The sequence below is a fragment of the Cherax quadricarinatus genome, chromosome 5, assembly GCF_038502225.1.
Source record: "Cherax quadricarinatus isolate ZL_2023a chromosome 5, ASM3850222v1, whole genome shotgun sequence".
Taxonomy (NCBI): domain Eukaryota; kingdom Metazoa; phylum Arthropoda; class Malacostraca; order Decapoda; family Parastacidae; genus Cherax; species Cherax quadricarinatus.
In genome coordinates this window covers 55848860-55901697 of record NC_091296.1, presented here as the reverse complement: position 1 = coordinate 55901697, position 52838 = coordinate 55848860, and the positions used below count along the sequence as shown (strand labels likewise).

The following is a 52838-nucleotide window of genomic DNA, read 5'->3' as shown; positions in this document are numbered from 1 at the left end:
CACTCTGTCTGACTTTTTTGGGTTATCCTGGGTTCTCTACACATATGCTGCTATGTATGATAATTCTATGTAACTGTATTTGTGTATACCTGAATAAACTTACTTACTTAAGGACTATACAGCCCTCCACTTCAGAAAACGTGCTGAAATATAAATGCGGATTTGTTACAAGAACGTCTCTGTTGTGTGACGAATGTTGACAGAGAATCCGGATATGTAAACAAGTCAGCATGATGAAAATGCAAGGGAAAGATTGTTCTGTAATTGTAACACAATTACCCAGGGATATAAGCAGACGGGAGGTACAAGACTTCTTCAGTGAAGTTGCTCCGGTTAGGAAGTGTCATCTTGTAAGAGATAAAAGTAAGTTTCTTCTGATAAGCTTTGGTAACGAAGATTATTTGTTCAGCAAGATGTGCTGCCTTGTAGTGATGTTACATTAAAGGAGGTCCATGTTGTTATGGGACTTTATCAGAGGAATTGGACCTCCCCATTCTATTGGTGCTGTATGGCTCCTAAGGGTTTAGTGCTCCCCATGAATATAAGAATAATAAGATTTTTTTTTAGATTTTGCCACCGAAGTGGCTAGTTTATTGTGCACCCCATATCCATCCTGTGGACGGTAGCGCAAGAGCATATGGATACACAAAAGGCCTAGGAACTAGGCCCCAAAGGGTTAACAGGAATACATGTGGATTTATATCTACATATCTATAGTTCACTTATCTGTTACAAGCAAATTTAGGAAATTTGCTTAGTATATCTGGTATCTTATTTTCATTAATAAGATATCTTGACATGTCACATAGGTTATTATACTGTCTGTCTCTGTATTCCTCAATAAGTGGACAATTAAGCACATAGTGTTCAAGAGAGTGACCATATGCCTGATCACATAATTTACATTTAGTTTGATCATCATCTGTGTGTCTCCCAAACTGCCAGAAGTACTTGTAACCAAGCCTAAGCCTGGCCACTACAACATCAGTCAGTCTGTTCACATTGCAAGTTGCTCCGTAAACATACTTATCTACGTTCATGTTATCATGTTTATGGAGCAACTTGCAATGTGAACAGACTGACTGATGTTGTAGTGGCCAGGCTTAGGCTTGGTTACAAGTACTTCTGGCAGTTTGGGAGACATAAGAATAATAAGAATGTCCTATGGTGTGACTTCCTTGGATCGAACCTGAATGCCTCTCATTCCCCTGGTTTTATAAGACCCTTATGGACTTTATGCTTCTTCGGATTAAAATATTAAGGTGTGAATTTAAACCTTCCTGTTATTGATAAAAATATTCATTAGCTTCTCACATATGTGCAGTTTACCAGTTAACAACCAATTTAGCATAGCAAAAATGCACTTAATAAGATTTTACATGCTGATGATATTTTTTTATGTTACAGTAACAGTATGTTTCGGTACTGTTATTGTCAAATGCTCATTTTAACACTAATGGTTCAGCTTCAGTGACCCATCTTGGCAGTTTGCTTCAGTCATCAGCAATCTTTCCCTGATTCGTTACCTTTCTCTCTGCTACATATATGAGCATGTCTTTGAGTTCTTAGTCACTTGCTAAAGCTCACAACATGTAAACAGAATATTGTGTACTGTAATAACTAGGGTTCTTCTATTTTATTGAGTCTTTTTATCACTGTAATCATAGCTGTAGTTTTTGTCTTACTACATAATAGTGACATTGTCTTGCTTTTTAGACCCACAGTTTTTGCATGTCAAACAACAGAAATGTAAATTCATTGTTGCAATAACTCCGCTGAAATCAGTCAAAAGATCAGGAAAATAATATACAGTATTTTATTGCCCTTATATACTAACTGAATTTCAGCTCACCTAATTTTAATTTCCTAAGATTAGATTACATAATATTATGTTAATTTTAGCATGGTAGGGGAGGTTACTGAGTTACTTTTTGTACAAAATTAAAATTTTATATGCTTTGCTAATCTGCAAAATACATCTTCCAAGGGATCTGGCAAAGTCATCAATCCTTCAAGTTGTCCAGGAGAAATATTTGGTAACTTGCTAAAATATATCCGAGTTATCCAGCAACATAACTTATTTGGATTAGTTGTTATTTAGTACAATAATGTGTTGGATTTAGTACTCTAACATTCACATATGCATTCCTGACTTTCACTGGAAGTAATAGTCATGCTACTTTATTTGTGCTAATTTTTCTGTACAATGTATAACATACAACTTTTATGTAGCTTTCATATGACATTAAATCCTCATATATGATTGTAGTTTCTTTTGTTTAAATAAATTAAAATTTACTCATAAATTAAATTTGCCTTGGCTAGCACATGGTAACATACTTTTACCAATTTCAGATGACACATTTAAAGGAATGGCATACATCGTTTATACTCTTGTGGAAGATGCCAGCCAGGCAGTTAAACAATATGATAATGCTTCATTTAAAGGAAAAATTCTTAAGGTAAAATTCTCTCATCAAAGACAAACAGAAGCAAATAAAACAGTTTTTGGTATAAAAGGTGATGTTAAGGAGGAGGATGCTGAAGAGAATGAAAAGGAAGATAAAGCAAGAGGACCAAGGAAGAAAATCAACAAAAGGGAACCAGGAAAACAAAGAAAAGGAAGAATTATTATTAGGAATTTATCTTTTAAGGCAAGTTTTTAAGTACATACATTGTTGAGTATTTTAGATTTTACCTGTGATGCATTACAAATATGTCAAAGAGCTGATTTTCAACTGTTGCATGTAAACTTGCCAGTCACTTTTTAAATAATTGTTTATATTATTTTTTTGTTGAATGCCAATAATAATTATCATTAGTAAATAAATTATTAGTAAATAAATCATAAAACAATTTGGTGAACTTATGATGTTCAAAGCTGGTGTTTTATGGCCAGATCTGAGTAGATTGACCATAGACTATTAACAGATGGTATTCTACAGATATTGCACTGGTAGGAGGGGGTATGTATGTATTGAGGACGTATCTTATAAGTATTGGTATGCTCTAATATTACTTGCATACCTCTTGATTAAAGTTTAATCAAGAGGGCAGTGCTAGTACTGTATATGCAATAATTAGCATACAATGCTTTAATTTTTTAGGATATTGTGATAAAGGGAAAATCTGCAGTTGTAATATACTGTGGTAGTAAAGGGGCACTTACAGTTTGCAGTATTTAGGTATTTGTGTAAAGATTACTTAAGTGATGGGCTTGACACTGTATGTGATGATCCTTTTTGTGGCATAATCTGTTTTGTAGGTTACATTGTGTTCTGGCACCTTGTGGGCATTGTTGGGGCTGACAGTTTTGGAAGTTACAATATGTTATAAAGTTTTTCTTCTTCTCTTTTTTAGTAAATGTATACAGGAGAAGGGGTTACTAGCCCATTGCTCCCGGCATTTTAGTCGCCTCATACGACACGCATGGCTTACGGAGGAAAGATTCTTTTCCACTTCCCCATGGACAATAGAAGAAATAAAAAAGAACAAGAGCTATTTAGAAAAAGGAGAAAAACCTAGATGTATGTATATATATATATGCATGTGCGTGTCTGTGAAGTGTGACCAAAGTGTAAGTAGGAGTAGCAAGATATCCCTGTTATCTTAGCGTGTTTATGAGACAGAAAAAGAAACCAGCAATCCTACCATCATGCAAAACAGTTACAGGTTTTTGTTTCACAGTCATCTGGCAGGACGGTAGTACTTCCCTGGGTGGTTGCTGTCTACCAACCAGGGTGTTAATGTTGCAGTTTAAAAACTGTAGTGTAAAGCACCCTTCTGGCAAAACAGTGATGGAGTGAATGATGGTGAAAGTTTTTCTTTTTCGGGCCACCCTGCCTTGGTGGGAATCGGCCAGTGTGATAATAAATAATAAATAAATATGTTAGTTAATGCAAAGAATTTTATTGTACATGACTCAAGAAATCGTAATGACACGATTGCAAACAAACCATACCCCCGGCCGGGATTGAACCCGCGGTCATAGAGTCTCAAAACTCCAGCCCGTCGCGTTAGCCACTAGACCAGCTAGCCACAATATTGTGGCTAGCTGGTATGGTTTATTGTACATGTATATATGATAAAATGTTACCATATATCTGTCATATCTGTTAATAGGTCTGAGGATCTCCAACCCCATGGCCTGGTCTTATGCTACAGATTTTACTTCTCTTTAGTTAGATATGATATTTTCAGTATAGTGCTTCATCAATGAAAAAAACTACAAATTAGTTAATGGCCCTGATACCAAATTTTACATTGTTCATAAAAACAAATTGTAAATAACGTTTATGAAGATAGTAAACCCCCTTCAAGTGTATCTCACCTACACTCAAGTGCAATATTCAAAATTTTCAATAAGATGTCACATGGTATTAAAATTTGCTTTAGTTTTGGACTTGGATGATTGAGCCTCATGCAGTTGGGAAGAAATCATTTTCAGAAAGAGCCTTTTCTTATGCAGCTCCTGGACTGTATAACAGGTTACCAGTGTTGTTAAACTCGGGAATCTGTTTATGCTTTCAGGTCTCAGCACACCTCTTTTCTAGAGCTTACAATCCTGATGATCATATTGTCACTCATGAGTAAAACTTTATAATTTTTTATTGTACTTGTTGTATTTATGGTTTGATGTGCGAGTGCTTGTGAACTTTTTGAAAGAACAGGTGCTTAAGAATTATAAAATCCCTAGTTATCATTATTATTAATTATTAAAGCAGTTTATCTTTTCAAATTTTCAGGCTGACGAGAAATTAGTTGAAGAGCATTTTTCAAAGTATGGAAAAATTAGAGAAGTGTCAATTCTACGCAAAAAAGATGGAAAGATGGTGGGATGTGCCTTTGTTCAGTTTAATGAAAAAGCAGAAGCACTGAAAGCTATTACAGAGTGCAATATGAAACCCTTGTTAGGTAAGTGGAGGATATTTTTGGTATTGCAGCATATCTTTTGCAGTATACATAGTTTAATTTGAAATAAGGTCTTCAAGAACTGTATGTAGGAGAAAATAGTGTAAGGAACAGGGAAATGCTAGGTACTATGTAGCTCAGTGATAGATCATTCAGCTCACAACTGAATGGACTTGAGTTCAATCCCATGGTAAATTTCCTAACACCTTCTGTAAAAGGACCCCAATGGAAATAAGTCACTCTGACTTTTTTGGGTTATCCTAGGTTCTCTACACATATGCTGCTATGTATGATAATCTATGTAACTGTATTTGTGTATACCTGAATAAACTTACTTACTGTTTGCCTAACAATAGAGGTACTTCTGAGTTAGTTGGCTGTTGTGGGTTGCATCTAAAGAACCCCATCAATAAACACTGATTAAAGTCTTATTCTTCCAAGTAAAAAGTGATTATACTATACAGCTGGTTGACTTCACTAAGTACTGTCTTTTAATGATGTGTCATTTGTTTTCACTTAAGCATTTTCCTTTCAATATATTTTGTTTTCCTTTCTAAAAGCATATTGCATTCACTTATCTCATAGATAACTAGCTTTAAAAATAAGATTTTTTTTTAATACACCTGCTGACTCCCACTGAGGTGGTGGGATTGACCCACAAAAGAGGAAACACAGTCACTGTTATTCACTCAGTTGTTGTCTTGCCGGAAGTGTGTTCACATCACAGTTCATATGATCTTCCGAACTGCATCCTCCTCACCCCTCCATTAGAGTTTAGGCATTGTATTCAATATTAATTATTTTCCTCTTTCACTTTTACAATACTACTTACAATATTATGGTTTGTTCATGTAATGACTTTCACTCTGCTACACTGCTTCCACTGTTCTTTATTTTCTGAACAATTCAAGATTAATTCCAGGTCTTCTGCTCAGCACTTTGCTGTCTAAATAATTTTACATTCTTCTTCTTTCATTTCATGTGATACTTTATATTATCCTAATATACAGTGGTACCTCGGGATACGAAAACAGATTAATCTAATTTACATTATTCCTTATGGGAACAAATTTGTTCAGTATTGGCACTCAAACAGCCTTCTGGAATTAAATAAATTCGTATCCCGAGGTACCACTGTATATTGACGTTACCAGGATATTCTTCAAATACTGTGCCTTTACAATAAAATGTTATATTACAGTACAACAGAAATGCCTTCTAATAGAATTCTCCTTACTGTTTTGCTTATTTTTTATTTTTACTTTCAGGAAGGCTAATTGCTGTGGATTTAGCTGTAGAAAAAGAAAAATTTATGCCATATAAAACTAGTACTGAAATTTCCATGGATGTAGATAAAGTTAAAGAAATAAAGGTCAAGGAAGAGGTATTAAGTTATGATGAAAAAGAAGATAGTGATGAGGAAGATGATGATATAAAGACAGAGATAAAAGAGGAAAAAGAAAGTAGCAATGAACTTAGTGACAGTGAATTAGATGATGGTGATGAATCATACAGTAGTAAGAGTGAGGATGATGATGATGATGAGGAAGAACCTATGCCAGTTAAGGCAAAATTTCCTGCTGCACAAGGCCCAAGTAAGGATATCACAGAAGAGAGGACATTATTCTTGAAAAATCTCCCATTCGCTGCCACTGACGAAGATATTGCAGAAGTCTTGCGAAAATTTGGAGAGTTGAAGTATGTACTCCTTTGTATAGACCAACTCACTGAACATCCACGTGGAACAGCATTTGCTCAATTCAAGGTAAGGTATCTTTCAGTGATTATACAGTATTTTTATTTAGTACAGTGGGCACTCAGTCATTTGGGTGGCATAAATACTGTACTGTATATGGAACAGAGCCTTATCTATGTACAGGTTCATCCAGTTAGAGAAGTCAAGAATTCATGAGACTAGATTTTTATAATTTTTTTAACTGGTCCAAGGCCAGGTTCTGGGAGTAGATAAACTCTCAAAACTCATCAAAGATATATCAGCAAAACATGTCACTTTAAATATTTTCATACTATATATCAGTGTATCTCAGCCAAAAATTAATTTGTCCATCAGTTTAAAAAAAATGTGACTTTGGCTGTAACCATGTTCGACTCGCTTTCTGTTTCTGGCATTGTTGATGTTGGAGCACTTGATCACATGGGTGACATAACTAATGATGCAAACATGACACACCAAGATATTAAGGGTTCCTTACCAATGTGATCCCTTAGATACTGTTCCTACTTGTGAAAGTAACCTTAGCAACGTAGAGACTTAGTTCACTGTTTTTCAGAATGCTGGTGGAGGTCAAACTTCAGAAACCAATTTCATTAGATTAGCAAAGAATAGTCTTTCTTGATCTGCCTCACCTGGTGTTGCTAAGGTTCTCATTAATTTTTGTGCTTGCTACAACTACAGTGGAACCTCGGCACTCGAACTTAATTGGTTCCAGAAGGCTGTTCGAATGCAGATTTGTTTGAGTACCGAATTAATTTTTCCCAAACAATTTTCTTTTTGGTTGTCTGTTATCTTAGGCCCCATGGTGACTTATTTATACAAATAATATAAAAAAACACCAAAAAATGTGAAGAAACATGAAATAGTTTACAGCGAAGTTCTGGCAGGTTGTGTTTGTTGGTCGAGTCCCGAGCAAATGGTCGACTACCAAGCGATTTGTTTACCAAACTAAGCATTCGAACACTGAATTGTTCGAGTACGGAGCTGTTTGAGTACCGAGGTTCCGCGTATCTTATCACTCCTCAAGATGGGAATAACATTCCTTCCTGTCCCTCTTCCAGGGCTAGTGCAGCAAGTAACCGTTCAGCGCTAATAGCACATAGAGTAATAATAGTGGTAAAACATGCTACAATTGTGGCAAAAAGGGACATATTGCCTCCAGTTGTTGGAGTGTTCTGAACAAAAAAATGTCATAGCCAAGACAATTATTTGTATTCTCTCGTGATTGCCACGGTTGCGGAGGTCATATGCTAGCATCTACTTAGTTTTGAAAGACTTGTGAGCTTTCTCTCTCTCTCTTTCTCTCTTATAGCACTAGACTTACTTGTGCTGCTTCTAGACATGTTTTTAGTATAGATACATAAATTTGAGCCAAGCCATAAAATATTCACTTGGAAGCACACACAAAACCATAATAAACTGGCTGGAACAGAGATGATGGGGATGATTAGCCAGCTTTATTTTAGACGGTGAGCTGTTTATTTGCTAGCTTGCAGATGTGTCTGTCTATTTATCTGGCTGCTATTACAGTGGTGTCCAGTCATGACTTCTGGTTAATAGCTGCACTATTGATAGATCATTTACTTTATTTTTAAAATATAGAATTATAGTTTAATTTCTAGTAGGACTATTACTATAGTCACAGCCATTTTTTTGTTGTTGGTGTTTTGCAAGTGGGGAATTTGTATAAGTGAAGTTGAGAGTACTGTGCAGTATATTTGTATTGTAGAATAATGTTGGAAATAAAGTGGTTACATAAAGGTGTCATTACCCAACTCAGATAAATGGTTGTGAAACTAGTGTGACTGAGTGTGAGGGTGATAACTTTTTTATTTTTGAGGGGATTCAGAGGGAAACCAGTTAGCTGAACTTGAGTCTGGAGGTGGGAAGGCTAGTACCTGCACTCTGAAGGAGGGAAAGGAATGTTGTAGTTGGAGGGTAGTCTGAATTATGTTGTCAAAATACCTCTGGCAAGACAGTGATTGAGTTAATGATAGTGAATGTGTTTTATTGTTTGGGGTCACTCTGCCTTGGCAGTAGACAACAGTTAAGTTAAAAAATATACCATACATGAAAACACATTTACTATCATTCATTCACACACTGTTTTTCCAGAAGTGTGCTGATATCACATTCAGATTGTCATCTGATTTCAACATCCTCACCCCTTCCTTCCCACCTCCAGGATTCAAGTTCAGTTAATCAGATTCCCTGCAAATAGCATGTCCATTAAAAACCCATCTCTATTCACTCCTATCTAACATGCTCACACAAGCCTGTTGTATGCTCAAACCCCTTAAATTCAAAGCCTATTTTACCCCCTTCTCTTCAACCATTCCTGGGGTGATCCCAATTCTCCTACATTCTATCTCAAATATATATACACCCTCCTTGTCAATATATACCTCTCTATTCTCTTTATATGGCCAAACCACCTTAATAACCTCCTCCTTAGCCCTCTGAATTATATCTTTGGTGACCCCATATTGCCTATTAGTTTCTCTCCAAATTCTCTGCATAATATTCACATCTCACAATTTTCTTAAACATGACATCTCTGCTACCTCCAGCCCCCTCCTCGCTGCAGTGTTCAAAACCCATGCCTCACTCCATGTAAAAGTGTTGGTACAACTATACTCTGGTACATTCGCTTTTTTTTTTTTTTTTGCCTCCATAGATAAACATAATTTTTCCACAGATGCCTTAACACACCACCAAACTTTTCCCCCCTTCATCCATTCTCTGGTTCACCTTGTCTTTCATAGATCCTCTGCCGAGATGTTCATTCTTTAATATCTAAACACATCCAGTTGTTCCATATTCCCTCTCTTCAGTCTGATAGTCAGTCATTACCTGGACTTTTTTTTTTTTTTTTTTTTTATTACTCTCATCACCTTGCTCTTTTCTACATTCAGTTTTAATCTCCATCTTTTATGTACCCTCCCAAATTTACTCGCCAACCTTTGCAATGTATCTTCAGAATACTGATTAACTAAATTTTACAGGAACGTGAAGCAGCTGATGCGTGCTTAGCAGCAGCAACAAACCCTGCTGCAAAGAATGAATTTATTCTTTATGGTCGGCCCATGCACATCATGAGAGCTATTAGCAGAATGGAGCTAGAGAGGAAGAAAAGTGAGAAGGATCTAGAAAAAATAACGAAAGATAAAAGAAATCTTTACTTGGCTCGTGAAGGATGTAAGAAAACACTTCCTTTAATGTTTACAGATAATATCTTGTACATAGGTTCAATGAAATACAGGAAAATCAGAGTTATTTGCTTAACTTCAGTATATTAAATGGTGTGCATCTGGAATACAAGGTTTCATCAGTCATGACTTTTGTGTGAGGTCATTAGTTAGTGAGTTGGTTGGTCCTTGTGCTTCACTAAAGTAGATGGTGGGTTTATTTGGTTTAAAGCCTGTCAGTTAGACTAAGGTCATTAAGGATCCATGTCACCTGTACAACACTAGCCCAGGACACTTAAATTTCTAAAGGTGATTAAAATAATCTCTCAGCTTATGTACACTTAAGATGTAAGCACACCTCTTGGTATATATTCTCTGACCTGTATTGCTCACTTAACTAAATGGTAAAATATTCTGTACATTTTATAATTCCTTCAAGAGGTGCCTTAATCCTGGTGAAGAGCTCTTGATCCAAGGAACTGAATCTATCCTAACCTTCCTTGGATTGAATTTCATTGCTTCCCGGGCACTTTATAACCCCCTATTGGTTTAGTACTTCTCCCCTGATAATAGTCGTAGTTTGAGTCCAGTACAATATACAGTGGAACCTCCGTTTTTGTGATTAATTCATTCCAGAAAGTCTGACGAAAACTGAATTTTACAAAAACTGAAGCAATATTTCCTATAAGAAATAATGTAAATCCAATTAATCCGTTCCAGACACCCAAAAATATTAACAAAAATTGCATTTTATAGAGAATAACTATAGTTTTATATACAGAAAACAATGAGAAATAAATATAAATGACTAATGAAATGGATAAATGAACATTTAGCATCACTGTTACCTTTATTGAAGACTTTTGTTGGCATATGGAAGACGGCAAGGAGGGGAGAGGGAGGAGGAGAGGTTATTGTTTGGAAGGGGAATCCCTCTCCATAAGGACTTCAGGTATCAAGGCCCTATCAGGGGTTACTTCCCTTCTTTGTCTTTTACTGGCAAGATCGGCCATGCATATGCCACTTTCATACTTTGCTACAACTTCTTTCTTGAATTCTATCGTGTTTCTCACCTTTATCAAAGGGCTGGCACTCGGAACTTTCTTTGGCCCCATGGTGGCTTATTTAGCAGTTACACTCAATAAACAAGCACAGAAAACAATGGATTATTACGAAATGTTTTGGATGAATGCTCAGGGTAATGCTCACTCAACGAGAAACAAAGCCAGACTGAGTCAGAATGCGTGGGATGCTTTGTGTGGGCGCGGGCAGGCGGATGCATTTGTTACGGCGGACCATTGTCAACTCTACAAAAATCGAGCGGATGTACGAAAACTGGGACAAAATTCGAAAACCGAATCCTACGAAAACCAGGACATACGACAACCGAGGTTCCACAATAGTTTGCAGTTTTTGTTATAGTAAATTCGAATCAACTACAGTAAGTCTTTGCACCTATATTTTGATTTTCAGACTTTATTCAGTTTCATTTCTCTTTAGTTTTAGAAGTGCATGAAATATTGTCTGTTGTTGACTCATAGCTTAGATTTTTGGCATTTTTTTTTTTTCCAGTTGTTCGTCAGGGAACTCGAGCAGCACTTGGTGTGTCAAATACTGATCTTGCTCTACGCACCAGGAGGGAACAGGTTAAACGGCGAATGTTGCAAAATTTGCACATCTTTGTCTCTAAAATTCGTCTTTGCATCAATAATTTGCCAGACAGAATTGGTGACAAACAACTACATGCAATTTTCAGCAAGCATGCACCAGATGGTGCCAAAATCACTGAGGTTTGATATTTTATTATGTTCTGTATAATTAGTGTTATTTTTGTACATTCCAACACTTTGATACTGTTTATATAAAGATTGTTGTATGGGATTGAAACTAAAATACCTGAAATTCATATATATCAAACTATAGTACAGTAGGGCCCCACTTATACGGCGGGTTAGGTTCCGGGCTGTCGCCGGAAAGCAGACATCGCCGGAAGGCAGGACGCCATTTTTTTCCATTTATAAATGCATATAAATGCCAGACAACAAGTTTACACTAAATTATATTAAGTTGGTAATAGAACTAGGCATTAAAAACACACAAAGTAAAATACATTCACAATAAATTCATTACTTATCTTAAAGTATTTGTAATCTTAATGTAGGGAGAGAGGTGAGTAGTACTTATTTGTAGGAAGTCAGGTGCAGGTAGCCCAGGTGTAGGTAGCCCTGGCTCCCCGTCTCATACTTAATATACGATATTTAAAACATCCCAGAGAGGTAAAATACACATACAGTACACTCATTATTTACCTTAAAATATGTGTAGTCTTAATATTGGAAGAGAGGTGAGTAGTATTTATTTGTAGAAAGTCAGTGTAGGTAGCCGGTAGGTGTAGCCGGTAGGTGTAATGCGTACACCTACCGGCTACCTACACTGTGGCCCAGAGCCATATTATTAACATCGACATGCCATGTTCACTGAATTTAATCATTTCTAACAACTACCTTTAGATGCTATCATAAACGAATGTAGAAGTAATGAATAATTCATGCCGAAAATTGTAAACAAAAGCGGAGTGAGGGAGTGGCTGGGCCAAACGCAGATTCATACACGTTTTCTCTGATGGCTGAGTAGAGAAAACGTAATGTTGTCCCTCCACCCGGCTACCACACAACTCCACAAGTATTATTATCAGAGCGCACATAAAATATGCAATAAATGCCAGACAACAAGTTTACACTAACTTATATTAAGTCAACAATATAAATAGGCATTAAAAACACAGTAAAAGGTATGATACACACAGAGTACACTTATTACTTACCTTAAAATATTAATATTAATGTGTGAGAGGTGAGTGGCAGGGTGTTTATTGAATAAAATCAGAATGGCACACCATCATCCTCTAACTTGGCACTTAAAGCAACAGGCTTACGACTACTCTTTTTATTACAGCTAACCTTAGATGCCATCGTCAATGAGAGCCAACTAGTTAACAAAAGAGTAAACGAGAGAGAGAACGAGATACAGAGTTGAGACAGTGTAAGAACACGAACTGAACAGGTGGACGATCACTTGGTCAGGCAAAATAAATGCGTATTAATGTGTCTACTTTTAGTTCATTCACGTCCATTTGTAAGAGTTTGTAAAACATTTACCTCAATATTTTTTTATTTTAATAATAATTACCTCACAATACAAATACTCTTACATTGTGTACAAGTTGTACAAGTTAGTTCAGAATAAACAAACAGCAACACACCATTTTTAGAGTGAATGAAGATAATAATAATAATAATAATAATATTATTATTTATTATTATAAAGCACTAAACCCACAAGGGTCGTGAATTGCTATAGTATATAGAGTAAAGGCATACAAAAAGAATATTTTTCTACAGTTACCCCCCAGTGTTTGACTAGAGAAAACGTAATTCTTCCGACACTACCTACACAGCTGCTTGGTAAACGAATCTCATATTTACATCAATTTTTATTCTGTAAGTGTATGTATCATGTTTATATGCTGTGTAATGGGTTTCATATATAATTTTGAGGAAAATATCATAGATGGATTAATGAAAATGCCTATATTGATGTAAAATAAGACATTTAGTGTGCCCAAGAGCGATTATTATTAAGTAGTATTGGCGTCATGAGTAGAGAGAGACTTAGCGATTTTAATGTGTACCTGCACACCAGCACAGTTTGTAAGTATATTTAGGTACAGGTACACTTAAGTATAATTATCAGAGTACATATAAAATATGCAGTAACTTTAAAACACTTGAAATTTTGGAAAGTTTCTTGACATAATAGATGTGGTCACGGAAAATGTAAACAAACCGGGTGGGGGGCGCCGTATTTGAAAGACCGCTTGCCGTATAGCAAATTTTGGGCATAATTTGACATCGCCGTATTAGCGGAATGCCGTAAAGCGGGGCCTTACTGTATATATACCAATATATAAAAAAAATCTTACATAATAAGCCTATCCTAGTCAGCCTACCCAAAACAACTGTTAAAGAACTGTTAAACACTAACAACTAAATACGTTTAGTAGTTATAGTCTAGCAAGTTAGGAGAGTTGCAAAGTGTTATAAATGACCACCACCATGAAAATCTGTGTAGTCTGCAGAAAGGGTAACAGATGAAGTCATGCCTGGATTGCATGCAATCTCTGTGGTAAATGGTCCCATGGGTTGTGCAGGAACTTTAAACCAGAAACCACTTTTGATATAAAATCAGAGAAATGTTTTTGGGTCTGCCCAAACGAGATACACCTGTATGAGAAAATTACATCTGTATTAAAAGATAAGAACACCAATAAAATATCCTTCTTGCAAGACATGTCAGCTTGGTGTGACAGCTGGGAAAATAAAATGGGTGGGTTGGGTGGTGCTGTCTTGGAAGACAGTGCTCCAGAGGGTGCTAGTGTTGTCCTGGAGGGCAACATACCAAATGGAGATAGTAGCCCTGGCGATGAAACAGAAAATGACGTTATTCAATTTACAGAGGTACAAAGTAGCGATACTGCTGGAAATGGAACAAAAGGTTATGATGCCTCAGGGAATAGTGTTGACACATTACCAGTAAAAACTGGTAGAAGCACTGATGTCCATAGAGGGGCGGTAGGTAGTGGGGAAGCAAAAAAATGCACCAGCAGGGAACACAACCACAACAAATCCTAGCAAACAAAATTCCAATCTATGCAAATTCTGTGCCTTGGGTATCTGCAGGCATGGTATATCTGGAAAAAACAGGTGGGACATGCACCTTTGACCATTCCAAAAAATGCCACACCCACATGATAACAGGAGGGTGCAACTTCCCTTCATGTAAGTTATTTCACCCTGAAATGTGTCATCAGTCTATTAAAGAAAATGCTACAACGGTTACTGCCAGGCACATCATCTAAAGGCGACAAAAAGGCACAGACCAGCCAGACTATGGGAAACAAAAGAGGGGAGCCATAACCTCTCCAGAGAAGGAATTTTTTTTAGTGCCAGGAAGGAAAAAAACTGGCAAGAAATGACAGAAATCCTGCACCAACTGAAAACACTTCTGGAGCAGAGGCACAGTCATTGGCCTCCACTCCAGAACAGCAGATATTAAAGCCAGCAAATAAAACCCCCTTATATTCCATCAATATAACATTTATCTTTGCAAACATACAGGGTCTAAAGCCATCAACAAACAACAAAATTCCTTGCATCAAGGGATTGCTCATGGAGTCAAATGCAATGTTTGCAGCTTTCACAGAGACCTATACAAAGGATCATTTTGACAACAAAATATGGATCCCATGTTATGACCTATTCAGATGCGACAGACTAAACAGGCAACAAGGGGGGGAGAAAGGTTGGCCAGTACATCACAGAGTTGCTCATTTGCTTAGAACTACTAAACACCTCAAATGGTGTAGGTGAAGTTTTGACATTACAGACTGAAAACCAAAATCTTGTCATTGTGCTGTTCAGGTTTAAGTATGGAACCTTGTAGGGATCCGCTAGTCATGCCCATCTATCCATTACAGTGAAACCCTGGATACCGTGCAATTTGGATTTCAATCACTTTTTTGCGTGAAATTTTACCCCAGGTTTCATACTTCAGCTCGGAAAATGTCTGTATCAGACACGCCATAGTAATAATACTTACACGTAATAATAATCACTCTTGGGCACATTAAATGTCTTATTTTATGTTAATATAGACATTTTCATTAATCCATTTATGTTGTTTTCTTCAAAATTATATAAGAAACATGTTACATAGCATAAAAACATGCAGTGTTTATATGCTATTGAGGGGTGGTAGTCGGGTGGAGGGAAAACATTATGTTTTCTCTGGTCCAGCATCAGAGAAAACATGTATGAATCTACAATGGCCCAGTCACCCCCCTTAATACATAACGCTTTTGTTTACAATTCTCGGCATGAATTATTCATTACTTTTCCCTTTGTTTATGATGGCATCTTAAGGTAGTTGTTAGAAACAATTAAACTCAGTGAACATGGTATGTCGATGGTAATAATATGGCTCTGGGCCGCATTAATAGATACGTAGGTGTAGGTATGTAGCCCAGGCGTACTACATAGTACCTACATCTACCGGCTACCTACACCTGACTTCCTAGAAATAAGTACTACTCATCTCTCGCCCTACATTAAGACTACAAATATTTTAAGGTAAATAATGAATGTACTGTGTATGTATTTTACTTTTTATTGCGTTTTTTAATGCCTAGTTCTATTACTAACATAACATAAGTTAGTGTAAACATGATAACCCTATGCCTGTTGTGGAATCTGTTGTGTGTTTGGGGAAATCCATGGGGATGGATGTGAATAGCCAGGATGTGAAAGAGTTGGTGGACGACCACAGGGAAGATCTAACCACTGAAGAGCTGCAACACTATAATTATTATCTATAAAATGTATTTTATATTAATATTTTTGGGTGTCTGGAACGGATTAATTGGATTCACATTATTTCTTGTGGGAAATATTACTTCGGTCTTTGTCCATTTCGGATTTCGACCGACCTTCTGGAACGGATTAAGGATGAAAACCGGGGTTCCACTGTACTTCCCAGACCACCATTCTGTCTCCTGTTTAGATGTTCCTTGATCTAGTGAAGTACATTTTCCACTATTTGCTCACTTTTATTACAAAGAGCACACTGATTTCCTTTTAAATGTCTAATATGCTGTAACATTCTTACTGTGTCCACTCATTTTTGATGGTTCCACTCTTATGTTGACTCATTCTGTGCTTTACCTTGTTACATGAGCTGTGACCCATTTTTTCCCTTTTTTATGCTGATGACCTTCACACAACACCTCCATTTCTTTCACTTCTATTGTGTACATTGAATACGATCTACAGTAATACCCAGCTCCACCAGATCTTGAGTGGATAAGTATGTATTGTATTGCTTTTGCTGTATCATGTTCATATTGTGTTTACAGTTCATTGATGATTAATTGATACACCCATCAATGTTTAAATTTAATGGAGAAATTAAACCGGAATGTTTTCCTCTTCACTTGTCTCTAGAACACCTTGTTGCAAAGTGGGGATTCTGCTGTGCATGTCCAAAATTTCAAATGCAAAACCTACAGTTTTAGCTTATCACTGAATTTGCATAGAAGTTATCTTTATTATTTTTTATTGTAATATAGGTACCATATTTTTTTAGGCTCGAATAATGCGAGATTTTAGAAATCTAAATGAAAATGGTATACCCAAGAGCCGTGGATATGGCTTTGTCACCTTCACGGAACATGAACATGCCCTTGCTGCCCTTCGGAAAATCAACAATAATCCTGATATATTCACTAATGATCAAGTAAGTACACACAAATGTTTTTTCCCAAGCTCCTAAAAATCTACCCATCTAGTGCTTGCTTTTTTTTTTTTTTTTTTCTCTGTCATCAAACAACTTCACTCTTGTATCATAAATTTACAGAAATTTTACTTGAACATTTTGCAAACATGCTGGGACCCAAAAGACAGTAAACTGGCCAGGATGAAGATTGAGGAAAATCTGGTGGAGGTCCATAGCAATTCTGAAGATTTATTCCATGTTCCATTGTTAAAACATCTGTTTCTTTACTCTTTTTTTTTTTTTTTAGCCTTTTTATTATTACCCATATACTTTACTATCCCAGGTTTATTCAACAATTATATCTCTCATATACTTTCTTTGGTAAATTGAACAGTTATGAAGAATACAAGTTGTGATACTATAGGTGAAACAGTTCATGTTAGGTAAAAGGTCGCAAATGCAACTAATGCGGCATTTTATTGTGGCAACGTTTTCCTCTCCAGGAGCTTTGTCAAGCCTTTACAAACAATACAGGTATATAGAGGGTATATATAGGTATAGAATGAGGTGCAAAGCATAATATAATCATTGTAGGTAGTAGTAGTAGTGGTAGTTGTAGTACTTGTGGTAATAGCTGTGTGTTTGTTTTGAGGAGAATTCTTGCTGATACTTCAGAGATGAAGCTGCCTTTATTCCGTTTGTTAGAAATAGCAATTAATGATGATTCAAGGCACTTACGTCTATGGAAATTGCATTCTTTAATCACTAGGAAGCATCTTTGAATTTCATCAGGTGGTTGGCAGAATTCCAGTATTGTACACAGGCATTGTTCAAGTTATCATTCCTACATGCATTAACTTGTTCAGACTTGTCTCAAGGTTTCTTACTGTTTCACCTAAGTATATTCTGTCACAGTCTCCACAGGAGATAGGATAAACTCCTGCATTGATTGGTTCAAAATTCTTCAATTTCTTCCTAGTCAGGTCTTTTATGGAAGTACTGTTTGTAATGGCTACTCTAGTGTTAGCTTGTGTGAGTACTTTAGAAACGTTCAGTTCAACCTGGCTGTAGGGCAGGATTATAACTGTTAGGAGTGGTGCTGGTGTGTGGAGAATTGATGATCTGAAGAGCATCTTTTCTTGCAGTCTTTGGTGAAAAAGGGAGGAAAATGTAGCTTGGTGAAGGTTTGGTGTATGTATGAAAACTCCTTGTCAAGAAACTCTGTACTGCAAATTAGGTATGCTCTTAGGAAAAATCCAGTGATGATGCCTCTTTTGGTCTTAGTATCTTGACTGGAATAAAAGCTTGTGAGGTTGTTTTTGTTTGTAGGCTTCCTGTAAATTTAACCTTAGTGTGTTATCTACTTTGTGAATGAAGATGTCTAGAAAAGGTAGCTTGTCATTGGATTCTTCCTTAAGTGTGAATTATACAGCCAATTCGACTGTGTTGAGCCTTCCTGAAGATTCTGCACATCAAAACATTTGGGAGTTATTATGAGGATGTTGTCCACATAACATAACCAAGTAACTCAGGTGGGGATGATGTTGGCAAAGCATTCAGCTTCCATATACAAGTTATCCAAGACAGTGCTGATGCGGGACCCCATTCTCATACCATAGGTTTATTTGTAGAACCTGTTATTGAAAGAAAAACAGTTGAAGTTCAGCAGAGTTAAGTCAAGTCAGTGAAATCTCTGGGAGGTAAAGGATGTAATAGGCTCTACAAACAAACCTATGGTATGTGAATGGGGTCCCCCATCAGCAGTGTCTTAGCTAACTTGTATATGGAACACCTGGAAGCTGAACGCATCCCCATCATCATCCCCACCAGCGTCACATGGTTGTGTTACATGGATGACATCCTCACTGTATACCTTTCTGAAAACAGGGTTCTTTTTTACTTTTAACTACTCAATCCCAAAGGTCTAGCTCTCTAGGACATTGCTATAATGGTGTTGTCTAGCCATCTGAGGTATTAGGTATTGCTTGTTGGTTTCAATTACATACAGCATTTACATTTATGTAATATAGCACAACACTATTTATGCATTATAATTTTTCAGCCTGTTAATTTTAGAAATTAATTCATCACTTACAAAATCAGCCTAATACTGCAACAGAATTATGTACCATAAATTTAATGTTCTTTTAGTTTCTCTTTACTTTTTATTTTTCGACAGAGGCCTATTGTTGAGTTTTCTTTGGAAAATCGATCAGTCCTAAAGGCTCGGCAGAAACGTATGGAGAAGAGCAAAGAAAAGAACCCCTTGTGGAAAAAGGACAGACATAATATAAAGCAGGATGCCATTAAGATAGGTAGGCTTTACTGTATATACTTTCTAAAATCACAGCTTCTGTCTCCTCCCAGTGTAGGATAACCCCAAAAAAAGGAATGAATAACATTCACCACTATTCATTCAAAGCTGTGCATACATTACAATTCATGCGACTCCCTGAAATAATGTATATTGTATCTTACTAGGTGATGAAAAATCAGCCCGTTTGTTGAAAGAAAGATTGTCAAAAAAACACATCAGTTTTATTAATCTTAGTTTCTGTGGAAGCCATATTGTTTATAAATTAATAAACTAAATACACCTACCATCCGACTTATGACTGAGTTCGGTTCCGAGAAACCGGTCGTAAGTCGAACTTTACTACTGAATATCAACAAAACATTTTTGTAATGACTTTATTTTATTGTTTTATTTTGGTACTTCATGTTTTACTTTACTTTTTAATGTTGTTAGTACTGTATTTTATACTGTAAGGTTTAGGATAAACACTGTGTACAACACAAATACAGTAGTTGTTTATTTCCCAGAAATTTGGTGTAAAAAACACGGTCATAAGTCGAGTGGTCGTAAGTCGGATGGTAGGTGTATCATGTTATTTAACCCTCCAATTGTCTAGACCCCTGAAATTAACCCTTTCAGGGTTAGAACCCCTGATCTGAGAATTGGTTTCAGAGTGAAAGAATTTAAAAATAAAAAATTATATAATGACAGAGAATCTTTTTTCTGAAGGTAATGAAACCAAAAGTACGAAATTTGATGGAAAAATTACAGAAGTTAGCGGTCTCGGAAATATTTATGCATCAGCGATTTCGCCCACCAAGCCTAATTTTCAGCAAAGTCAGTTGTTCCAGTTGCCCAAACTCATAGCTATTCCACTAGTATTCTGTTCTATCGAGTACAAGAAACTGCCCATTTACCTATTTTATCTACCCAATAAAGTGATCACAACTTGGTAATTTGGCCAGTTTCACATAAAATTAAAAAAATTGTCAATTTAAAAATAGGGTCTAAAATAAACATTGTAGACATTCCTGTAACTAAAAAACATTTTCTCTGTTCATTAGTTATGCCTCCAGGCCTCTCTTATATGTGCATGTATTACGCTTGCTTTCCATTTTCAATTTTTATTCACACAAAAAAATAAGATTTATTGTTAAGCAGACTACTGCATTATTGTAATAATTGTATAAATAATGTCAGCACATTTGTGGACATGTAGTATTAGACCAACCAGTTGAATATCAGGAAAATCTAACATTTCTGCTACTTTGAGCTCACTTTCAAGCTACTTTTACTCCTGAAACCAATCAGAATCATCTCTATTTTTGTAATATATCTTCCATTCTATCAAATGAAATCAAGAAACCGAAAATACGACCCTAAAAACCATGTGAATGTACACCGCAAATTTGCTGTTTTAAACGAAAAATATGGTCACAGTTTTTTTGTCTCATTATGCACTGTGTGCTACAGGATTTTTTATGTGGTGCACACTTATCATATAGACCCATTCTTTCACATCTAGGGCAAACTTACCACTCACAGCTTATCTGAATGAGCTGAACTAATGGTGAGGTACAGTACTATGGGACTGACCCGAGCTTCAAAGCTGTAGTACAATGGGACCCACCCCAAAAGGGTTAACCCTCTGAGTGTCAAGACCCCTACTTGCAAACTTGCTCGTAGTGTTGAAGAATTTAAAAAAGAAAAAAAAAATTCTTATGAAATGATAGAGAATCTTTCTCCAAAGGTAATGAAACCAAAAGCTTAAATTTTGCCAACAAACTTAAGGAATTACGTTCTCGTGAAGTTAGCAGTCTCAGCGATATTTATGCATCAGCAATTTTGCCCAATTTTGGGCCAATCCCTTTGTTCCACTTGACCAAACTCAGTTATTTTGCTAGAGCTCCTCTTATTCTATCGAGTACAAGAAACCGCCCATTTACCTATTTCAACTACACAAAAAATGATCAGATTACAAATTTGGCCAATTTCACACAAAATTCAAGAAAGACCAATTTCAAAATAGGGGTCAGAATAAACAATGCAGACATTCCTGGCACTGAAACATTTTCTCTGTTCATAAGTCACGTCTCCAGGCCCCTCTTATATTACGCTTGCTTTTCATTTTGAATTTTTATTCACAGAAAATAATGATTTACTATTATTCAGATTACTGAATTGTATAAATAACATCAGCGCATTTGTGAATGCATATTAGACCCACCAGTTGACGTGTATTGGACTCGTGATGTGACTTGTTTACTCTTGAACATCGTCAAAAATCGAACATTTCTGATACTTTGAGCTCAATTTCAAGGAAAACTGGCAGTTTCTTGTACTCAGTCAATAGAATAGAAGGAATACTAGTGAAATAGCCATAAGTTTGGTCAAATGGAACAATGGAATTAGTCAAAAATAGGACTGAAAGTGGGCTAAATCGCCAATGCGTAAATATCGCCAAGACTGCTAACTTTGCGAGAGCGTAAATCTGTGAGTTTTCCACCAAATTTCGTACTTTTGATGTTATTACCTTCGGAAAAATATTCTCCATCATTTCATAAGATTGTTTTTTTTTTTTAAATCTTCAACCCAAGAGCAAGTTTGATACAAAGGATCTCAACCCTGAAAGGGTTAGGGTAATTCCATGATACATACAGTGGAACCTCAAATTTCGAACTTAATCCGTTCCAGGAGCTAGTTCTAAATTCGAAAAGTCTGAAAATCGAAGCAATGTTTCCCATAAGAAATAATGGAAATACGATTAATCCGTTCCAGAAACCCAAAAATATTCACAAAAAAAAATACATTTATTTATAGAGATTAATTACAGTTTTACGTACACACAACAAATGCTATAGTCTTTAATTATGTATAGTAATATAAAATAACATTTTTACTTACCTTTATTGAAGATTGGTGGTGATGGCATCTGGAAGATAGGGAGGAGGAGAGAGGGAGTTGGGGTTATTCTTTGGAAGGAGAATCCCCCTCCATGAGGACTTCCGGTATCAAAGCCCTCTCTGGGGTTGCTTCCCTTCTCTGTATTTTAATGCCACTAGGACCAGCTTGAGTCTCATTGGACCCCAGTCTCACAAAATAACTGTCTACAGTCGTCTGTTTCTATCTCACAAAATAACTGTCCACAATCATCTGTTTGTCTCCCAAAATAACTCCACAGTCGTCTGTTTCTGTCTCCCAAAATAACTCCACAGTCATCTGTTTCTGTCTCACAAAATAACTGTCCACAGTCGTCTGTTTGTCTCACAAAATAACTGTCCACAGTCGTCTGTTTCTGTCTCAAAATAACTGACCACAGTCCTCTGTACATCCTGGTAAGCTCAACAAGTCTCACTCCAATCTCATACTTCTGTATTATTTCCTTCTTCACATCTATGGTGTTTCTCACTTTCTTTACCACAGGGGTACTGCTAGCAAGTTTCTTTGGGCCCATGGCAGTTTATTTCACAGCCCCACAAGCACTAAACACAATTAAATAATCGTAAAATGTGTGAATGAGATCGCAGGTTAGTGTTCACTCAAGCATAAACAAAGCTAGACTGCTCGCGGGGAGGCAGACAGAGCAGACCAGCGGACAGGTCCCGTACCCGGCGGTCCGAAAATAGGGGCGCGTTCGATAATAGGGACACAGTTTGTCTGAAAAAATGGTCTTATTTTCAAAACGTTCGATATGTGATACGTTCGATTTTTGAGGTTCCACTGTATTGAAACTTGAGTTACTAGTGGTCACTTTCCCAAAGCTCATCATGTGTTACTAGAATATAGTTGCACCAGTGTTACATGGGTTTTGAATGTTGTAGCAAGGAGGAGACTGGAGGCAGTATATGCTTGAGGGCAATATGTGGTTTGAATGCTATGCACAAAATTTGAAGCATGAAGATTAGAATTAGATGTGGGGTTACCAGAAGTGTTATCCAGAGGTGGAGTTGTTGAAGTGGTTGGACATAGAGAGGATGGAGAAAACTAGGATGGCTTATAAATATTGGTTGGAGTGGTAGATCTTTAATGAAGGATAGGAAGGAGGTAAAGGTTTTAAGTGCTAAGGACTTGGACACCCAACACTTATGTTGGAGTGTCCTGGAGAAGGAAAGTATGGGGCCTGCATTCTGAAGAAGGGTGGGGATGTTGCAATTTGGAGGGTCATCTGAAGTGTGAAGTCTGCACGTTTCTGGGAAGTGAGAGAACGAGCATAAGATTGTGAAACTTTTTCTTCCTTTATGTTAAAAAAGCAACTGCTGTATATATTAAGTAGGTATAATACTTTTCAGATAAACAAACCACTAGTGAGATAAAGAAGCAGCCTGTGAAAATGAGTGAAGTTTCTGAGGGAGAGAGTCAGCCTATGTTCATGGGCTCAAAGTCTGATCCCTGTAACAAAAATCTCCCTGTGAATTATGGACCAAAGGTAAAGCTATTTTATTTTGCTTGTATTAAAATTTTTACTTTACAATTGGATTATGCTAACTATATTTAGTGTAGATTATTATAGCTGAAATATTGAAGGATTTACAAATAATCCAGGATGACTGAAACGTTATCTAAAGTGGATTATTTGTTAGTAGTTCCAACTATGACTTTGTAACTTTTATTCTTTGTTGGAGAAGTAACTTTTGCCTATTTTATTATATGCCATATTGCACAGACATGATTTTATGCAGGGAAAACAAGGAAAGAATAATTAAAAGCAAGCAGTGTCATGTTTTTAAAATAAAAATTATTTCAGATACGACATCGAGAAAGGGATATTAAAGGCAAAACAAAAATCAGCAGAAAACAGTTTAGAAAAGAACAGAGAGATCGAGCCCTCGGTAGAAAAAGAAAGCGGCCAGAACACGAAGACCGTGGAGAATCTTCATCCATAAATCCTCAAGAAGCATCAGAAGGTCAGGCAAAAAAGAAGAGAAAAAGGAACAAAAAGAAGATAAGCAAGAAAATGAAAGCAGATATTAAGGATGAAAGAGCATTTAATGCAATAGTGCAGAAGTACAAAGCAAAAATATCATCTGTGAATTCAGTATCTAGTAAAAAATGGTATGAAGACTAATTATCATTCTCAAGTGCAAAACCTTGAAGAATCATAGTGTCTTTGGAATAGGTGATCAGGTTTCATTATCATTTTGTTAGCGAAGTCATTTTGAATGTTGACATATAATTACTTTAAATATATAACATTGAAATATAATTACAGCAGTACTGTACAGTTCATATAGTCTTATTGTACACTGACTGAAATAATTTCTATATCAAATATATTTTATCTTTTAAATTAAATTGTAGTACAGTACTCATGGGAAAGCACTAAATCCATAAGGGTCTAGTGAGGAATTGGAGGTAATGAAGTTGGATCCAAAGGGAAATAGTTCCAGTCTCATGATCAAGAACCCTTCATAGATTTCATTAGGGAGGTTAACTAAAATTTAAGCTATTTGATAGTCTTCCACTGTATTTTTTTTTTTAACACATCCGTTTCTCACCGAGGCAGGGTGTATTGTATACTTTAAAAATGAATGTATAATTGGGCAGAGAAAATGCATCTTACTGAAATGTGTTTAACACTGGCCATCTCCCACTAAGAAAGGATAACCCTTAAAAAATTCATTCATCTGATAGCTCTCCTGCCAGAAGTGTATTTTCACTCCTGTATATTGGCCACACACAACCTAACCTTTGCATTTTCCTCCTTTAGCACATCCCTCCCCTGCAGTGCTATGTGACCTTTCAGGCTTAGTGCTTAATTTCATATTATTATTGCCAGAAGTACACACACATTACAGTTCAGATGACCCTCCAATCTACTGGTTAATCGGTTTCCCTGAATCCATCAAACCATATACGTACATCAATTGTTTCCATGCACTCCAATCTAACATGCTCACAAAGTGTTAGATGCTCAACCCCCTAGCTCTCATTTCCCTCCCAACCCTTTCTGGGATGACCCATACCCCTAATTCCTTCCAACCCAGATTTGTACACCCTCTTGGTCATCCTGGTCTGTGGCATCCTCTCTAAATTGTCTGCACAGTATTTATGCCACACATTACTCTCAAACCTGACATCTCCGCTGCAACGTTCAAAGTCCACACCTCACACTTGTGTAAATGTGTTGGTACCACTATCCTCCATAGATAAATTCTTTCTCACCACATGCCTTGACACTTCATGTACCTTTCAGCCCTTCGTCTATTTTATGAATTGCCTCCTCTTTCACAAACCCATCTGTTAGCCCTTTGACTGTCACAACCCCGAATCCTGAAGTGTCTCCTGGTGTCGAAAATTTTTTTGAAAATTTTTTTATGAAATGATAGAGAATCTTTTCCCGATGGTAATGACACCAAAAGTACGAAATTGGATCGAAAACTTAGGGAATTACGCTCCCGCGAAGTTAGCGATCTTGGCGATATATACGCATCGGCGATTCTGCCGACTTTGAGCCTTATTTTCGGCCAATTACATTGTTCCAGTTAACCAAACTCATAGCCATTTCTTTAGAACTCCATTTTTTCTATCAATCGAGTACAAGAAACCACTCATTTACCGATCTCAACTACCCAATAAAGTGGTCAAAATTTGGCAATTTGGCCAATTTCACACAAATTAAAAAAGATGCCAATTTCAAAATAGGGTTCAGAATAAACAGTGCAGACATTCTTGGCACTAAAATAACATATCCTCGGATTATTAGTCATGTCTCTAGGCCCCTCTTATATTACTCTTGCTTTCTGTTTTGATTTTTTATTCACAAAAAATAGAAGATTTACAGTTATGCAGACTACTGCATTATTGTAAAAATGGTATAAATAATATCAGTGCACTAATGAAAGAATATTAGATTCCCCAGTTGATGTGTATTGGACATGTGGTGTGATTTGCTTACTCTTGAACATTGGTAAAAATCAAACATTTTGGCTACTTTGAGCTCAATTTCCAGGTTGTTTTCATTGTGAAACTAATCAAAATCATCTCTCTTTATATAATATGTTTTCCATTCTATCAAATGAGACCAAGAAAACGAAAATAGAACCATAAATACTATAGGAAAATACACCTCAAAGTCAGCGTTTTAATCCAAAAACACTGTCAGAGGTTTTTTTCTCATTATGCACTGCGTGCTGCAGGTTTTTTTTTTTTATACAGTACACACTGACCACACAGACCCATTCTCTCACATGTGGGCCTACCAGCTTTCTCCTGCTTGATTTGAAGCCGCTAGAATTATTGAGTATATATACGTCTGAAACGCTGGCTCATAAGACGTTTTATACGCCCGAAACAGTCAGAGGGTTAACATATCTACAACCAGATATCTCAACACACTTCCTCCATACTCCTTTCTTTAAGTCTGATATCCAGTCTTTCACTGCGTAGACTATTATTATTGTCACCTTGCTCGTTTCAGTGTTTACTTTTAATTTCTGTTAGCGCTCCCCCATGATTATAATAATAATTTTAATTTCCTTTTACATATTCTCCACAATGTTTTCAGATTCTGTTATAGAATTTTCTTTTTTCCAAACACGTTGGCTGTCTCCCACCGAGACAAGGGTGACCCAAAGACACTTTCACCACCATTCACACAATCACTGTCTTTGCAGAGGTGCACAGATACAACAGTTTAGATGTCACTCCAAACAGTCAATATCCCAACCTCCTCCTCTAAAGTGCAGGCATTGTACTTCCCACCTCCAGAACTCAAGTCCGGCTAACTGGTTTCTCTGAATCCCTTAAAAAAATATTCACAAAAAATAAACCTATAGGGGTCATTCAGTGCTGCATAGAGAGTTAATTTTATTGAATGTCTTTGATTTACACTAATGTACCAGTACAGCACAATACTTGCACAATGATATGAACTGTGTGATGGTGCTCTAGGCTGGCAATAGACCTGAAAAGAAAAAGTTAATAAATGTATTATACTGCACTGTTCTTGTTTTAACATAAAAACAATAATACAGTGAAACCGCACTATGCGACCTTATTTCATTCCAGAAGACTGTTCGAGTGCTGCTCCTTTTGAGTATCGAACTAGTTCTTCCCAACCAATTTTCTGTTTGGTTGGCTGTTATCACTAATCTTCATAGGTCCCATGGTGACTTATTTATACACATACAGTAGACCCTCCCTTTTCGTCATTAATCCATTCCAGAGAGACTGGCGAAAACTGAAATAATTTTCCCCCTAAGAAATAATGTAAATCCAATTAATCCATTTCAGACACCCAGAAGTATTAACAAAAAATTTTGTTTTAGCTTAAATATAGATTTACATACAGAAAAGAATGACAAATAAATATAAAGCACTAATAAAATGTATAAATGAACATTTAACATCACACTTCCCTTTACTGAAGACTTGTTGGTGTATGACAGGCGGGGCAGAGGGGAGAGGAAGGTGAGTTTACTGTTGGAGACGGGACAGTATGCTTCAATATGACACTAATATCAACTCTACTGCATATTAATCTATCACAATTCATCTAATATGACATAATAAACAATATTAATAATATAGAAACATGACATATATTCTAGAATGAATAAAATATGTCATTATGCATTTTACGTCCCTTGTGGCTTAGCACTTCTTTTTTATTATAATAATAATATGCATTTTACGAGTGGTGTTATGTTGTTGTTGTTGGGTGAATAAGGGCCACTGAGAGCATAAGCCGTACATGGTGGTGAAGGCGGCAGCAGAGGCAGCAGTGTTGTCACTAGCCCTATATAACTCCAACAACATTGGAGAAGTTAGATTCATGTCCTTTTTCTATCGATTAATCACTTAACTTACTTGCTACGCTGTTAATGCTACACTTCATCACTGGCTGGCTGGTACAAGACAAGAGTTTAATTATATAATAAAAATTGATTAAGAGATGAATGAATGAATTAGATGTTGAAATGCCAGTTATGAAAAAGGGAAAAAAGATCACAGGCCACATGAAAGATACAAATAGTGATAAAATATTAAAATTATGTATTTATGGGGAAGTGCTAAAACTGTAGATGTTATAAAGTGCCTGGGGAATGGGAGGCAGCCATGTATGATCCAGGGAAGAGGACAACTTTAATTCTCTGGATCAAGAGCCTTTCACCAGTATCATGACACCCCCATGAAGGGTGAAATATTGAAAGTATTGAATAGAGGCACTTTCTCCAATTTCTTGACATGCTTTACTAGGTGTGGGTTCCATACTGGTGCTGCATACTCCAATATGAGCCTGACATACACAGTGTACAGTGCTGTGACTAACTCCAGATGTCGAAAAGCTATTCTTAAATTTGCCAGACATGCATTTGCTGCAGCAGTGTGGTTGATGTGCACCTCAGGGAATATGCTCAGTATGATACTCACCCCAAGGTCCTTCGTAAGTGAGGTTTGCAGCCTTTGCACCTGCAGCCTGTCCAGATCCATTTGTAGCTTTTCCTGGTTCTCGTCCACTTGTATTCTCATTAGTTTCACATCGTCTGCAGACAGACATACTTCTGATTATCCCTTCAATGTCATTCATGTATACAAGAAACAGCACCAGCCCTAGGACTGATCCTTGTAGAGCCCTATTCATCATAGGCACTCATTCTGACATCTCTTCATGGACCATCACTAGTTTCCTTCCTGTTAGGTATGCCTTGATCCATTGTAATGCTTTTTCCATTATTCCTGCCTGTCCCTCTAGGTTTTGTCTGATTCAGATAGCCACAAAGTGGACCATATCGGCTATATTGAATGCCTGTCCAGTCCAGTCACACACTCAGTAAAATGGACCAACTCCACTTAATCACAAGTTTGTACAGTTGAGGCTTTGTCCAGGACCAGTCCATTTTCATTGTGGTGGTAGAGACAAGCCTTTATCATTATATTAACAAAATAAGCTCAACCTTCATGGGTTCCAAAATGCCTAAGGTTGAGGAATGCTAATGACTAAGGGAAACAACGCAACAGAGGAACTGATGAGCTAGCAAGGAAAGCTAGAGTTGGCATAACAAATTTGTTTCAAAGTCAAAAAGAACATCTGCACTTAACCTGCATAAAGGTATCATGCAACACTTACTATGAAGTTTTCACTTATTACAATAAAATATAGTGAAACAGTACAGTGGACCCCTGGTTAACGATATTTTTTCACTCCAGAAGTATGTTCAGGTGCCAGTACGTACTGACCGAATTTGTTCCCATAAGGAATATTGTGAAGTAGATTAGTCCATTTCAGACCCCCAAACATACATGTACAAACGCACTTACATAAATACACTTACATAATTGGTCTCATTCGGAGGTAATCGTTATGCGGGGGTCCACTGTACTGTACTATACTTATAATGCAGTATGACTGTATTTAGTGAATTGTTAAGCAGATTAAATCTTCCTAATGACCCACAATGTTCATGTCTCCAGTGCCATATTTCAAATCAACAAAGTGCTAAATGGCAGCTATAAAATATTCATACTTATGGTAGCGTTAGTATTAACACTGCTATAAACACGATCTCTGGAATTTGAGCATGTGCCTTACCAAACTGATTTATAATTTTGATGATAATGAATTCAAAGGCAGTATTTAGTTAGAAGAGGCTTGGTAGAGGGAAAGAAGTGTTTATGTTGAGAGAAAGGTGGTTAGAAAATAAAGGATTTATTATTATTATACTTAGGGGGAAGCACTAAACCCATAGGGGTTATACAGCACCTAGGGAATGGTAAGCAATCAAGTTCAAAGGAAGAGGACAAGTCCAATTCCTTGGATCAAGAGGCCTTCACTAGCATCAAAGAACCTCCCTCAAGGGAAAGAAGAGTCAGCAAGACAGTTTTTGTAGCTGATCAGTGTTAGTTAAAAAAAAAAAAATCATACTATGTCTGCAATAAAGGTGGAAAAAATAAATATATTAAGATGTTCAAGGCATTTAAATGAGGTTATTGTATTTTTGATAAGCAAAACAATAAATCAATAGGAGGTAAACTATCAGTACACATTATTATTATTATTATAATCAAAAAGAAGCGCTAAGCCACAAGGACTATACAGCGCTGCAGGGCAGGAAGGAAGCGAGGGCATCAGGTGGCAAAAGGGAGATGGACGAGTAATAGGTTACGGATAACAGTGGGGCAGTGGATGGTGAAAGGGTAAAGGGCAGCAAGAGACTGAACTAGAAAGGGCTGAGGGGAGTGTGAAAAGTATCATCAGAGTTTGTGGAGTAAATCAGTCGTTGTCAAGAAGTCAATGAGACAATCAGGATTAAAGGAGGGTCCATCAGCAAGAAGGGAAGGTAAAGAGAGAGTAGTAGATTATTATTATTATAATCAAAAAGAAGCGCTAAGCCACAAGGACTATACAGCGCTGCAGGGCAGGAAGGAAGCGAGGGCATCAGGTGGCAAAAGGGAGATGGATGAGTAATAGGTTACGGATAACAGCGGGGTAGTGGATGGTGAAAGGTTAAAGGGAGGCAAGAGACTGAACTAGAAAGGGCTGAGGGGAGTGCGAAAAGTATCATCAGAGTTTGTGGAGTAAATCAGTCGTTGTCAAGAAGTCAATGAGAGTGTCAGGATTAAAGGAGGGTCCATCAGCAAGAAGGGAAGGTAAAGAGAGAGTAGTAGAACGAAGACGACGTTGGAGGTAAATTCTGCGTGCTCTTTGATAGAGAGGGCAGTCTAACAGAATGTGGCTAATCGATACTGGAACTTGACACTGCTCACAGAGAGGAACAGGGTGCCTCTCCATGAGATACCCATGAGTAAGACGAGTGTGGCCAATGCGAAGGCGGGAGAGAGTGGTCTCCCAACCTCGGCACTGATGACAAGAAGACGGCCAGTAACCTATGCTCGGTTTAATAGAATGAAGTTTGTTACCGAGCAGAGTTGACCAACGTTGTTGCCAACGGGTGCGAAGGTGGGTAGCTATTGCAGCAAAATAGTCCAGAAATGGAACACCTCGATAGGAAATTGGTAGGTCATGTACTGCTGACCGCGCAGCAGTGTCTGCCTGTTCATTGCCCTGTACGTCGACATGACCAGGGACCCAACAAAAAACAATATCTATGTTTGGTAGAGATACGGCGTAGCCAAAGTTGGATACGGAGAACTAGGGGATGAGATGTATCAAATTTTCGTATAGCCTGTAGAGCACTAAGGGAGTCTGAGACTACTACAAATGATGACACAGGCATAGATGCGATACGAATAAGTGCTGCAAGAATGGCATACAGTTCAGCAGTAAAAATGCTAGCTGAAGATAGTAAATGCCCCCGTACGACGCTGTCCAGAAACACTGCTGCGAATCCGACGCCGTCTGAAGACTTAGAGCCATCTGTGTACACAGCGGTGGCATGAGAATGGGAGTGGAAGTGATCAAGAAAAAGAGAGCGGGAAGCCACCGTAGGCAGTTGAGCTTTCGAGCAAGGGAGTGAGAAAGAACAGACCCGAACAGCTGGAACTTCCCAGGGGGGTAGGGAAAAGTGAGATGCTACATGAACATATAAAGGTGGTAACTGAAGGGAAGACAAGAGTGAATGTAGGCGAAGAGAAAAGGGACGGAGCAAACAGGGGCGGCAAACGAATAAAGAATGTCTACTAATATCGGTGACCATTCTATAAATGGAAGGATTGTGTAGATCGTGAGAGCGTACATAGTAGCGAAGGCAATGGGCATCACGGCGATCAAACAAGGATGGAACATTTGCTTCTGTATAGAGGCTCTCAACAGGGGAAGAGCGAAAAGCACCAAGGCACAAACGTAAGCCTTGGTGATGGATAGAGTTAAGGCTAGAGAGAGTAGCAGGAGAGGCCGCGGAATAAATCTGGTCACCATAATCGAGTTTCGATAAAACGAGGGCTGAATGTAGGCGAAGCAGAGTTCGACGATCAGCTCCCCAGGAAAGATGAGCAAGGGTTTTAAGAAGGTTTAGCCGGCTGTGACAAGTTGCCTTCAGAGAGGTAATATGAGGTTTCCAGGATAACCGACGGTCAAAGAGAAGGCCTAGAAACCTGACTGTATCACGTTCGGGGATACGGGAGCCATAGAGATACAAAGGATGATCGGAGATAACAGAGCGTCTAGTGAAAGTAATTTGGTGAGTTTTGGTACTTGAAAATTTAAACCCATGTGTGGTGGCCCAAGTGGAAACATGGTCGACCGCATGCTGGAGAGAAACTGCAATAAGGTGACAGTCAGCGCCTGCACAAGCAATAGCGAAGTCATCAACATAGAGTGATGACCAAATATTGGGTGGAAGAACAGAGGCCAAATCATTTATAGCAAGGAGAAAAAGTGTTGTGCTTAGAACACATCCCTGAGGGACACCTTCAGCTTGGACGAAGTCCGGGGAAAGAACATTATTGACTCGAACACGGAAATGTCTGTCAGTTAAAAAGTTCTTAAGGAAGGATGGTAGATTGCCTCGGAGGCCTAAGGAATGGGCCTGGGCCAAAATATTATACCTCCAAGTTGTGTCATATGCCTTCTCAAGGTCAAAAAATATGGCAATAACTGAGTGATTATTCGCAAAGGCATTACGAACATACGTATCAAAGCGTAGTAAGGGGTCTATGGTAGAACGACCCTTACGAAAGCCATATTGACTAGCGGAGAGACTGTTGTGAGTCTCTAAATACCACATTAAACGTCGATTTACGAGGCGTTCCATCACTTTGCAAACTGCACTAGTAAGAGCGATGGGGCGATAGTGGGAGGCATCATGTCCTGTAGTACCCGGTTTGCGGAAAGGGAGAACAATGGCAGATTTCCACAGCTGGGGGAGAACTCCTTGTGCCCAAATAAGATTGAAGAGGTGTAAGAGGACTACAAGGGCTGACCGATGTAAATGTTGTAACATACGAATATGAATGTCATCAGGCCCAGCTGCCGATGATCGGCAAGCTGAGAGCGTTGCCTCCAGTTCTTGAAGTGTAAAAGGCACATTATACTGTTCTTCTCCGAGAGAAGAAAAGTCCAAGGGTACTAACTCTCTGGCAGATTTTGAGGAAAGAAACGAGGGGCATAGATGAAGCCCTCGGGAAATACAGACCAGATGTGTGCCAAGTTCAATGGCAACGTCGAGAGGGTTTGCTACATCAACACCAGCGACCCGTAGAACAGGAGCCGGGTCAGGAGAGTATTTACCACTCAATTTCCTCACTTTTTTCCAGACTGCACTCATAGAAGAAGCAGAGGTGATGGTCGAAACATAGTCTCGCCAACAAGTGCGTTTAGCTTCATGGATGACACGGCGAGCGATCGCACGCTTCTGCTTAAAATCAAGAAGTCTTTCAGCGGTTCTATTGTACCGGTACCTGCCCCATGCAGCACGTTTCAAACGTACTGCACGAGCACAAGCAGGAGACCACCAAGGCACGCACTTCTGAGAATGCCTGCCTGAGGTTTGGGGTATAGAATGAGAAGCTGCGGTATAAACTGACGTCGAGAAGATGTGTAGGAGCTCATCAATGGAGGATGAAGAAGGAACCTCACTAAAAGCAGTGAGGTGTGAGTAAAGATCCCAATTTGCCCGATCAAATTGCCAGCGAGGGCTACAGAAAGGTGGTGAATAGGAAGGAGAAGTAAGAATGATCGGAAAATGATCGCTGTCATGTAAGTCTGGTAGAACAGACCAGGTGAAGTCTAGTGCAGTGGAGGAAGAGCAGACTGATAGATCGATGCAAGAGAGAGTATGAGTACGAGGATCAAAATGGGTGGGAGTACCCGTATTTAAAACATGGAGGGGGTGAGAGGTGAGAAAAGCCTCCAACTGGATGCCACCTGAGTCACAATGAGACCCCCCCAGAGGAAATGGTGGGCATTAAAATCACCAAGTAACAGAAGTGGTGGTGGTAAGGATGAAACAAGAAAGGCAAAGTCTGGGATAGAAAATGCTCGAGAAGGAGAGAGATATAAAGAACATATTGTAAACCACTTATTCAAGTGGATACGGGCTGCAGTGTAATGCAGCGAGGTATGGACAAATAGTTGACAGTACGGAATATCATTGCGTAGAAGAAGGGCACTTTCATTAAAGGTCCCATCTGAGAAAGGATCAGAAGAATACAATAAATTATAGCCTGAGATAGGTTGGAAAACAGCCGAGTGTAATTTTGGTTCTTGTAAGCAAGCACCAACAGGGGAAAACCTGGAAAGCAACATCTGAAGCTCACCCCGATTACCCCTGAGGCCGCGGATATTCCACTGTAAATAGGCCATGATTGGCGATGAAGGAAATATCAGGAATCTGTAGGTAAAGGCACCTACGGACTAGAGGGGTTAGAAAAGTCAACGTGTGGTGGCATTGGAAGACGTTCAAGTAGCGAAGGAACGGAGCGTTGCGAAGAATGGGGTTGTGAAGATGGAGGAGAGGGAAGAGAAGGAACAGGAAGTGAATCAGTGTCCATTGAAGGTTTAGTCTCTGCAATATATTCTGAAATGGCTTCAAGTGTTTCTGAATTCAAAGATGTATGGGAGACCATATTGGAGATAGAAGGAGGAGGGTGAGTAAAGATTGGGACAGTAATGGACTGTACCAAAGTAGAGGGGGGAGGGAAGAGTGTAAGGGACTGGAGATGAAGTGTGGGGGGGGACAGAAGAGGCAGAAACCTAGGAGGTGGCAGAAGAGGGAGAAACTTGGGAGGGGACGGGGGTGGAAGGCATAGTACGAGGAGGAGGGTGAATCTCCACACTTGTAATAGAGCCAGAGAGAGGGGAAGAACTAGGTACAGAGACTGGAAAGGTAAAATGTGGAGGTGGAAGAAGGGAAGGAAGGGGCAAAGAAGATTTGAACAATGTGGATTTTTTGGACTTCTGAGTAGAGGGGCGATTGGTATTAGGTGTCGTACGAGGTCTTGTCGATACTGGGGCTTGTGAGGAAGGACGCGAAGATGTGAGAACAGACTGAGCTGTAGTCGGGACATCAGAGCCAAGGACAGCAAAAGGATTAGATGCCGTAGTGACTATGGGAGGGGTAACAACAGAGGAGGCTGCAGAAATAAATAACAAAAAGGCACAATACCGTGACTGGAACGATACACAAATAAGCAGCACATAAAAGAGAGAAGCTTACGACGACGTTTCGGTCCGACTTGGACCATTGACAAAGTCACACTAACAGAGGTGGAGCAGGTTTTTCCTTTTCCGTTTACCGTAAACCTATGCACAGTGGCATGTACATTCACTACTTTTCCTATCATGCTTTCCCTGTCAAGAAAAGTGTTCTTATCTCCCTCTTTCTCCGTGCCCTCCGCATCTGTGATCCTCAGTTCCTTCCAGCAGAAATTTCCACTCTTCATAATTCGTTCTCCCGTCTTGGCTACCCTTCCCATTTCATAGACTCTGCCCTCTCACGTGCTAAACGCAATTTCTTCTCTCCCAAACTCTCTACTCATGGGAACTCTTCTATCCTCTGCCTTCCCTACATTTCCGATCTTTCTAATCTCAACAATTCTCTCCGTCCCTTAGACATCAAGCTTACCTTCCGCCAGACTAACACTCTTCGCACTAATCTCGTTCATACCTCTCCTCCCTCTACAGATGTTCCTGGTGTCTACTCTATTTCTTGCTCCTCCTGTCCTCTTCAATACTTCGGAGAAACTGGTCGATCTCTTTCTGACAGACTTAGGGAGCACAAAAATAGTGTTAGGCTTGCCGACACTAACAATGCTCTTTTCTGTCACGTCAGAGATCATAGCCATCCTATTGACTGGTCTTCTGCTAAAACTGTCTTCCCTACTTCCAACTCGAACAGTCGCCGTTTAGTTGAATCCTCTCTTATACACAACTTTCCTTGTATGAACCTTAGCCCTGGCTTCGTCTCTGTAGATGCCTTCCTCTCCCACTACATTGTAAAATGCTCCAAACTTCAGAACACCCGTGACTTAACCTGAATCCTCATTTCTTCTTCTTCTTCTTCTTCTTTTTCTTCTTCCTCTTCCCCTTTCCTCTCTCCTTTTCTCCTCTGGGTGGTCTTTTTCTCTCCTGTCTCGTGTTTCTGTTCCTTCTTCATTTATTTTATTTCACCACTTCCCCTTTCACGCACCTCGGTGCGCTTGCTCTCCCTCTGTGGGCTTCTAGCTCTCTTGCAGTGCTCCCCTTCCTTTGTATTTGACTGGCTCGTCTTCCTTATTTCCCACTTCTACCACTACCACTACTACTACCTCTTCTTCTACTACAACTACTGATGAAATTAAGACACATGTGCAGCGTCTGGTTGTCTTTGTTGTAGACGTTTCGCCATCCAGTGGCTGGCTGGATGGCGAAACGTCTACGGTGGGGATGCCCGGGTGTTGTGCATGTGTCATTTCATCCTGTCGGTATTATATACATTTCTTGTACTACTACTACCTCCACCTCTTCCTGCCTATATATAGCCGTCCTGCTCCACCTCTGAGGCTGCAGAAGATGGGACCCCAGAAGTGGGGGCATGTTTGGAAACACGAGAATAAGAAACATGGGGTAATCTCCCTTGGAGGCGGAGATGAGTAACTGCCATAGCATAAGGGAGACCTTCTGCCTCTTTGAGGCAACAGATTTCACGTTCATTTAAGTAGACCTGGCAACGGCGGGAGTACGAAGGGTGAGCTTCATTACAATTAAGGCAAGATGGAGGTTGACTGCAAGATGTATTAGAATGGTCGTCGGCACCACAGACTGGGCATTCGGCCATAGATCTGCAATATTTCGCTGGGTGACCAAAACGCCAGCAATTTCTACATTGTTGCGGTGTAGGTATCACCTTTCGAACTTGTAACCGATGTCCCGCGACATATACAGAGGACGGGAGTTCTCGGCTGTCAAAAGTTAAACGAGCCACATTGCAAGGGTAACGTCTCCGCCCCCGGGCAGGAAGGACATAAGTGTCTACTTTGAGGATTGGGAGATCCTGGAGTTCCAGCTGTTCAAAAATGTCATTGCCACATGACTGGAAATTCTGTTGGACTATGGTATGGGGCAGAATGACAGTACCACTACAAGAATTGAGAGAAAGATGTTTTTCAATAGTGACAGGAGTAGTATCGATATTCGAAAGGAGAGAAAGATCATGAGCTTGGGCAGCATTCTGGACAGTGACGATGCGCATACCACTCTTTAGAGCATGAAATGAAATATCTCTACCAACATGACGCAGGAGCGCTTTGCCAATACTATGGTCAGAAAGGTAGGCAGAAGAAGAAGTCGGTCTTAAAGTAAAGAATTTAGTCCATTGTGTGGTCCAAAACTGAGCGTGGAGAGGGAGTGCTTGACGTGTCGGTCTTTTCCGAGTAGAATGGGAAGGTAACGAAGGAGCATCATCAGGAGATTGACGTTGGCGTTTAGGAGTAGGACTGGAGTTGGTCCGGCGTGAAATGGGCGGGCGATTCAAAAATTGCCGTACCGTAGAGGGAGAAGCCGGAAGCATAGTCAAAGGAGAGCGGAGTTCAGACAAATCGAAGGAGTCAGTCGAAGCCCCGGTACCTGAAGCGGGTGAGGAAACAGCACCAGCAAGAGGTACAGGGGCATCAGGAGTGTCCGAAGAGTGGTCTAAACACAAGGCAGGGTCAGAATGGGGTGCGGTATCAAGAAGGGGCCCGGGGGTAGTGGGTTCATGGACTAGGGCTGCCATGGTTAGGTTACTCCTTTGCTTTTTGTTTTTAAGAAAAAAAAAAAAAAGAAAGAAGAAAAGAAAATAAAAATAAAAAAAAAGAATAAAAAAAAAGGGGGGAGCGGGGAGGAATAGTTCCCAGGAGGAATGAAAGGGCCGGAAATCTCCCTCCGCGCCCAAGAGGACCTCAACACCACTAGTAGCGCAGATGCAGCATGGAACCCGTGCCATACCCTACCCTTCATGCCAGTAAACCAGCAATCCGGGATAGCAACCTCACATCTGCCGAGCTACCTCGGTGGATCAAAGAGAGGGCGGCCGGATATCCGCCACAAAGCATACCTCCTTCGGCCACCACCCCCGGAATCCGAAAGGTGGCTTCCAGAGATATACCCGTCGCCCGAAAGACACCCAAAGCTACTCCGGGATACCGGAGAGGGATCGGGACATCCCCAGGCAATCCAGATTCCACGGCAAACTACGCCACCGCCAAGAACCTCAACGGAATGGGATGGACCCCGGTGTCCTTTCCCCTACCTAGGAACTAGCGCGCCAGTGGGAGAAATCCCAAAGGCCAAAAAGAGGAAGGGCAAAAGGGAGGGGTGGGGAGGAGGAGGAGGAGGAATGGAAAAACGTGAGGATGGGATAGGGGAGGGGAGGATGGGATAGGGGAGGGGAGAATGGGGGGTAATTAGGTTCGGTCTGAGGAAGAAGACCGACAGGGCTAATTCCTCAGACCAAGAGCCTCTTCACCATGCCAAGGAGCCCCCCTTGAAGAGGTATCAGTACACAATGAGATGAACATGTGAGGCCACTGCCCAGGCATGCAAGTGCTGTTTTTCACAATCTACAGTGATGAAGGGAGATGCCCAGAAGGTCAGTTTTGGCTTGAAGCAAAGCGGTTTGTTAGTCACTACTGAAGACAAACAATGCTGCCAGCAATCTTGCAAGAGCTGAGATAGTACTGTTAACACTTATATAAAAGCAAGTATCTGTTGGTTATTAACCCTTTCAGGGTCCAAGGCCAAAATCTGAAGTCACGCACCAGTGTCCAAGAAATTTTGAAAGAAAAAAAAATTATTTTTTTCTTACAGAATTAAAGAGCATATTTTTGTGAAGGTAATAAAACAAAAAAAATTAGAATCTGATCAGTACTTACTGAGATACAGTGCCAAGAAGTTTATAGAAAATGATGTGGTGGTGGCAACATCGACGAATTCCACATACGCGTATATTATTATTTTGTTGTTTTAGTTGTTTTTTCTTTTCTTTTCCAATTTTTTTCTATTCCTACTAACATTTGGGGCCTGAGAGACCAATACTGTATATAATTGATATATATAAACTCACTGTATTGAACACAATAACCGCACTAAAGTTATTATCATATTATTGTTTACCACTGTTGTTTATTACAATAAACATGCACAAATATTGTACAATACTAATGTTCTATCATATATTTACATATTTACAATCACTGGACATGGTTTTAGAACTGCTGGAGCTTGTGGAACTCCTTGAAACAAGGCACCATGCACAGAGGCACCTTACATTCCTCACACATAAACCGAGTGTCTTTGCGTCTTTGTTGCCGTCGTTTTGCTTGTGCACAGACAATGCATCTCTTCTGAGCAAATTTCTTTTGAGTTGAAGGAAGCTGTATTATGAAATGATCACCTTCTCTCCTCAAACGCTTGGGTATATCGTGATGAATTCGAGGACCATGTTGTATTGCAGGTGTTGTTACCCGGTACTTCATTATGAGTTGTCTGACAACAGACAAACAAAATTCACCATACGGTGGTCTGTTACCAGTCTTTATTTGGTACATATTATATGCATTCAGCATTGAAATGTCCATGAGATGGAAGAAAAGTTTCATGTACCACTTGTAACTCTTACGAACACAGTCAACAAAACCAATCTGCATGTCACACTTGTCAACCAAGCGCATGTTTTGTGTATAATCAATCACTGACACTGGTTTTCGAATACGTTCATTAGTCACTCGATCAACTTTGCCACTGTCTTGCATTTCATTACGGTGAATGGTTGTCAACAATGTGACATCTCATTTGTCATGCCACCGTAATGCCATGATGTCATTGGCAGTAAACACCTGCACGTCATCACCACGAACACCTGCGTTGAGCCTGGGCATATGTTTACGATTAGAACGCACTGTGCCACACACATCTGTCTTGTTCACTCGCATGAAATCACTGAGTAATGGGCTTGTGTACCAGTTATCGGTATATAATGTATGGCCCTTACCAAGATAAGGTGCCATCATGTTTCTCACTACGTCACCTGAGATACCCAATAACATCTTGGTATCTTTCAATGTTTTACTACCCGTGTATACAACAATATCCAACACCAGGCCACTGTCACTATCACAGAGTACAAACAATTTTATACCAAAGCGGTTCCTCTTGCTCGGTATATACTGCTTGAATGACAGTCTACCTTTGAACAAAATCAAAGACTCGTCAATTACAAGATTCTTGAATGGATAAAAGTATATCCTGAACTTTTGTTTGAGATACATGAAAACATTTCTAATCTTGTATAACCTGTCACTTCTGTCAGGCCTGGTTTTGTCAGAGAAGTGCAACATACGTAACAGTAAGATAAACCTGTTCACTGGTATTATTTCACTGAAGGATGGGGTAGAAATTAGCCGATCTGTGGACCAGTATGCTTTTATATTATGCTTATAGACGTGAGGCATAAGCATTATTGTTGCAAAAAGCAAATACATTTCTGCAACAGTCGTCTCTTTCCACCTGTGTAGTCTTGACTGTGGTGATAAGATCGTATTTGCCATGGTGTACTGAAAATACTTATTACTTTCCCTGGCAATAATTTCTATCAATGGCTGGTCAAAGAATAATTCAAAGAATTCCAGTTCATTGGCCGTGGTTCCAAGGGGACAGGTAGGTAGAATTCCACTTTGAGAGTCATCAAAGTGGTGAGGCTTGGGAACAAAATTGGGATTTTGCTGCCAATCCCACATACGGTTTTGTGGTGGATACTGGACATCATAGGCTGGTTGTGGTTGTGGCGGGCTGGTGGCTGACACTCCGCTTTGTCCTTGAACTGACGAGTCAGCAGCGTGGGTCCCCGCGTGGCACGGTGAGTCACGCATGGCGGTGCCACTACCACCACCAGCACCACTAACACCATCCACTGATGCCTGTGGCCCATCCATGCCAAGTGTAGCCACATCATCCTCACTATCACTACCCAAAACGGGTGTAGGGCCACGGGATGTACTCCGTCCCCTGGGCACAGCATAGGGTACACTACCCGAGCGCATGCGGCGGCGAACATACCGACGCTTCACTGGTGAATATGATTCCTCACTATCACTACTCGAATGATCGTCAAGCGCAATAAAATCACAATCCACGTCAGAATCATCGTCATTACTGAAGTCAGAGGCCTGGCCACGCGAAAATATTAGTTTTCTCTTACGTTTAGGAACACCCGACCATGAGTCACGAGTGCCCACACCAGAGGTAGAAGGTCGAGGATCCTCGGGGTTTTCTGCACTATTATCGATATCCTGGTCATTATTTTCAGTCACTAACTTATCAAAGCCGTAGAATTCGTCTTCATTTGCACTTCCATCAGTGTCAGAACTATCAGACAGGAAGAGGAGAGTCCCAATTTTCTGGGGAGTGAGAGCTGACTTGCGACGAGGCATGGTGAACAAGGGTGACTGAGCCGGCGTTCCCACAATGGTATGCAGGCGCCTAGATTTTTTGTTTATGGCGCACACCCATGGCGCAGACCCATTCTCTCACATGTAGGCCTATGAGCGCTTTCGCGCTAAATTTGACGGCGCTAGAATTTTGGCGTAGATCTACGGTTTGGACACTCACCAAAAAGCCGTAGATCTACGGGACGGACCCTGAAAGGGTTAAAAGGTCCTGAATAGCTATGGACCCAACAAAAGAAAGCACAAAATGCAGCACACAATCATCAATGAATGTGGACAACCATAGGATGTAAAGAGTCAAAGGTTTGAACTGCACAAAATGCACTTTGAGAGCCTACAATAAATGATTAGGCAGACAATGGCAGTGAGGAAAGCAGCAAAAAGAAAGTAAACTTGTACTCTGTGAAGGAACTAGCTGTCTGTTTTATAATCAAAACTAAGTGCTGAACCCACAAGGGTAGCTGCCTGTAATCATTAGCCATGGATAACACCATCAGAAAGACCCTTAACTAAAAATACTGTAATGCACTTTGAAAAATATATAAAACTTTATCAATTAATAAAGAAATTTTTAAGCAAATGGAGTTTTCTGATATTATAATCAAAATGAAGCGCTATAACTACAAAGGTCATTTTTTCTGATATATTATCTGTTAAATGCAGAATTACAAACAATAAAAGAAGGCAATATATAAAAAAAAGATTACTCTCTTATTGCACTAAGGTTCAATGTGGAAACAGCAACATGATGAAATAGCCTAAGAAAATCATTAGGCTTTCATTTATTTTATAATCACAGAATTATTCATCATTACATGGTTACCAGTATATAAGTATAGTTTTTATTTAAGATTTCAACATAGTATAACAAAATATAACATGATGAAACATCAACCTCAAATGTGATTAATGAGACACTTGTGCAACATTTGGGTACCTTTATTCCAGAATAAAGATATCGAAATGTTGCACAAGTGTCTCATTTATCAACTAGTTGGTTTTCAAAACCATTTATTCAAACATCAAACTTGCAAACCCTAAAAGCACTGGCATATTCAGAGGAAAGAAGTGATGTGATCACCTGCCTCCATCGACACATACAAAGTCGAGAATTTTTAACCAAAATTGTGATAAATAAAATGTTCAAGTACACTTTAAAACTAAAATAATAAAAAAATGTAATTTTGTGACTAAGAACTCAATGATCAAAATACACTGCATTTTAAAACTCAAAAGCCTACCTATACGAATATTTTTGAGTCACTTTCCAATACAAATCCAGTACAGCAATTCTGAATTACCCTTCCCTTCCTTTGCATTTTTTCTGGATCTGCCATTGCCTAAAAGTAACCTTTATTTTCAATTTGGGCCAACTTAGTTATAAATGTAGATTTCACAAAACCTGCAAAATCCTAAATAGCTTGAAGCTGTAAATCATTTCAAATAATTTTTGAATTGTGGTATGCTTTGCTAGATACACTAACCAATATCAATGGACTGTATTATGTAACTAAAAGAAAGTACAGTACGGATGCATTTGCCTCAATACATAAAATAATTAATTCAAGAATATCTCAAAAAAAAAAAAAAAAAATGATTGAACATGAAGATTTAAAATGTTATTTAAAATCTTAAATATTGAACATTTACCCTTAATTATTTTACAAACTAATTTCTGATTTTACTTAAGAACCAGAAGACCTAACATTTTTGTCAATATCAATCTCATCAAAAAAGATAACATGCGAGTATCATACTTAGCTACAAGTCACCTATGCTCAACAATTTGATTAATATAGGTCTCCCTCAACATTCGCGAGGGTTAGGGGATCAAGAGCCTTGCGAATGTTGAAAAACCGTGAATGTTTGGTGCCCCAATATATTATAGGGAAATATATTACAATACTGTTTCCTTAACTTGTTGAACCATGAATAATCATAAAATACATGAAAACGTCGTAAATTGTACTAAATATATACATGTTATGCTTTAATAATGTATGTTATTTAATAACATGTATGTTAACAACATGTATGTTATTAAATAACACAGACTCTACCACTGCGAGTCCCTACTATCCTCCCTCCGACCCCCGCAACTGGCAGCCAGCCCTACCACCATGTGGTGAGTGTTTTGTTTGTTCATTATTTGCTATTAAACTACAGAATAAATAATGTAAACTCATCCATGACTGCATATTGGAATGGCTATTAGGAAAGGTATTAGACGGTGACATCATGTGTTTACTCTTGAACACTGCAAAGAATCGAACATTTCTGCTATTGCTAATAATAACAATAATAATAATAATAATAATAATAATAATAATAATAATAATAATAATAATAATAATAATAATAAATACGATATAATTGAAGAAGGAAATTGTACAAAAATACGAGGGAGTGGTTGACACATCGTCAGTGTGACTTTGTTTATGCTGGAGTGAACATTAGTCTCCCTGCTCTTCCAAACATTTCACAATAATTCAGCAGTTGAGGCAGTGGTATTTAATAACATACATGTTATAAATAATAATAGTACATGTTATTATTAATAACATGTATTATTATTAACATGTATGTATTTAATAACATATATGTTTTAAATAATAATAGTACATATTATTAATAACATGTATTATTATTAACATGTATGTTATTAAATACCATTGCCTCAATCACTGCCTCTACCACTCCAGTCACACTCTATCTACAAGCACCAAACACAATGAATTATTGTGAAATGTTTGGAAGAGAAGGGAGACTAATGTTCACTCCAGCATAAACAAAGTCACACTGACGATGTATCAACCACTCCCTCGTATTTTTGTACAATTTCCTTCTTCAATTATATCATATTTATTATTATTATTATTATTATTATTATTATTATTATTATTATTATTATTACTACTACTATTGTTATTATTAGCTGTAGCAGAAATGTTTAATTCTTTGCAGTGTTAAAGAGTAAACGCGTGATGTCACTGTAATACCTGTTCGAATAGCCATTCCAATATGCAGTCATGAATGGGTTTACATTATTTATACTGTAGTTTAATAGCAAATAATGAATAAACAAAACACTCACCACACTGAGTGGTGGGAGGGCTGGCTGCCAGTTGCGGGGGTCGGAGGGAGGGTAGTAGGGACTCGCAGGTGGCGGGAAACTTAAATATGATTTGGCGGCTGGGAATTTGGTGGCTGGGAATTTGGCGGTTGGGAATTCATGAATGTGTGAAGCCCGTGAAAGTTGAAAACGTGAATGTTGAGGGAGACCTGTATAACTGGTCAACAACAAAAGATAAATTAAGGAGCCAGATCACAAAATGAAAGCCTCAGATCACTCAATATTTTAGTGACTCTTACCAGTCTGACTGAAGCAGGTGGGTCCAAGTTTTTTCTGTACATACAAATGCTGCAGTGAAGTCTGCACGTCTGGGAAGTATGTATAGGTGTTGCGACTCGGTTCACCACATAGTGTGCTGGTTTAAATGAGAATGCATGTTTTTTTTTTTTTGTGCCCTACATTAATACTATTACATTTTATCCCAGCCATAAGGGCATCATGTGATAAGGAATGTACTGGTGCCAAAATTAAAAGAAAGATTACAAGATGATGATACTTTCGAGAAACAATACAAGTGCAGTGCTTATTGTGTGAAGCCTGTCATTGTTGCCAGTGTTAATGTAGCTTTATTTTCTTAAATACTGCTTTAATGACATTAGAGTAACATGGAAATTCTATAATAAAATTTCATCAAAGTGATAAATAATGGTGACGTGAAAGCTAAAAGCAACAGCATATTCTCACTGCAAGTTATACCAACATGCAAATCAACCATTGTTTATCTTTCCAAATTATTTGTGGGTTAAGCTCTTCATTCCTTACAAAAATTAGGCATCATATATATGCATGCCTATTAATATGCCTTTTGCAGACTATTTGCCTGACAGATTCAAGAAATGCCAAGGCAACTTTTGTATGGAAGATGATGCCTCTTGCCATAGTGCCAAAAACAAAGAACTGGCTAAATTACTGTGATTTTTTCCATACTTTAATGACTGGAATTAAATCTGATAGAGGACACTTGGTAACTTATTTTCTGTAAGCCTCAAGGCATGGATATCTCCTCTTAACCTCAAAATCTCAAGTGCCATTAAGCGGGTGTAGGAGGGTATTGACTTTTTCTGTCCTCCATAAGTTAGCTTTATCAGTGCCTAGGAGACTTAAAAAGTGCACCAAGAGAAGGGTAATCCTAAGAAATACTAGTTTAGGCGAGGAACACACAATTAAATAATTTATATTACAAACAATAGGTTGCAGTGTACATATTTATAATGCCTACTGTGTACAGCATCTGGTGCTTTCATGTAAGTTTGTTTTTGAAAGAAAGGTTGTAATTTTCTTTACCAAGAATTTTACAGTATGCATCTCAGATTATATATAGTATAGTTAGTTTCTAAGAAAAATTGAGCTCACTTAACATATATTTGCTAAGGCAGGTTAATATTACAGGTATCATCACTGTTAAGTTGGGGCTACCAGTACTTGCTGAATTTCACTCCTACAGTGAGTAGTCAATAAAAATAGGTACAATATCTTAAAACTAAAACAGCTGTAACTATTTTCCTAATTAAATATACTTATACATTAGCAGTATATCTATAATATTGAAGGCCATTTTACTAAGCTAGAGGGAGTCTGACAAGGCACATATTCATTATCATTAGTGTATATCATGTGTTATTATTCAATACAGCTGAAATATATGATCAATGAAAACGTGCAAGAGAGATATGTGTACCTACAAAGCTTACCCTACTTATTAGCCTGTGGTTTACCTCAATACTATTATATACACAGGAAAGTACTAAAACCTCAGGGGTCATGCAACACTTGAGACTGGGAGGTAATCAGGTTTGATCCAAGAAGTATAGTTCTAATTCCCTGGAATTAAGGCACCCTCCTTGATTTAGTCTGCCATTACTCAAGACACTTATTAACATCTAAAGCTTTTCACAGTTTGAAAAAGTGTAATAGTGCTAAGAGTAGGCATGAGAATCATGGGAAGAGTGTAAGTCTCATCCTCTCAATTTTTGCTATATAATTTTCAAGATCTTCAGTACTCTTCTACTGAAGAATTGCTTCCTGACATCTCTCTTACGGGTCATTTCCATCCATGCCTCCACTGTTCTGGATCCTCATCTACTGGGTTGTTTTTACCTACCGTTAGAGATTCTCTATTTATAATAAACTGTGTATGTACCTGTTAACCCTTTCACTGTCCAGACCCCTGAAATCAATACTGCTCTGTGTTCAAGTTAAGAAAAAAAAAAAAAACTTACAGAATTACACACCTGCAAAGTTAGAGGTCTGAGGGCAATTTATGCATTGGTGATTTTGCTTACTTTGTCCTATTTAAAGTTAATTCCATTCAACCAAATTCTTAGCCATTTCACTAATATGCCTTCCTTTCTATCCATTAAGCACAAGAAATCGCCCATTCAGCTATTACAAGTGACCAATTTTACACACAATATAAAAATGGAGTCCAAAATAAACAAGGCAGACATTCCTGGCACTAAAACATTTCCTCTGTTCATTAATTATGTCCTAAGGTCTCCCCTTTATTACACTTGCCTTTCATTTTGAATTCATAATCACACAAAAGCAGACTTACTCTATTTCTCAAATAGAATATAAAAAGGAATGATTGCTCATGGTTTACAGCATCCCAATAATTGAATCAGACCTATAAATGTATTAATTCAAGGATTATGTAGAGTAAAATAAAGGTTGGATGTGAAAAGTGGGTTATAGTAAGCATATATGCCCCTGGAGAAGAGAGAAGTGTAGAGGAGAGAGATTTTGGGAAATGTTGAGTGAATGCGTGGGGAGTTTTGAACCAAGTGTGAGAGTAATGGTGGTTGGGGATTTTAAAGCTAAAGTGGGCAAAAATGTTGTGGAGGGAGTAGTAGGTAAATTTGGGGTGCCAGGGGTAAATGAAAATGGGGAGCCTTTAATTGAGCTATGTGTAGAAAGAGGTTTGGTAATAAGTAATACATATTTTATGAAGAGGATAAATAAATATACAAGGTATGATATAGCACGTAATTAAAGTAGTTTGTTAGATTATGTATTGGTGGATAAAAGGTTGATGGGTAGGCTCCAGGATGTACACGTTTATAGAGGGGCAACTGATATATCGGATCATTATTTAGTTGTAGCTACAGTTAGAGTAAGAGGTAGATGGGAAAAGAGGAAAATGGCAACAACAAGTAAGAGGGAGGTGAAAGTGTATAAACTAAGGGAGGAGGAAGTTCGGGTGAGATATAAGCAACTATTGGCAAAAAGGTGGGCTGGTGCAAGTATGAGTAGTGAGGGGGTTAAAGAGCATTGGAATAGTTTTAAAAATGCAGTATTAGAATGTGGGGCAGAAGTTTGTGGTTATAGGAGGGTGGGTGCAGGAGGAAAGAGGAGTAATTGGTGGAATGATGAAGAAAAGGGTGTGATAAAAGAGAAAAAGTTAGCTTATGAGAGGTTTTTACAAAGCAGAAGTGTTATAAGAAGAGTAGAGTATATGGAGAGTAAAAGAAAGGTGAAGAGAGTGGTGAGAGAGTGCAAAAGGAGAGCAGATGATAGAGTGGGAGAGGCACTGTCAAGAAATTTTAATGAAAATAAGAAAAATTTTTGGAGTTAAACAAGTTAAGAAAGCCTAGAGAACGAATGGATTTGTCAGTTAAAAATAGAGTAGGGGAGTTAGCAGATGGGGAGATGGAGGTTTTGGGTAGATGGTGAGAATATTTTGAGGAACTTTTAAATGTCGACGAAGAAAGGGAAGCAGTAATTTCCTGCACTGGCCAGGGAGGTATACCATCTTTTAGAAGTGAAGAACAGGATGCGAGTGTGAGGGAAGTGCGTGAGGCATTACGCAGAATGAAAGGGGGTAAAGCAGCTGGAACTGACGGGATCATGACAGAAATGTTAAAAGCATGGGGTGATATAGTGTTGGAGTGGTTGGTATTTTTGTTTAATAAATGTATGAAAGAGGGGAAGGTACCTAGGGATTGCCAGAGAGCATATATAGTCCCTTTATATAAAGGGAAGGGGGACAAAAGAGATTGTAAAAATTATAGAGGAATACGTTTACTGAGTATACCAGGAAAAGTGTACGGTAGGGTTATAACTGAAAGAATTAGAGGTAAGACGGAACGTAGGATTGCGGATGAGCAAGGAGGTTTCAGAGTGGGTAGGGGATGTGTAGATCAAGTGTTTACATTGAAGCATATATGTGAACAGTATTTAGATAAAGGTAGGGAAGTTTTTATTGCATTTATGGATTTAGAAAAGGCATATGATAGAGTGGATAGGGGAGCAATGTGGCAGATGTTACAAGTATATGGAATAGGTGGTAAGTTACTAAATGCTCAGGAGAGGGGTGGGATTAAATTATGGGGAATCAAATACAAAATGGGATTGACACAGTTGCTTTTTGCTAATGATACTGTGCTTATGGGAGATTCTAAAGAAAAATTGCAAAGGTTAGTAGATGAGTTTGGGAGTATGTGTAAAGGTAGAAAGTTGAAAGTGAACACAGAAAAGAGTAAGGTGATGAGGGTATCAAACGATTTAGATAAAGAAAAATTGGATATCAAATTGGGGAGGAGTATGGAAGTGAATGTTTTCAGATTCTTGGGAGTTGACGTGTCAGCGGATGGATTTATGAAGGATGTGGTTAATCATAGAACTGATGAGGGAAAAAAGGTGAGTGGCGTGTCGAGGTATATGTGGAGACAAAAAACATTATCTATGGAGGCAAAGAAGGAAATGTACGAAAGTATAGTAGTACCAACACTCTTATATGGGTGTGAAGCTTGGGTTGTGAATGCAGCAGCGAGGAGGCGGTTGGAGGCAGTGGAGATGTCCTGTCTAAGGGCAATGTGTGGTGTAAATATTTTGCAGAAAATTCGGAGTGTGGAAATTAGGAGGTGTGGAGTTAATAAAAGTATTAGTCAGAGGGCTGAAGAGGGGTTATTAAGGTGGTTTGGTCATTAGAGAGAATGGATCAAAGTAGAATGACATGGAGAGCGTATAAATCTGTAGGGGAAGGAGGGCGGGGTAGGGGTCTTCCTCGAAAAGGTTGGAAGGAAGGGGTTAAGGGAGGTTTTGTGGGCGAGGAGCCTGGACTTCCAGCAGGCGTGCATGAGCATGTTCGATAGGAATGAATGGAGACGAATGGTATTTGGGACCTGACGATCTGTTGGAGAGTGAGCAGGGTAATATTTAGTGAAGGGATTCAGGGAAACCGGTTATTTTTATATAGCCGGACTTGAGTCCTGGAAATGGGAAGTACAATGCCTGCACTCTAAAGGAGGGGTTTGGGATATTGGCAGTTTGGAGGGACATGTTGTGTATCTTTATACGTACATGCTTCTAAACTGTTGTTCTGAGCACCTCTGCAAAAACAGTGATTATGTGTGAGTGAGGTGAAAGTGTTGAATGATGAAAGTATTTTCTTTTTGGGGATTTACTTTCTTTTTGGGTCGCCCTGCCTTGGTGGGAGACGGCCAACTTGTTGGAAAAAAAAAAAATTGTATAATGTATCAGCATTTGTATTTTTTGGGTGGATAGGGGAGAGTAAGCCCAAACTAAACTGATGTATCATATGTTGCATTCATTATTTAAGAATTCACTTCTGCATAATTTTTAAAATATTTTTGACAGCATTGGTAGGTTAGATATGACCTGGAGTTACTTATGTATACAGCCGACTGATACAATCTAGGTTCATTTGAATGTCGGGTAACATTACTAGAAATTTGCAAATACCTAGTAATAGCACTCGCATTTTTAATTTTAACTGAATTATCAGTTTTAAGCTATTTTATTATGAAAATTACTTAGGAGTTTTTGTAGTAGTTACAGTTCCAGTAGCTAAGGTACAAGGTTAATTTTCTTTAGTGAATGGCTCTATTTCTTGAATTAGGTAGTTCTTTTTTTAGTCAGCATTAACCCAGAGGTAATGAAGAGATGCATTACAGGTCTTAGATGTAGCCACATGCTTACTTGATCCTAGCCCAAATTGACTATCAACTGACTCAACAAAATCATCACTGAGTTTACCCTTTCACCACCATGCACTTGCCAAAATAAACACATTTCCTCTCCCACTGGAATACAGATCCTGAAAAAATTAATCTTTCAAGTACAGGAGGGCCCCGCTTCACGGCGTTCCGCTAATACGGTCATTTCAAATTATGACCAAAACTCTCTACATGTATATGGCTCCCCCCCACCTGACTTTCTAATATGGTCACCACCCACCCACCCCAGGTTTGTTTATATTCTCCGTGAGCTCCGTAAGCACCACGTCTCTCCATTATGTCTGGTAACTCCAAAATTTCAAGTGTTTTTAGAAGTTATTTCATATTTTATATCTTCTTTCTTTCAACACACCGGCCACCTCCCCCCAAGGCAGGGTGGCCCAAAAAGAAAAACGAAAGTTTCTCTTTTAAATTTAGTAATTTATACGGGAGAAGGGGTTACTAGCCCTTTGCTCCCGGCATGAGATGTGGAAGCCAGACAACTTGTAAGAGTGACGCCAAGAATAACGTTTTCTAGTCCAACATAAGAGAAAGTGTGTTGCTGGGCGTCAAGTATTAAAAACCATTTGTCTCCATTCACTCCTATCAAACACGCTCATGCATGCCTGCTGGAAGTCCAAGCCCCTCGCACACAAAACCTAATGGCAGGGAAAAGAAGTGTGAAGGATGTGTTCATGTGCCAAAAAGAAATGTCAAAGTTAGTACAATATTTCATTTTTACTTAAAAAATTGATTATGCTGTTTATCGACTAGTGCTCTGCTCACCAGGCTGCTGAAAGCTGGCCTCACATAATTATTGCGTTATATTTTGACTGACCCTGCCCAGGGATGAAATAGTAATAAGATTTTGAAACCATAACACAGGCAGGCCCCACCTTACAGTGCTTCGTTTTACAGCATATCACTAATTCAGCAGTTTTCAATTACACCCATTCTTCATTTATTCAGACTTCCTACAATAAATACATTCACCACTCACTATAAGCTAAGAATGAAAATATTTTAAAGTAATGTGTGTACTGTATATGCATTTTTTAGTCCTAGCTCTATAGCTCACTTAATATATGATAGAGTAAACCATGTTATCAAACTTTTATATGCATTTGAAAGTGAAAAAAGGCTACGTTTCACTTTACAAGGATTTTCAGTTTACAGTAGTAGCCCAGAACTAACATGCTATATAAGCAGAGCCCTCCTTTACTACATCAAATGGAAGTGAAATTATAAGGCGTGCCTTATATTACTGAAAACGACAAAGAAACAGAAGTTCAACTTAGTAAAGAGGATTATTTTTATGAAGAAGTCATTATTACAGCAAGAAATATTACAGAAATATAGGCTGCAGGACAAATTTACAAAATTATTTTAACCTAACTGTAATGAAATAGATTGCACTGGTGTTATGATTTAGGACGAAATCAAATGCGTGACTTCATCGGCCACCTATGATTTCTACCCATCACCATTAACCTTCCTGGGAAATGGGAGACAGTCAAAACCTAGATTCAAGAGGGTAGCTCCAATTCCATAAATCAAAAGCCTTTCACCAGCATCAAGGCACCTTCCATGAAGGGACTGGATATTGATGATATACTGTCTCCTGTGACTGTAGCACTGACATTCCTACCAGCTCTTTCATCAACCCTAGATGATGCTTGAATGTTTCCCATTATCAAAAGACAAAAGAATTTTGTGGTAAGTACAATATTTTTTTTATTTAACCCTGTATGTGTACTTTCATTCTTCATTAATGCTGACAGCTCAAAAAAAAAAAAAAAAAAAAAAAAATTTGAGAGATGTAAGACAGAATAAACTGCTGCTTATATTATTAGCAAGCAATAGCATACATGAAGTAAATGAAAAGTTCTCTTGTATAAGATGGGTTTAGATTATCATATGAATATTTTATTACCTACACATTTCCATTATTTCATATACAGCTGCTATTACAGTCATAATATTAAACATT

General features: G+C 38.5%; 1 protein-coding gene across 1 annotated transcript; it reads left to right on the top strand.

Moving 5' to 3' along the window:
- The first annotated feature begins 204 nt into the window (after positions 1-204).
- On the top strand, positions 205-24770 carry LOC128684716 (RNA-binding protein 28). Its single transcript, XM_070102276.1, has 10 exons — positions 205-363; positions 2356-2654; positions 4746-4914; positions 6180-6676; positions 9652-9844; positions 11407-11624; positions 17035-17184; positions 19343-19478; positions 23749-23885; positions 24204-24770. The coding sequence occupies exons 1-10, from the start codon at positions 231-233 to the stop codon at positions 24522-24524; spliced, it is 2253 nt and encodes a 750-aa protein (XP_069958377.1). The 5' UTR covers positions 205-230; the 3' UTR covers positions 24525-24770.
- The last annotated feature ends 28068 nt before the right edge of the window (positions 24771-52838 follow it).

Bases quoted from the DNA above. Each gene is read 5' to 3' on its own strand.
- LOC128684716 (XM_070102276.1), top strand. From the start codon at position 231: ATGATGAAAATGCAAGGGAAAGATTGTTCTGTAATTGTAACACAATTA. The intron at 2,655-4,745 runs GCAAGTTTTTAA...TCAAATTTTCAG, and splicing joins TTAGGAATTTATCTTTTAAG to GCTGACGAGAAATTAGTTGA. The intron at 11,625-17,034 runs GTTTGATATTTT...ATATTTTTTTAG, and splicing joins ATGGTGCCAAAATCACTGAG to GCTCGAATAATGCGAGATTT.